Here is a 67890-nt window from a genome sequence, read left to right on the forward strand (position 1 = left end):
GCCGGGCGGGGCCGGCGGCGGCGCAGGACAGGAGCCCACGCGGGGCGCGGCGGGGCTCGCGCAGCCTGACCTGCTCCTCGCACGAGCCCCGCCCGCGGGCGCCCACGTCCGCCTGGGAACACGGGCGCCCAACGGTGAGTCTCGGGGTGACGGGCAGCGGCCGGGGCAGTGGGGGGCTTGGGGTGAGGTCCCGGGCGCGCGGGTCACACTGCGGATGGGGCTGGGGTGTGCGAGGGTGGACGCCTTAGAACAGGGCAGGGGAGACTTTGCTGGGGTCCCTTCCAGGCAGGCCCGGGGCGCTGGAGAGATGTGGGTGTCTGGGGAGACCCCTGCAGGGAGCGGCCGGGTTGAGCGGGGTGCGGGCCCCGCGCGCGGCTGTGGCGGAGCAGAGCTCTGAGCCGACCCGGCGGGTGCCAAGGCCAGGCCAGAGCTGCGGGCTCCGGGGCCAGCGCCGAGGGCCGGGGGGTCGCCCGATTCCTGGCGCCCGTGGAGGGGCGGGCAGGGTGGGCTCGCCTCGGGCAGCCGGGCAGCAGGAGTCGAGGGCAGCTCCAGGGCGGCTGCCTAGAGTGGGTGGGTGAGCGAAGGAGAACCCCGCGCCCCCAGAGGCCCCCTCCACGCCCTTCCCGCCCAGCGGGGCCTCTGCGGGCGCTGGCCAGGGTGCTGAAACCCCGCGCGCGGCGCTCAGGCCGGGCCCTCCTGGGGCGTCTGGCGGGCGGGAGGGGCTGTGGGCCGCCCCGGTGAGCAGTGAGGGTCCCCGTCTCTCTTCTCCCCGGCGGGCCCCCGGCTGGGAGACGCCCTCCCCCCGCTGCCCCAGCCGCGTGCCCGGGGAGAGGCGGGGTCACCCGCCCACACTCTCGACCCCGACGGCCTGGGACCTGTGCCCGTCTCCTCTCCTGCGGGGTGGGGACCCGGGCGCCCCGCCTAGCGCTGCTGCCAGGGTGAAATGAAGAACGACTGCCCGGCCGGGGAGCCGCCCGGGACCCCGGGAGCGCCCGCGGAGCCGGCTGGCGGGAGGGGGGGCGGGGCAGGGCGCGGCAGGCCGGGCAGCCCTGTGCTGGACGGAGGTGTCCAGTGGACGCCCCCGGCCGCTCCTGAAGCACCCGTCCCCCGCCTCAGACGGGGGCCCACCCTCCCAGAGGGCGCCTGAGGGCTGACCGGGCTTGGGGTGCAGGGGGTCCCGAGCACCCTGGGTTGGGGGAAGGTGTTTCCCTCCCCCCAGACTGCTCCGGGAGGGCCGGCGGCCCTGGCGTGGGCTCAGAGGACGCGCTCTCTGGCGGAGGCCCCGGCCCCAGCCAACCACGGCGGAATCTGCAAGGCTGGGCCGCGGCCAGTGAGGCCTGCCCCGCGCCCCCCGGCGCAGATGCCCAGGCCTGACAAGCCTGACCCTCTGGGCGCCCAGGCCCCTCCGGGGAGTCCCGGTGCTGACCTGCTGCCACCGCCCGAGGACAGCCGAGGCTTTCTCGCAGGTCCCCGCGGGGCGGCGTGCGCTGGGGCTCCCGGGGCCGGCCCAGGAGGGACGGCACGTGTGGAGGAAGGGGGGTTTCCCGGCGTCCCCGGGGGCGCCTCGTGGCTGATGCGAGCCCGTCTGGCAGTGACCCCGCGGCGCCGCTCCGTCGTGGGGCTCTGCTCTGGCCCCAGCCTGGATTTCCCTGGGGACGGGGCTGACCGCGGCCGCGCCTGGTAAATTAAATGTTAAAAAAAATCCCCGTGATGGTTTAATCAATCCTCTGAGAGGCGCGCAGCCTCCTGCAGAAGAGCGGGGTCCACAGGAGGGAGGCCCGGCTCCGGGGCCTGGGGGTGGCACGGTCCCCTGCAGGGCCTGCCGGAGGCGTGAGGCCCCCAGTGTGGCCTCCTGGAGCCGAGGGGTCCGGCCGGCTCTGTGCCTTGCCCTGATGCAGGCGCCAGGCCAGGATGGCCACGGGGGCAGGGAGGGGTCGGGCCTGCGTCCTCTCGGACCCCGGTCTGTGGGGGCAGGGCCACAGAGCAGGTGTTCCTGCTAAGCCCCTGGGGTGTGGTGGGGGCGCCGATGTCGTCCGCTGGGGGGAGCCGGAGGAGGCGGTGACAGGCGGTGACGGGCGAGGGCCGGCCCAGCCTTAGTGCCCAGACAGTGTCCTGGCCGGCCACCCCTGCCCGCACCTGCCAAAGGGCCTGCGGGCTGGCCCGGGGTCACGGCCACAGAGGCTTCCCGGCCCGCTGACCTGCCAGGCCCAGGGCAGCCCCCTTCGTTCCCAAAGTCCCTCCCCTGGGGTCTAGGCTATTTGGGGGACACTCCTGCTCCACCGTCCCCAGGTTGGGGGATGCACAGTGCAGCTGCAGGGTGGGATCTCAGCTTGAGCTGGGGGGGGGCGCCCTCCCTCTGCCGGGTCCAGTCCCAAGCGCTGAAGCAGGGGGGTGCAGCAGGGGTCCTCCAGGCCGAGCGGACGTCCCGGAGCAGCTGGCGGGTCCCAGTGCCTGGGGCTGCTGGTGGTGGCATCTGGGCCCCCGGGTCCCGCTGCTGTGCTCTGGGGCTCTGGTGGAGGGGCCTTTGGGGGTCGATGGCCTACTTGGGTCATGGGATGGGGGCTTTCTCTTGGGGTGCTCGGGAGCGTGGCCAGTGTCAGAAGAACAAGGTCACCGTGTCCCTTGCACCTCTGTCCCCAGGGCCTGGGCCCCCGAAGTGCAGAGTCCCCGGGACCGGCCGGAATGGGGGAGACTGCGTGGGGGACCCCGCTAAGCAACGCCGCCTCCTCCTTAGGCACCAGCTCCCGCAGGGGGTGCGAACCGGCTCCGTCCTGCGCCCCTCAATCTCCGCCCAGCGCGGGCGGGGCCCTCGCCCCCTCGGCGGTCCGCGTGGCCGGGTGTCTGGCTCGCCGCCGCCGGGGCGGAAGGGGCGCTGTCGGCGCCGGCAGGCGGGGCCCGGGCGCGGGGGCGCGCGGCGCGGAGCGAGCGCAGGGCCGCGGGCGCGGGCCGCCGAGGACGGGGGGCCTGGCGGGCGGCCCTGCGCCTTGCGGGGCGCGGCGGCGGCGGGCGCGCGGCCTGTGCGCGCGCGGGCGGGAGGCGGCGGCGGCGGGAGGAGCTCGGGCCGCTCCCCGCGCTCGCTCTCCGCGCTCCGCTCCTCCATGGCGCTGCCCGGGCCGCCCGAGCCGCCCCGCGGCGCGCCCCGCAAGGCGCCCAGCCTGCTGGAGATGGGGGCGCTCTGCCTGGATTCCGAGATCATCCTGGGCTTCACCAGCCACCTCCTGCGGCGGCGGGCCAAGGTGAGGCCGGGCGGCGGGGCCCGCGGGCGGCGGAGGCTCCGTCCCGCCACCGGGCGCGGCGCGGGCTGCGGCGCCGGAGGGAGGCAGCGGGTCCGCGGGGCCCGCCCGGGGCCGGGGCCCGGGCCCCTGCGCACTTCCCCGGCCAGCGGGCCCCTCTGCCCTCGCCCGCGGCGCGCCCCAGGACTCCTGTCCCGCCGCGCGCGCCCTGCGGGCGGGGGAGGCCGGGTCGGCGCGCCGCGGCCGGTGCTGCGCCCCCGGGGCGACTCCGGGCCCGCGGGCTGTGCCTCCGCCGAGGGCGCGCGCGGGCGCCTCCCGCGGCGCCGCCGCCCGGGACGGCCGAAGTTGCGGGCGTGGCCGGCCAGCGGCCCTGGAGCGGGGCTCCCGGCGACGGCGTGCTCCTGGGGTGCGCTGGGCGCGCCTGGGCCGCAGCCGCGCCTCCCGGCTGGGTGCGCGCGGGTGTCCCACAGCGGTCGGCGCGCGAGGGGCGCGCTGCGTGGGGGCAGTGTGGGGGTGTGGCGGGAAGACGTCCGGGGACACCCAGAATCGGAAGGGCGCTGACGCCCGTCTTCCGTCGGGAAGCTCCCTGGGGGGCGGAGGGGCTCCCCGGGCTCCTCGTGGCGTGGAAAGGGGTGGCGGCCGTGGGGTGGCGGAGCGCGCGCGGGGAGCCCACTGTCCCCCCCGCGCCCCACGTTGCAGGTCACAACCCCTCGGAAAGCCCGGGGCGGTGACGCGCCCCTCTCTTTTGGGGCGCGCGCTCGAGCAGGGCAGCCTCCCAAGTAGAACGGGCGCGCGAAACGGAAGCGAGGGGTCGAACGGGGAGGCTCGAGAGAGGCGGGGCGCGCCTCGAGCCTTGGGGGACTCCGGGCGTGCGGGCGGAGGCGGGATCTCCCCGGCCCCGACCCTGGCCCCGGCCCCGGAGCGCCCCCGGGTCCCGGGCGGGGATGCGCGCCCGACGCGGGGCGCGGGGTCCCCCTCAGCCTCGCGGCGCGGGGCGCGGGGCGCGGCGGCCGGCAGGGGGCGCCGGCGTCCCGGGAAGCGGGCGGGCGCCCACGGAGCCCGACCCGGGTTGGGGCTGACCCCGCGCGCGGACCTCGGGCAGCCGGCGGCGGGGCCGGGGGGCGCCGAGGGCCGGGCTGGGGCGGGAGCAACTGGTCGCCGGCGGCCGGGGCGGCCTCCCGGCCGGGGACCAACGGGCAATTAATTCCGGGCCGCGTCCATCTGCCGGGGCGGCCACAACAGGTCCCGCGGCCGGCGCTCGGCGCGCACCGCCTGCAGCTCGCGCGCCCCGGGCGGACACCGGCCGGGCGCCGCGCGTCCCGGGGCGCGGCCGCGGGACACCCGCCCGCGCGCGGCCGCAGGCCCGACGGCGGCCGGACTCGCGGCGCCCGGACCTGCGGGGGCGGCGGCCGGGGTCGGGCGCGCGGGCTCAGGCCGGCCCCGGCGCGCCCCGGGACCCCGACCCCCGCGGCTCGGCCGTCGCGCGTGGGGCAGCGAGCGGGCGCGCCCCCCGGGGCACGCGCGGACCCCGGGGTCCCGGAGAGGCGCGGCCGGGCGCATGCGCGCGTGTGGCGCGTCTCCCCCCCTCGGAGCCCCGCGCCCCTCCCCCGGCGGGGACTCGCCGAACTGGTTGGGGTCCGGGAGGGGGAGGGGCGGCGGCGCGCGGGGACCCTCCCCCTCCGGCCCCGCCCCCGGCCCGCCCGCGCCGCCCGCCCCGCCCCGCCCCGCGCGCCGCCCGCCGCCAACTTCCGAGCGGCGCCCGGCGGTGGGGCGCTCCCGGGCCGGGTCGCGGAGCCGCGGGCCCCCCGCGAGCCAGCGCGGTCCCGGGGCGCCCTCCGGCCCTTCCCGCGACCGGCCATGGGCGGCCGCGGTGCCCCCCGGGGCGCGGCGCCCCCCGCGGTACGCGCGGCCGGGCCCGGGAGGGAGGCGGGCGGCTGGGGCGCCCCGGGACGGAGCCCGCGCGCCGAGGATGCTGCGGGGCGCGCGGCCCCCGGAGACCCGGCCCGGAGCGCAGCGCGGGCGGGGGCTCGGGGCTCGGGGCTCGGGGCCCGGGCGGGGAGGGGCCCCGGGGCCCCGGAGGCTGGCGGCCGGCCCGCGCCCCGCGCAGGCAACTTCGGAGCGCGGCCCCGGGCCCGGCGCGGGGATCCGGAGTGGCGGGGCCCGGGCGGCGCCGACCCGCGGCCGCGGCTCACTGTCCCTCACCCGCCCGCAGGTGGCCGAGGGCGGCCGGGCCCGCGAGCCGCTGCAGCTGCTGGAGGTGTCCGCGCGCCGGAGGCTGCCCGGGCCGGAGCGGGACCCGCGCGGCAGCCGCCCTGCCCCCGAGGGCGCGGGGCCGTGCGCGGAGCTGGGCCACGCGGCGGGCGCGGGCGGCTGGTGCCGCCACTGCCACGCGAAGCTGGCGGAGCTCAAGCGACAGGCGTGGAAGCTGGTCGGCGGGTCCGGGCAGCCCCTCCGGGTAAGTGACCTGCCTCGAGCTGGCCCCGGCCGGCCGCCCGCGACGCGGGAGGCCGCCGCGCGGGAGCTTCCAGAGCTGCCACCGGTGTCGGGCCGGTCCCCCCCCCTGTTTTCCGGGGCTGTTTCCTGGCTTTTATGCGGGGCGTGTGAGTTGGGGCCCTTCACCCCAACAGGGTCCCGCAGGCAGATCCAGAGGGGGCTGGGCGCAGGCGGATACCCCACTGCTGGCAGCTCTGTGGCGTTGAGGGTGGGGCAGGGCCCCCGGAAAGCCCTGCTCTCCCCAGCCGCCGAGGTCACCCTGGGTGCGCTGTGGCCCTTGGGCACCTGGGCTCCGCCTGGGCTGGAAATGCACTCCTCGGTGCCCCCGAGGACTGGCCGCTGGGTGGGCTGCCAGCCCCCTGCCCGCTGTGGGCAGGAGTTGGGTATCGACACGTGTGGGGCGCTGCTGCCTGTGCCTTCGTGCCGCGGCCTCCCGCCTGGGAGTGCAGTGTCCAGCCCCCGGTCTCGGGCCCAGCCCTCACTGCCAAGGTGTTGGCCGGGCAGGGGGCTCCCCACTTCTCCAGCTGATGGGCTCGCCCTGGTCTTGGGAGGAGCTGGGGCCATTGTTCCAGGGAACAATGGGCCCTGGAAGTTTGCACAGCCGGGGAAGGTGGGGGTCTGCAGAGGAAGCTGGCCCCCCCGGACCTTCAGCCTGGGAAGTGCGCAGAACCCCCATCGCGTCTAAATATAGTTTCTCCAGGAGACTCCGGGTCTGGGCTGGGCCAGCGCCCAGGTTCCCGGGTCCCGCGGTGGCCCTGGGGCGTGGCAGGCGCCCGTGGGTCTGCTCTCTTCCTGGGCACCCTCCCCCGGTGCCTGGCTGGGATGGACAGGCCCTCCACTGAGCCGCTCACCGGGGCAGCTTTGCCAGGCTTTGCGCCCCTTGACAAGGGGCGGGTGAGGTGGGTTCCGGGGCCTGCCCAAGCTGCAGAGCCATCTCACCCCGCTGGGGAAACTGAGGCCAGGAGAGGCGGGCCCTGGGTGATGAGCTGGGTGCTGCCGGCGGCGCGGGACCTGGGGCAGGTGGGCCGGCGGTCCTGGTGGGAGAGCTGCAGGCTGTAGCCCTCGGGGTGGATCCGGGCCTCTTCCAGGGCGCCCAGGGTCTCTTCCTGTGGACGCCTCATGGGAGAAGCCACTCCAGCACCGAGCACTTGCTGTCTCCCTCCCCCAGGCCCCTGGGGGGGCACCTGCTGGCCAGGGTCCCTGCTTTGTCCCTGCTGCAGACCCCTCCGCTTGGGCCCCCCCTTCCTGGGTTGGGGCAGTCTCCAGCCTGTGGGGTGGGTTCCCGAGTGGAGGCGTCCTTCCCCAGAGAGGACGAGGCCAGCAGGGGCCGTGCTGGGTGTCGTGGTCCGGGTGGGGGCTCCCCAGAGCCTCCCGTGGGAGCCAGGGTGTGGCCAGGATGCCGTTGTCCTGCTGTGGGTTTGGGGGGTCTCGGTGTGACCCCACGGGGGCTCCTGTGTGACAAGCTAGGGTTGAGGGAGCCCCACGGTCCTCCTGGCGCCCGCCCATTTCCAGGGCGCTGGCCTTGCTCCCAGAGCCATGGGGTCCAGAGTTCCTGGGGAGCCCTGGTTTTCCTACAAGATGTTGAGCTTTGAGGTCAGAGCCACATGGGGTGCCCTGGGTGCCTGCCCGGTCTCGGGTGAGGCTGGTTGCAGCCCGAGTCCCCATCGTTGCCTGTGTCCCTGCAGGCCAGCTGGCGCCGCGCCCACCCTCCTGCTGGCCAGCCCCACAATGGGGGGGCCGTGGCCTCAGTTTCCCCCTTTTGTGTCCATTTCACAGCGCGCACGCCCGGCTCTCGGCGCTCTGCCTGGGGCGTGGGCGTCATGCGGTCTGCACCTGCCGCCGGGCTCCTGTCCTGGGAGACGCCTGCCTCTCTGCCCCCTCACCCTCTGGGGGTGTGGGCGGTTCCTCGAGTAGTAGCCTGACACCCCTGGGGGCTCTGCCAGGGCAGGTCACTCGAAACGTGTGCTGCATGGCCGAGGGACAGTCCCCACATCTCGCCGGGTCACCCCGGGGCTGCCGGCCCGGCGCTGGCTCTTTCTCTGCCCAGTGTGGCCCCTGGGGGTGGCCCCGGCCCTGCCCCGAGGGGTCCAAAACGCTAGGGCACCCGCTGCAGTCTCCACCTGACGTCACACGCAGAGGGTGGCTCCGGGAGACCCCGCGACTTCCGGGGAGCGCCCCGTTCCAGGGGAAGCGATCACGCCTCACTTAGCTCCCGCACAGCGCGGTCACCGCGGCGGGGCCGTCCTGCCTGCCCGGTGCCCCCGCCGATCGCGTGCCCACGCAGCCCAAGTCCATCCCGCGCCAGCGACGGCGACGGGGTGACCGCCCGTCCCCGCACCTGCCTTTCTCTTTGCTGGTCTGGGGCCCAGCAGCGGCGCTGGCTCAAGCGTCAGCCTCTTCCTGGACATCTGCCCTGAGGAGGGAGGGCCCAGCCGAGGCTACCCCTGCCGCGAGCTGGGGGCACCCACACCTTGGGGTGGCCGGGCCCCCCAGGGTCCTGAGAGGACTCGCTGTGGAGTCAGACCGGGTTCTCGCCCTGAAGGCGGGTCCTGCTCGCCCGGCCCGCGCTGCCTCCCCGGCCTGACTGGCTGAGGCTGCTCGCTGCGCTGGTCCGGGAGGCGGGCGGGAGTGGAGTGTCTGGCCGGGGCGCCCCGCTGGGTGAACGCGGTGGGTGGCGGGACGCGGGGCCCCATGGCCACCCCTCCGCGGGTCACCCCTCACTCCCTGTGGGCTGAAGGAGCGTGACTGGCCCCTGGGCGGCCGCGGCTCCTGGGCTGGGGCTGAGCTCCCTGCCCCTGCAGTGCCCAGACTGCGGCTCACCTCCCGCCCCAGCGACGGGCGTGCCCTGCTGCGGCCTGTTTTGGGGGGCGCTGGCCCTGTCCTCTCCCGGGTCCCCATCCCTGCCCCCTTGTGGCCATGGGGCAGCAGCCTGCAGACATGCCTGTCCTAAGCCCGAGGCCTCGCCCGCACCCCGCCCCGGGGCCCTGACCCTGCGGCCCAAGCTGCATGGCCCTCGCGGGCCTCCTCTGGGGAGGGCAAGCCCGCAGGGCCAGCAAGGGTCCGGAGCTGCCCGTCTGGGGGCCGTCTCCCTGGCGCTTGGAGGGCTGCCCGGCGGCCAGGGCTGTGGGGGGGCTGTGGGCAGGGGGCTGGGTCCCTCATGGCTCAGGACGCCCGGGGAGGAGGGCCCTCGGGCAGGCAGGGCCGGTCCTCCTTCCGCAGGGGTCACCACCCGCCCGGCCTGGGGGTCGTGCTGTGGTTGGGAATGTGGGGAGGGATGGGGCCGGCGGGCGGCAGCCTCTGAGTCATCACCGTCCCCCTGCGGGGGGCACTGGGAGAGCGGCAGAAGGGGTGTCCAGGAGAGCTTCCTGGAGGAGGCATTGGGTCTCCATTAGAACTGGACCCACAGAGAGGGGGTGAGCATCTCGGGGAACCTCAAGAACCACCCTGGAGGTGAGCATCTGCCGCAGCTGTGCATGGCCCCGTTGTTCAGGCAGGGAAACTGAGGCCCCAGGCCACGGCACGTCCGTGGCTGCCTACCTGGCTGGCCCAGCCCCTGCCCCGCAGCGTCCTGAGTGTGGTGTCCTGGCCATGTGGCCTCTCCGCTCCTCCCGCCCTTGGTGGTCTGTGCCCGTCTGGCCGTGGGCCCCCCCCACAGTGTGGCTTCGGCAGAGCACAGGGGAGCCATTGAGGGGGTCTCAGGGAGCTAGTGTGGCCCAGCTGGCCGGCGCCTGGCACAGGGCGGGGACGTGTGCCGGTCAGCGTGGGGCGTGCCGGGCTCTCCCTCCCACCCCTGGGGAGGAGGCCGGGTCAGCTGGGGCCTGCAGACCTTGGCACCAGGTGGCCCTGAGTGGCGGGTGAGGGTCCCCTGGAGGGTCTCCGGGTCTCCCCGGGGTCCGGCAGGCCAGTGGGCAGGGCTCGGGCCTTGCGGGGTGCACGGTGAGGGTCTGGGCGGCCCAGGTGGGGTCCCCATGGCTGTGGCACTTTCCAGCTGGAAACCGAGCTCCTGCTAGGCCACGTGAGCCATGGGGCATCCGCCAGCAGCCCAGGCAGCGCTGGCCCTGCCGCCCAGCCCTTCCTGACCTGCTGCCGCCTCCGGAAGCAGAGGCAGCCCCTCCCCCCGCTTTGTTTGTGGAAGGAAGGGGGCCTCGGGGCCTGCACTCAGCCCAGCGGCACAGGTGGGCCCCCCTGCCCGACCCTGGGGCCCTGGGTGGCCTTGCCAGTGGGCAGCTGCCCCTTTCTAGAAGAGGTGACGGCTCGGAGCAGGGGTTTCTCGGCCCTGAGGATCGGGCTATGCTGAATTGGAGGGCGGTTGCCCCAGCTGGGCGCTGGGCTGGGGCCTCCCGGGGGAGAAAGTGAAGGCCCCCAAAGCCCCCCCCCCCCCGAGACCCCGCACGGGCCGGGCGGGGACTTAAGCGGAAGTGAAGGGCACTTTCCTTCACGGCGACCGCTGCCCCTGAGAGGCTGGCCGGGCAGGGTCGGCGAGAGGCTCGGGTGGCTCTGGTTTTCAGGGTGGCCGTTCCGTAAATTCGGGCCTTGACCCCTTGGGGGCCTGAGCCTGTGGGCCGAGAGCTGCCAGGATCTGCCCCCTGCTGGGCGCGGGGCGGCCGCAAAGGGTGGTCTTGGGGGCTGAGGCCTCAGGAGCCCCCAGGCTGTGGAGAGGGGGATGGGGCTGCACCTCTTTTGGGGTGAGAGGGTCACCCAGGGCAGCAGGTGAACAGGCTTCGGGGGACCAGGGCTCAGCTGGTGCCCCTCCCTGGAGCCCCGTGTCGCTGGCACCCCAGCAGTCAGCGGCCCTGACACCGGACGGAGGGCCGGAGACGGCCCCTTCCCTGCACTGGGACCTGGGGTCAGCCCCCAGCTGGGCCCCGGAGTCCCGAGAGGAGGCTGGCAGAGCAGGGTGGGCGTGGCTGCTGCGGGTGGGCCCGGGGCGCTGGCGAGAGGAGGGGCTGGGCCGTGAGTGCTTGGCCCCTGGGCCGTCAGGTCACCAGCACCCTGGACCTGCTCCCCCGGTGGCTGGGGAGGACTTGCACCCCCAAAGCAGAGCCCCCCGGCTCCTTGGGGGTTTGAGGCTCAGTGCCTGCGCCCAGGCGGCCTCCCTCCTCTTGCCCGTGCCTCCCGCCCCCGCGGAGCTGCCTCGGCTTGGGGGGTCTCTGGGGGTCTCGTCCCCGCTCAGGTCAGGTAGACCCTGCTCTTCCCGCTTTCCTTCCTGCACCCTGCTGTGGGGGCCTGGGGGGGGGGTGCCCAGGAATCTCCAAGACAGGCAGAGGCCCTAGGGTAGTGGGCTCGGGGGCCTGGGGGTGCTCGGCCCTGGGCCTCTCAAGTCGGTAATGGCTTTAGCAGACGCTTCCTGCCTCTCCCCAGCCCCTGAGCGCCTCCCGCTGAGTGGAAACCCAGAGTCAGCAGGGAGACCTGGGCGGGCGGGGAGCCCAGGGCCGGCCATCTGGATCTCATTCCAGGCCGGTCCTGCCGCCAGCATCTGGCGGCTTCCGGTGGGGCCCTTCTACCGTCTAGTGCATCTCCCTTGGGGTGCAGTTGGGTGTCCATTGGGGGGTAGGACCCACCGAGCAGGTCAGTGGCTCTGTGGCCCCCCGCAGGCTGAGAAGGTCCAGGCTTCCTGAGTGCCCATTGGTGAGGCAGCTGGGCAACAACCTGGCCGGCCTCACCTGTCTGACTTGGTGGGCATGAGGGCGTGGGGGTCGCTGTGCTGGGCCACACAGTGCACCCTCGCGCTGCTGGCCACCCGTTCCCCGCTGTCTCCCACGAGAGCCCCCCCAGACGTGTGGAGGTTGGCCGGGCCGGCCCCTGGCCTGCTCAGTGTCCGTGTGTGGGGAAGACTGTGGCCCCTCTGTAGTTGATGTTGCCGCTGGGCTGGAGCCAGGCCTTGCCCGGAATGCCTGGGCTGCGGGCTGGCAGAGCCCACCAGCTGGCAGCAGAGGACACATTGGGCTGGCGCCTGGGAAGTCCTGTGTGGTCCAGGCCACTGCGGGGCTGGCCTGATGCTCCCAGAAGGTGTGAAGATGCAGAGGGGGCTGCCCCTGCTCCCAGAGGTGCCACCTCCTCCAGGAAGCTCTCACAGCTTGCGAGGGACCCCTTCTGTGCTCCCCTGTTCCTTAGCCCTCTCTGGACACTAGGCACACGGTTGGGCGACCCATGTGGCCAGCACAGGGCGGGAACACTGGCTCAGGGACAGCTGCCCAGCTCCCTAGACCGTGGTCCAGGTGGGCGTGGAGCTACCTGCTCACCCCTGGGGGGCCCCGTTGGCGCCTTTATGGAGGGGACTGACCCCCTCCCCGGCGGTAGTCCTCTGCTTTCCGCTGGGGCCTCAGAAGGGACGCAGACCGGGAAGATAGTGGTACCTCAGGGGCTGGGCGAGGCTAGCAGCTGACGAGGGCTCTGTGGCCCAGGAGGAGGCTCCTGGTTCCCCGCCTGGCACATCTGTGGGTTCTGCGGCCCAGCACTGTGTGCGCCCGGGTGGCATCAGCTTGGGCACTGACCTCTGTCCCTTGCTCCCCAGGACCCCTGCCTCTCCGCCCTCCTGCTGGACAAGCTGCCCGCCTGCCGTCCGGAGGCCGAGCGCGCCTGTGATGCCTGTGCCGCCCACTTGAGCCAGCTGACCCGTGAGGCCCTGCGGCTGCTGCAGGTCCCAGCCGGCCGCGAGGACCCCGCTGGCCCCCATGCTGCGCCCGGCCCCACTGCCAGCCTGGAGCAGAGGAGGGCGTCAGCCTGGCCGCCCAGGCCTGGCGTCCAGGTGTCGGTGGTGCCCGCCGGCCTGGGGGGCGCGCTGAGCACGGTGACCATCCAAGCACAGCAACGCCTGGAGGGCGTGTGGGGCGCATCCAGGGCCAGCGGCCTCCTGCCGGCCTCCTGCCTGGTGAGTCCCACGTGGGCCGCTCGGCCACCAGGGCTGGTCAGAATGGGGCTCCCTCCGGGGCACCCCTGGGTCTCCCCATGGCCACCTGGGCTCACGGGGTGCCCTGCAGTGAGGGCACCGTGGACGACCCAGGAGGACCAGATGTCTGCCAGCCTGAGTCTGCCCACCAGGTGCAGCTGGGCAGGCCCTGTGCTGCGGCCCTTCCCCACGCTGCCGGCATGTGTGGCAGCTGCTGCTGAAGCCGCCTGGCTCTGGAGGCCGCGCGACTCGGAGCTGGCGGAAGGGCCGGGCTGGGGGGCTTACCCTGGCCGGAGAGGAGGGCCCTGATGGCTGCCTGGCCCCCAGCTTCTCCACGCCCGCTGCCCGGGGTGGGCGGTGGGAGGTGCCCCCATCGCAGCCCCCGTCCTCGGCCCTCGCCGGGGCCTGGTCTCACGGAAGCAGCTCCGGGCCAGTGGTGCTTGGGGTGGCTGGTCCCGGGCGGCGGTCGTCCGAAAGGGCCCGGCCACTTGTCTGCTGGCTGCAGTGTCGCTGGGGTCTCCCTGCGACCGTTTTCCGTGCAGGAGAAGGGGCGCCGGGACGGGGCCTCAGTCAGGGCTTCCCGGGCACTGGTGTGGCTTTGGGGATGCAGGGGTAGCTGTGCTGGCCTCCCAGGTTGTGGGTGATGCCACGGTTCTGGTGGCAGCTCTGTCCCCCAGGACCTTCCCTGGGTGCTGTGGCCTCAGGGCATCCACCTGCTCGGTGAGGGCTGGGGCCACGCCCCGCGTGGGACCCCCCCAGCTCACGCAGGCAGGCCTCGGATGGGCGGGCGGGTGACAGCCTGGTGGGGCCTGGAGGGTGACAGGCCGGAGGCGGGTGAGGGGCAGGGCAGGCCCAGTCCAGGACGCGTGGCCGAGCCATCCCGGGCGCAGGCCCTGGGCAGCCCCGCATGCTCTGCAGTGAGGGTGAGGCTGGCGCCCGGCGCTCGCGCCAGTGGGGCTGAGAGGAGCAGACGGAGGAGGCTCCGGGACGGTCTCCCACGTTGCAGACGCAGGAGACACCCGCTCGCCGGCCCCAGCGGTGCTGCTGGGAGGAGTGTGCAGCTGTGAGCCGCTCCTCTCTGGCGGATGTGCCAGAGCCGGCCCCGGGGCGCCTGGTGCGGGGCCTCGCTGGGCCTTGAAAGGGGGGTCCTGCATGCAGGGGGCCTTGTTGGGGGCCTCTGGAGGTAGTGCCCGTGGGGGGCCCTGGAGTGGGTGGCTGGGACCTCGGAGGTGCTGGGAACAGACAGGGGACCCCTGCCCGGGAGGGGCCCGCGTCGCTGGGCCGAGTGAAGTCAGCCTTTGTTCTGAGGGTGCTTGGGAGTAAGAGGAAGGTTCTGGGGGGTGCCCAGAGGGACTTTGTGACTACAGGGGGGCCCCTCCCCTCCTCCCTCGTCGAGCGGCCCGTGTGGGCTCCAGCAGTGACCGGGGTCCACACCAAGGTGGTGCTCGCTGGCCCTGCCGGCAGCCAGTGCCCCATGACCCTGGGCGCTCAGTTGCCCTCTCCTGCTCCTGTCCGCCCGATCGCCACGTGGCAGGGGCGGCTTTCTAGTTAGGCAGCAGCCGGCGACCGATGGCCGACGCAGAGGCCACAGACAGGGCTCCAGGCTCAGAGTGGGTGGTTTCCCGGGACCAGGGCGCCGCCGTCGGAGGGCCCTAGCCGCCGACAGGCCGCGCCTGAGCCCCGGATCAAACCCTCCGGCGTCTCCGCCGGCCCCGGCTCCTCTGCGCTGGCCTGCGCCCGTCCTGCAGCCGGATGCCGGGAGACGGGGCCGCCTGGCCTGGCTCAGACTGGAGGTGGCACGCCGCCCCCTGTCCTGCTCCCTTGCAGTGGTCCCCCCCACCCCGACTCGCCGGGCACCGGCCAGGCGGGGCCCGGGCCCCAGTCCGGAGAGGAGGCGCTGAGTGGGCTGCCCCGTGGCGTGGGGGCGGGAGGCGGGTGGGCTGGGGGCAGGCACAGGTGTGCTCGGCGGGCCCTGCTCTCGGGACCCGGCCAGCCCGTCCTCTGGGTGGAGGGAGCGTGGCCAGGCCTCCCCTGCCCCCGTTGCTCGTGCCTCAGTCTACCCACCCCCCTCCAGGCGAGGCTGCGGGGAGACTGCTTCCGTGCCGTGGGTCCTGGGGGTCTCCCTGTGGAGGCCTGGGGGCCACACCCTGTGCCCCACAAGGGTGGGAGCCCCGGGCGGTCTCTGCTCCGGGCTCCGCGGTCCTGGTGCCGCTGCCCCCTCAGAGCCCGGGCTGGGCTGCAGCCGACTGGCGGTCGCTCGCCTCTGCCTTCCGCTGCTGCGCTGGCCTCCGCCTCTTTCTGTCTGGCCGCCGCCCCCTCTCCTCCTGTGCTGTGGTCCCCCTCCGGCCCACCCCTCCCCCTGGCCCCCGCTGTGCTGGGCGGCTCCCTTGGGCACGCTCGGGCTCTGCTTCCGCTGGGACTCGGCGCGGGAACGGCGGAGCCGAGGTGCCGGCCCATGCGAGACCTGTCAGTGTGGGCTCTGCCGGGAGGCGTGCAGGTGTGGCTGGAGCATGCAGCTGAGGCGACCAGGCCAGCTTGGGGAGTCGGGGGGGGCTAGTGTGGACCCCCGCTGTGGCCACCGCCTCGCCCCGCCGTCCAGACCTCACTGAACCTGACCGGGCCTGGACAGAGGGCGGGGCTGTCCCGGGAGCCAACATGGGGCCAGCGGCCTGCAGGTGGCAGGTCCTCTGCCCCCAAGACCTCTCGGCCGGGGCTGCTGGCCACAGGCCTGGTGGGTGTTGGCTCGGGAGCCCAGGCTGGGGCGACTCAGGCGCAGCGCCCCGAGCCAGCCCTCTCGCCCCTCCCTGGGAGCACACGCAGCCGGTGGCGAAAGGGACCCACGTCCCGGGCAGGTGCGCGCTGCCCGCGCTGCCCAGCCACTGGGAAAGAGGCAGCGTTTGGTTCTCACTGCCTAGCCTCGGGCCGGCCGACACTCCTGGACGGTTCTGGGAGTTTCCTCTGCGCGTGGGGCCGCCAGCGTGGGCTTGCGGTTGTGTGTCTGTGCCCTGCTGGGCACCAGAGTGGGGGGACCAGGCGGGTATGGAGGTACCTCCAGGGCCCCCTGAAGGCAGGTGGAGACCAGCCGTACACTGGGCGAGAAGCACTGGACAGACTGGGGGGAGTGACGGGAGGTCAGGGGCCCGACGTGGCCTGTGCAAGGGCAGGACTGGCTGGGCTGGGTTCTGAGGGATGCACAGGAGTTCGTGCCCAGCGGGTGTGGTGTGCCGTCCCCCTGCCTGATGAGGGTTTGTGTCACATTTGCCCTTCTCTCCTGCCCCCATGGCCCGCGGGGAGAGGCTGTATGGGGGTGCGTGTCTTCCATGCCACGGGTTTGGGGCCACCTGTGACCACCCTTTGCACCCTGGTTACTCTCCCAGAGGGTCTGGAAACCAGTCTGGCCATAAGCTGGGCAGGGCCAGCAGAAGACTTGCGTCCCGTCCACCTGGGGACCCCAGCCCCTGCCGGACACTGCTGTCCACCGCCCTTGGGCCGAGCCGGGAGCTGGAGGCGGGTGGGTTCCTGAGGGTGGGCTGGGGCCGAGGCAGCCCCTCACCTCCCTGCTGCGCACACCACTCGCCCTCCCCGGGGGCCAGGTCTGGCGCGGCGTCCACCCCGCACGCGCTCGCAGACCCTGGCGCCGCTCGGGCGCATCTGACCCCCTTCGCGCCTCATTACGAGGCCGTCCCCCACCCTGGAATTTACTTCAGCTGACGAGCGGGCCGCGCCGCCGCGGTACTTCAGACCCGGCCGCGAGCGCTGGTGACAAATATTTATCGTGCGGCTTCTCTCATGACGCCTCGGGGCGCTCCCGGTTGACAGCCGGTGGGAGAGGGACGGGGGCCCGTCCGCCTCTCCCAACACGGCGGCCACGCGTTCCCGGCACCCGGCGGGGGCTCCGCCGCGGCCCCCCTCCTCCCGGCGGCCGCCCGCCCTGCTGGCGCCGTCTGCGGGTCGCCCGGCCTCCCCAGCCCGGCGAGGGCTCCGCTCACCCGGCTCTCCTTCCCTGCAGGCCGAGGCGGCCGTGGCCGCGGTGGCGGTGGCAGACACGGTCCGGGAGGCGCCCCCCACGGTGGGCCCTGATGGTGTGTCCAAGACATGGGGCCGCGGCGGGGCCCCGGGGGGCTCGGCGGGCGCCCCCTCAGGCACCTCGGCGGCGGCCTCCTTCTTCCTCAGGTAGGTGGCCCCGGAGCCCAAGCTGGGGGTGGGCGGCTCGGGCCGCGCTGCCCGCGGGCTGCTGGGGCTGTGGCCTCGCCTCTGCGGGGCGGCTCCGGCCTGCTGCCCGCTGCCTCCGAGAGGTCCTGCCCCTGGACAGCAGCGCCCGGTCCAGGCAGGCGCGCGGCCCCTCTGTGCGGCAGGCCGGTTCCCCGGGTGGGCGGGCGGGCCCAGGACGAGCCTGCGTCTTTTCAGCGTCTCAGACCTGAACCCCCAGCCTGGCTGATGGAACAGGCGTGTGTCATGTCATGTGCGGGGCAGGACAGCCAGAGCGGCCAGAGCAGCCCCCGGACCAGGGCAGATGGACCGGGAAGGCGTCCTGGATGGGGGCTCCCCGCTCCCCCCAGCCCCAGGGCCGGCTCCGTGGCGGCCACCCTGCCTCCCGGCCCGGCGGGGGCCCTGGGTGTGGGTGCTGGGCTGCAGTTCACGCTCCTGGGCCCCCATGCGTGCGTGGCCGGGTCCTCAGGCACCAGCTCGGGCGGGGAGGCGGAGGGGGGCAGTGGGAAGCAGTGTGGAAGCAGGGGTCTTCCCTGCCCCCAGAGGGGCCCCGCCCCGGCCTGGTTACAGGGGTGATGGTGCGGGGAGCGGTGACGGCAGCCCGCCTGCTCCCTGTCCCACTGCGGGCCCCTCGGGCAGCCCCGCTCAGCCCGGCGTGCTCCGGCCTGCAGGTGCCACCGTCTCCTCGCCTCCTGGGGCCGTGGGGGCCTGAGGATGCCCAGCCCCCTGGGTGCCGGGCCCTGGCTGGGCCTGGGGTGGCTGGAGGCCTGCCCGGGGTGGCCAGAGGGCAGGTCCTGCCCAGGGTCTCTGCGCGGCTCCGGCTGGAGGGCGGATCTGACTCGGGGCTTCTGAGTGGACCCGCGGCCCCCTCCGGTCCGGCTTCGCACCCGGCGGCTCCTGGACCCTTGGCCCGGCAGAGTGGCCGCCTGCCGCCTTTTGTCTGAGCTGAGTGAGGCTGCTGCTGACCTTGGGAAGTTGCCATAGCAACAAGTGTGTGGGGGTGGGGGCGCCGCGGCTGCCGTTACTTCCAGCCGGCCGGACGCCCTGAATCGCAGCAGCTGCCTGCAGATGACGGCCAAGTTGGGGGTGGGGGCCCTGCTGCACCCCCTTGCTGAGTGGCAGTGACTGGGCTGGGTCGGTGGGTGGAGACCCCTTGACCACAGGGTGGGATGGGGGTGCTCTGGTTTTGTGGGTGGGAGGCCAGCCTGAGGGAGGGGACGGGGCTTATCTGGAGCTGCCCGTGGGGCCCAGAGGCTCGCTGGAGCAGGTGCTCTGCTCCCCGCCTTGTTGGGACCTGCGGGCAGGGCAGACCCTCAGCAGGTCTCCGCCGGGGTGAGTCTGGGGCAGCCCTGGCTGGCGGCTGGGGACCCGTGCAGGGGCAGGTGCGGGCCACAGGCGTGGGCTCTGAGGGCTAAATAGGAGTCCGCCGTTCGGGTGGAGGCAGAGGAGGTGGGATTGGGAGTCCTGGGTGGCTGCGGCCTGCCCTGGCCCCGCCAGCGCCCCTGGTTCCAAGGATGGCTCACGGGTGTGGGTGCCCAGGTCCCAGGCTCTCGGCCTGCGAGGTTGGGGGAGGGGAACAGTCTCATGGCCCTGCTGGCAGGCTGGGCTGGCTGGGCCGGACCCCACACCCTGACACCCCGTCTCGAGGGCCTCGCCCCCAGGGCTGCTGCCAGACCTGGCGCTTCTTGCTTGGGGCAGCGGTTTCCTGGTGAGAGGCCGGTGCGCCCTTCCGGCTCTCGTGGGCCAGGGCCAGGGCCAGCGGGCGCCCGCGGCTCAGGGGGCCTCAGGGAGCCTGTCCCCACCCCATCTCCCTTCCTCCCCCACACCTCCCCCGCCCCCGCTCCCTTGCGCGTCCTCCCCGCTCCCTCGCCCTCACTCATGGCTGACCCGAGGGTCCCGGTGGCCAGGCCTGGGTGGCCAAGCCCTGCCCGGGCGTGGCTGGGTAAGCGGGTGTCTCCCGGCTGGGGTGTTTCCGTGGACACAGGAGGCGCAGGGTCTGGGGACCCTGTTTGGGGTGTCGGCAGGCTTCCTGGAGGAGGCGTCCTTGCGGCAGGAGGGCTGTGATGCGGGGAGGCTGAGGGTCCCGCCTGCGCGCCCGGCCTGTGGGTCTGCCTGTGCCCTGCCCGGCAACGCTGCAGCGGGCACTCCTGGTCCTGTGGTGCCCGCATGGGCCTGGCATTACCACCCCCATTTTTCCCACCCCACTGCTCAGAAACCGAAAAAGCTGGGGCCCCAGGCTGGCTCGGGCTCCCCTCCCCCACGGGCGTGTGAGCCGAGCTGGGGAGCAAGGGCGGGAGGCCCGTTCCCAGGCCCCATGGCATCAAAGGGCTGGGGGCCCGAGGGCCTCGTAAAGGTGGGGAGCCTGTGAGTCAGGCCTGGCGAGCCGAGCCGCAGGCGGGGGGGCCCGGTCCAGGGCGCCCTGGGCGGGGCTGCGGCCCCAGAGCCTGGGGTGCCTGTTTGCTCTTGGGCTGCGGCCTGGACTAGGGGTGGCCCCTCGACCTTGGCCTGCGCACATTGGAGGCTGCCCCCTGAGTCACTCCGCCTGGCCGGGCAGGGGCTGCCTGCTGTGCTGCCCCGTGGGGTGTCCACACGCCTCCAGGCCAGGCTGCCCCAAGCGCAGCACTCACAGCCAGGGCGGGGTGGCCACAGCCCCTGTGGGGTCACCGTGGGCGCTGGGACCCCCAGCCAGCCTGCCCAGGTGGCCTGGAGGCGGCCCGGGACCTCTGCCCCAACCTGTGGAGCCCCGCCTTGCCTGCTGTCCCGGCCGTGGGCGTGCCAGGCGGGCACTGGCCCTTCTTCTATGGGCTGTGGGTGGGAAGCTGGGGAGTCACCCAAGGGGGCGGGGACCAGCTGGGAGGCCCCCCCCATGCCCCGCCCTGTGGGTGGTGCCCTGGCCCTGGCCAGACCTGGCCCTGTGCTGGCCGGTGCCGTCCGCCCTGAGCCTGCACAGCCTCCGGGCAGGGGTGAGCTCTGGTGCTGGGGTTTCAAGGCCCAGGTGGGAGTTGGGGTTCCCACCCCCCGCGAGGCTCTCAGACACGAGGCCCTGCCCGCCAGGGTGCAGGTCCCGCTGCCCGCCGCCTGCGTGGCCAGGCCTCTGCATGCCCAGATCTGGAGTGCTCCGGCGGCTCCTGGCTGGACTGCCCTGCCCCGCCCGGCCAGGGCGCCCCCCACGCCGCCTCGCTGAGGCCCCGCACAACCGTAGATCACTTTTATGTTCTGTGATGACGCGCGCGCGCGCGGAGGAGAGCTGTCCCTGGGGGCCCTTCAAAGACAGCTCCCATTAGAGCCGGGAGGGCTGAGCTGCTGCCACAGGCCTTGCCGCTCGCGGCCCCTCCAGGGCAGGAGATAGGGCTCTGGGGCCCTGGAGGATGTGGGGGGCGATTGGGGAGCTGCCCTCAGAGCCCGGTGGGCAGGGTCTGCCCTGCAGTCCCCCATGGGCCCCTCATGGGAGGCCAGGGTGCCTGGCCCTGAGCCCCCGTGTGGGGTGTGTGTGGGGCATGCGGCCTGGTCTGGGGAGGGAGCTGGGGTACACACATGGTCTGGTTTGGAGGGGGCCCTGCCGCAGGCCCTGGGGTGTCCCCGAAGTGGGGGCCAGCCCAGCCAGGGCCCTGGATGTGAGCGTGGCATGTGCTGGTGTGTTGAGGGGCCCCGGGCATTAGATGCACAAGGGACCCCTTGGTCTGGGCTGACACCCCGGTTCCTGAGTCCCCTGACTCCTAGTTTGGGGCTCTGTGGTCTGGGCCAGGTCGTGGGCCCGAGGGCCCCGGGGCACTCACTGCTGGTATGGGGTCAGGCTGAGCAGGACCATTTTTCAGGCCCGGGCACCCTGGGCCTCGATGCCAGGGCAGGTGGCAGGGCGGGCAGCAGGTCAGCGCTCGCCGTCCCGGGGGGGTGGGGGTGGGAGAGGGGCTTGGCCCTCCCAAGTGCGCCAGCCTTTCTGGGATGCTGGCTGGGGCGCTGAGCTGGCCTGAACACCCACGCCCCCTTTGAGAGGTGGGGAGACTGAGGCACAGAGGTGAAGTCGCGGCTCCGTCATGGCCATGAGCAGCCCCTACCCATGCCCCCCGCGCCTCAGGGTGCAGGGCAGGCAGAGGCTGCAGGGAACAGGGTGCAGAGGTACTTGTGGGGGTTTGGGCCCCCATCTGCCTGGATGTTCTGTTCCCTGGCCTGGCCTGTGCTGCCCAGATCACGGGGACCGGGGATGGGGACGGGACAAGGCGTCAGGAAGGGGGGTGAGGTGCAGGCCAAAGGGTCGTTTGGGGGGGCGGGTGACTGAGCCGCTCTGAAAGCCCCCCTTCTTAGGGCCGCGCAGAAGCTCAGCCTGGCCTCCAAGCGCAAGAAGCCCCACCCGCCGCCAGCGCCCCCTGCCCGCGGCACCTCCACCTACCCCACCAACTTCAGCGGGGTCCTGCAGCTGTGGCCGCCCCCTGCACCGCCTTGCCTGCTCAGAGCTGCCTCCAAGGTCAAGGAGAATGCTGGCAGCGCGGGGAAGGTAGGCCTGCCGGGGCGGGCGGGACGGGGCAGCGTGGGGCCCAACTTGGGCAGGATGGTCAGCGGTCAGCGGGGCTACCCGGGGAGACGGAGGCCTGGCCCACGTGGCGGCTCCAGGAGGTGGCAGGGAGCCTGGGAGATTGCTTTGGAGTGGGGCTCCAGGAGCTGGGTGCGGGGTGCGGGGTGCGGGGTGGGCCCTCCCCGCCAGAGTCCAGGGGAGTGGGGCCTGCAGCCTGCCGAGGGCGGGCTGGCGGTCCTCGCCACCCTGCTGTCCCCTGGGGGGCTGGCCCTGTTTCTGCGGCTGCTGAGACCGGCTCCACGCTGGCCCTGCTGGCTGCTGGCCGGGTCCTCCTGCGCTTAGTGAGGGGCTCCCACCACCCACGCGGGCTCGCCCACCCCAGGCCCAGGTCTGGGGGGTTCTTCCGCCCTGGCCGCCCGACCAGGGAGCCTCCCTCTCGGTGTCTCTGGTGGGGCTCCTGGCCCCACGGGCAGCACGGGCCACTTCACATGGGGTCCCTGCAGGCTCAGGCCTTGGCGAGACCTTGGAGAGGACACTATCTGCCCGGGGTGGGGGGAGGGGGCTGGCGGACTCAAGCTCAGAAACCCCCACCCAGCCCCACGCTCCCTGTGGCCGTGGCCGCCCAGCCTGTGGCTTCCACCAGCTGCTCCTGGACCCGGGCCCCCCAGGTACCGGGGGCCTGGACCCGGGCCCCCCAGGACTGATGACCCCTCTGCGGGGTCCCCACCCAGAGCCGCATCGCCAGGCCCCTGGGTGCTGCGTGCAGGACGTCACAGTCGGAAATGCCCTCTGAGAGGCGGTTGGTGGCAGAGGCAAGATCTCTGCGCCCCACCTGCCTGTGCTCCCCAGTGGGTCCTGAGGATGGAGCCCCTCCGGGCGCCCCTCTCCTCGCCTGTGAGCACCCCCCTCCCCCACTGCCTGGGCCACCTCTTCCGGAGTGGAAGCCCTTTTTTATGCAAAATGTGTTTTTCCCTGCGAGGCAGCTGCCTATTCAGGCCTTTGTGAAGGCGGAAGAATGTTCAGGGCAGAGACTCCAGCCCGGCTCCTCCCAGCCAGACAATGGGGGGGGCCTCTGTCCCCCCAGCAGCGCTGAGCCCCGACCCTTTGGAGAGCCTGTCTGGAGCCGTGGGGGGGCCTCGGCCTGGCCCCCCAGGAAACCCTCTCCAATCTGCAGAACCCATTTGGCTCCTGAAGTGCTGGGAGTTCACGCTGGAAAAAAATTGCCAAAAATTACCGGGAAGTGCACGTTCCGTCTGCTTGGCAGCAGCGTTAGGAAATGAAATAGTTTTGTTCACGTCGTCGGGGAATAAAGGAATCGATTCCCGCCTAATGGAGCCGCCGAGGAGCGCGGAGGAAAGTGTTGGCGTCCCCGGGGCCGCTGCTGCCCAGCCAGCGTGCGTGTCAATTTGCCACCAACCGAAGGGACTGGGGACGAGGCCGCGCAAAGGGGCCACGCGGGCCTGTCCGCCCCGCGTGGCACTCGTGTCAAACCTGGAGAAGGCAGGAGCCAGCTGACTGCAGCGGGCGGGCATGGGGCCTCGGTGCAGACAGACGGGGCTGCTGCCTTCCGGGGCCTGAGCCGGGCACTCACCGGCCAGGACCAGCCTGAGGCCGCCCCGCAGGCTCTCAGGGTGTCCTGCTCTGGGGCTGGGGTTGGGGCGCTGCAGCTGCTGGAGGCTGTCGCTCTTGGTTCCTGGCCGTACTGCTGGGAGCCTGCTGGGGGGGGGTGGGGGGTGGGGGGGAGAGGCCCCTAAAGCCCCCACAGGACCGGGCTCTCCCCCAGCTCTGGGCCTGGGGACAGGGTTGGGCAGAGGCTGCCTGGCCCCCGCCATGCCGACTCCCACCCTCATCCTGCCCGCGGCCCGACTCCTGTCCTGGGTGGGTCAGAGCTCCTGTCTTTTCCTGGGTGCGGCTGTCAGCTCTGCTTCCGCCCCTTTCTTTCCGGGGGCAGTTGCCCTGGTTCTGCTCTTGGGTCTGAGGCGGCTTCTGAGTGGGCCCTGGGGCCACAAGCCCCAGGAGTCCACATTTCCCCCCGAGGGCCTCACCGCTCTCTGAGGCTGAAACTGTGCATTTGCTTATCCCCCCATTCTCAGAGACCCCCACCCGCGGGAGGGGCTGCCCCCACCCCAGACCTGCAGGAAGGACGTGGTTTCGGGGGCTGGCTGTGCTGCTCCCCCGGTGTGCACGAGTGTGTGTGCATGAGTGTACGTGTGTGTATGCCCGGATGTACGTGTGCATATGTGTGCACGTGTGTGCGGGTGCATGTGGCCCGGCTCTGCTCTCACAGGCTGCCTTGGGGCCCAGCTCCCTGTGCTGTGTCTGTCCCCCCCCCCATCCTGTCCCCGCGCCCCGTTTGTGCTGACAGGCTCTGTCTCTGCCGGCCTCGCTGACCTCATAGGGTCCCGTGGCCGGGGGCTGGGGCGCGGGCGTCTGCATTCCTGCGCGGGGCGCCCGCCCTAGGCCTGGCCCACCGTCCCGACTCGCACGGGCTCCTCCGCCCTGTAATTAGTGGCAGCTGGGCCTCCGGCGGCTGCTCAGATGCCCGCTCCGCCCCCCAGGTGAAGGTCATGCTTAGGATATGGCCGGCCCAGGGGACCGAGTGCTCGACCTTCCTGAAGGTGGACCCCCGGAAGAAGCAGGTGACCCTCTACGACCCGGCCGCTGGGCCCCCGGGCAGCCTGGGCGCCCGCCGCGCCGTGGCCGCCGCCCCCAGGATGTTTGCCTTCGATGCTGTCTTCCCCCGGGATTCGGAGCAGGTGAGGGGGGCGGCGTCCTGGGGTGGGCCCCCGTCTCCGCGGCCGGGCGTGCAGACCCCGTCCTGCCGTGTCCCCTGGGTGTCTCGGGTGCGGTGCTCCCGTGTAGGGGCGAGCAGGGCCCCCGACGGCCATGTGGCCTGGGTCCCGGGTGTGTCCGCGGTGGCAGCGAGAGGCGGGCGTGTGCTGCAGCCCTGGGCCCGGGGGTGCGCTGCCGGCCTGTCCGGTGTGGCCGGGCGCGTGGAGAGCTCCGTCCTGGCCCTGCGCCGCGGCCTCCTTGCGGGCTGCCTGCGTGACCACAGATGGGCCTGGAGGGGGCGGGTGGCGGCCCCGGCCCTGCCCCCTGCCTGACTCCCGGTGCCCACCCAGGCTGAGGTCTGCTCGGGGGCCGTGGCCGATGTGCTGCAGTCGGTTGTCAGCGGCGCTGATGGCTGCATTTTTTCCTTTGGCCACACGAGCCTGGGTAAGCACCTGGCGTCCTGGCAGCGGGGTCGGGGCTGGGTCTGGGGAAGGACTTTGTGGGGTGCTGGTGAGGGAGCTGCAGGCGGGGTGCCGGGGCAGCCCAGGCTGGGCGGGTCAGGCCCTGAGGGCGGTGGCCTGACCTGCCGTGGCCCCAGGCACGGCCTACACCATGATTGGGAAGGACAGCTCTCCGCAGAGCCTGGGCGTGGTGCCCTGCGCCATCTCCTGGCTGTTCCGGCTCATCGACGGGTGCAGGGAGCGCGGCGGCGCCCGCTTCTCCGTCCGCGTCTCCGCCGTGGAGGTGTGCGGCCGAGATGCCAGCCTGCGGGACCTGCTGGCCGAGGTGGCCGCTGGCAGCCTACAGGATGCCCAGTCTCCGGGCATGTGCCTGTGGGAGGACCCGGTCTGTGGGGCACAGGTGGGCTGCCTCGGGGGCAGGCCGGGCAGCGGGCGGGCTGGGCAGGCTCCGTCCTGACCCCCGGGCCTGCTCTCTGCCCGCAGCTGCAGAGCCAGAGTGAGCTGAGGGCGCCCACGGCGGAGAAGGCAGCCCTCTACCTGGACGCAGCCCTGGCGGCCCGCAGCCCTGGCAGCTCCCACATGCTGTTCACGCTGCATGTGTACCAGCACCGCGTGGAGAAGGGCGGCCAGGGGCACAGTAGGTGCCTCCTGCCGGGCGCGGGGCGGGGAGGGGCCGGGCAGCGGGCAGGGTCCTGGCGGGGTCACGCGCCACCTCCTGCCTGTGCTTCTAGTGTCCGGAGGCCGTAGCCGCCTGCACCTCATTGACCTGGGCAGCTGCGAGGGAACGCCTGGCAGGGTCAGCGAGGCCCCCGGGGGCCACCTGTGCCTGTCCCTTTCAGCCTTGGGCAGTGTCATCATGGCTCTGGTCAGTGGGGCCAAGCACGTCCCCTATAGGTGAGCGGGGCTGCCCCACGGGCCCGGCTGGGCGCGGGCAGGGGTGCTGGGGAGCAGCCCCCAGCCCCACTGCCACTCCGTGGGCCTCGCTGCCTGAGGGTGGGGCAGGGTTCTGGTGCCCAGGGGGCACAGAGGCGGCAGCCATACCCCGCCCAGGGCCCCCGCTCTGGAGAGACCGCCTCCCGGGCCCCCAGATCCCCCCACGGACCCCGGCCGCAGCCTCTGAGCCCCCTCGCCCCCAGGGACCACCGGCTCACCGCACTGCTGCGCGAGTCCCTGGCCGCCAGTGCCTGCCGCGCCACCATGGTGGCCCACGTCTCGGACTCGCCCGCCTGCCACGCGGAGACGCTCAGCACCGTGCAGCTGGCAGCGCGCATCCACCGCCTGCGCCGGAGGAGGGTCAAGGTGGGCCGCTCCTGCCCCCCCCCCCAGGGCCCTGCCCGCGGGGCTGCTGCGCCGAGGGAGTGGGGCGGGGCGGGCTGGCCGCTCACCCGCGCCCTCTGCCCCCAGTACGCTTCCAGCTCCTCGGGCGGGGAGAGCTCCTGCGAGGAAGGCCGCGCCCGCCGCCCCCCGCCCCTGCGGCCCCTCCACCCACGCTCCCTGGTCCCAGACCCCGACCGCCCAGGCCCCGGCCTGCCCGGCGACCCCGACTACTCGTCCAGCAGCGAGCAGTCCTGCGACACGGTCATCTACGTGGGGCCCGGCGGGGCGGCGCTGTCGGACCGAGAGCTCACGGACAACGAGGGCCCGCCCGACTTCCTGCCCATCGTCCCAGCCCTGAGCCGCCGCCGGCCCGCCGAGGGCCCGCGGGACGCCGATCACTTCCGTTGCAGCACCTTCGCCGAGCTGCAGGAGCGGCTGGAGTGCATCGACGGCAGCGAGGGCCCCGAGGGCGCCCAGCCCGGCCCAGCCCGAGGGGGCAGGAAGCCCTCACCGCCCGAGGCCACGGCCCCCAGGAAGGCGGCCGGCTCCCCGCTGGCGGCCAGCACCCCTCGTGGCTGCCCCGGCCCGGGCCCCCACTGGGGTGCCCTGGAGCCCTCTGTGGCCAGCTCCCGGGGTGACCAGAGAGAGGAGCTGCCCACGCCGGACAAGGACACGGGGGGCAGAGGCCAGAGGCTGCTGCCCAGTCCGGCCCCTCCGCCCCCTCAACCGCCGGCAGCGGGCAGGGTCCCCGAGGAGCACGGAGGTGGGGGTGCAGGCGGAGGGGCCCGGACGCCCCCTGTGGGCTGCCCCCGCCCCCCTGCACAGGGCCACCGCCTGGAGCGGGGCTTGCTCACCACCACAGTCACGCTGCAGCAGCCCGTGGAGCTCAACGGTGAGGACGAGCTGGTGTTCACGGTGGTGGAGGAGCTGTCGCTGGGGGCGCTCGCTGGTCCCGGCCGCCCCGCCAGCCTGGCCAGCTTCGGCAGCGACTGCTCCCTGCAAGCCCTGGCCTCGGGGTCCAGGCCTGTCAGCATCATCAGCAGCATCAACGACGAGTATGACGCCTACACCTCACAGGTTCCTGGGGGGACCCCGGATGGGGCAGCCTGCACCGGCGGCCCACGGGGCTCCCCCGCCCGCGCCTGGCTCTGCACGGCTGACAGCTGCGGCCCCCTGCTGCAGCCCCCGCGGCGGCCCAGCCCCGACCCTCTCTGCCCCAGCTCCCCGGCAGGACCCGGCCCCCTGGGCCCCCCCACCCTGGACAGCTCCCCGGGGGTGGGCAGCCTTCGGTCCTCAGAGCAGGAGGGACAGGACAGCCCCGGGCCTGCCCACGGTGCTCACCCTGGGGAGGCCGCCACTGCAGCCCCCACCCAAGGCGGCAGGGAGCGGCGGGCCTGGTCTCCCCGGGGGCCTGTGCCCGCCCAGACCATCCACTCCAGCCTGCCCCGAAAGCCCAGGACTACCTGCAGTGCCAGCCGCGCAGGCTGCCCCCACCCGGGCCTGAGCCCGCCCGGCCCCGGGGGCGCCTTCGAGGACCCCTGGCGGCTGCGGGCAGAGGAGGGAGGGACTCTCCAGGCGGCTCCTGCGGGCAGGGCCCCCAGCCCGGCCCCGCCACCGGCGAGCACATGGCGGGTGGTGGACGGCTGTGAAGTGATGGCCAGGGTGGCCCCCAGGCCGGAGGTGGGGGCTCCGATAACACCTCTGCGGAGGGGAGCCACCACCCTGGGCGTGACCACGCCAGCGGCAGCCTGCAGCGACACCCTGACCGAGACAGCGGCCAGCCCCAAGGCTACCCCTAGCAGCAAGAAGGCCACGGCCCCCAAGGGGGGTGCGTTGCCCAGGCCCAGTGGCTCGGCCCCCCGGCCCCACCTGTGCGGAAGTCCAGCCTGCAGAGCAAGAGCAGCCCGGCGCCCGCATCTCCCCTGCCTGCCGCCCCTGCCCGGGGCGGGGAGGACGCCAAGCCCAGCGGCCGGGCAGACCACTTGGTGTCCAGGGCCACGTCCAGTCTAAAGGCCCGGCCTGGCAAGGTGGAGGCAGCGCCCCGTCCTGCCGCCCACGGGTCTCTGGAGCGGTGGGAGGGCCTGGTGCACGGCGGGGGTAAGGCCAGGGAAGCCGCCGGGCGGCCCGTCCGGGCTGTGCCCAGGCTGGGTGTGCCACCCCCGAGCCCCACGACTGGCCCTGCTGCTGCCTGCCGGGGCGGTCTGGCCAAGGGCGTGGGGGTCCCCAAGTCCCCGGCTGGTGGAGGCAAGGGCCGCAGCCTTGCGGCCGCTGGGTCAAGGGCTCTGGCTGCTCCGGTGAAGCCACTGCCCCCTGCGGCCGGCAGGGCCCCCGGCAGCCCGGCGGGGGGCCCCAGGGTCACCCCTCGGTCAGTACCTGGCATGGGGGCCAAGGCCGGCAGGGGCACCATCATGGGCACCAAGCAGGCGCTCCGGGCGGCCCACAGCCGCGTCAACGAGCTGGTGTCCAGCGGAGCTCCCGGCAGGGGCGGCCCTTCATGGGGCTCAGCCGACTCGGACAGTGGCAACGACAGCGGCGTGACCCTGGGCGAGGAGCGGCCGGCGCTGCCCTCGCCGTACAGCAAGGTGACGGCCCCGCGGCGGCCCCAGCGCCACAGCAGCGGCCACGGCAGCGACAACAGCAGCGTGTTGAGCGGCGAGCTCCCGCCTGCCATGGGCCGCACCGCCCTCTTCTACCACAGCGGGGGCAGCAGCGGCTACGAGAGCGTGGTGCGGGACAGCGAGGCCACGGGCAGCGCCTCCTCTGCCCCCGACTCCCTGAGCGACAGCGGCGCTGCTTCCCCGGGCGCCCGCTCCCGCAGCCTCAAGTCTCCCAAGAAGAGGGCCACAGGTGGGGGTGCAGGCCGGACTCAGCGTCCACCCGGGGCCGGGAGGCCGGGCCCCAGACAGGCTGGCCCTGCCCTCTCTGGAGCCCACGCTGTCCGGGGGCAGGCGGGGGCCGGGCCTGGGGAGCAGGAGAGGACTTGGGTTAGGGTTCCAAGCTGTGGTCTCCGGGGTTCCAACCCCAATCTCTCCAAGACCCCGTCAGGGCTTCTGCTCTGGGGCCCAGAGAGGAGGGGCCAGGCCCCGCGCTGTGTTGTGGGGGTTCAGCCCCGGCCAAGTGTGGGCAGGGCAGGTTTTGGGGCTGGCCCGGGCGGCCGGGCTTAGAGGTCTGTCCTGGGCAGCGGGCGTGAGAGAGGTGGTGAGCGGGGACGCGGCACTGGCAGGGGGCTGACCGCTGTGAGGGCAGCTGGTGTGGCAAGAGGTTGCGGGTGTGGGCCAGGGCCAGGGCCCATGTGCTCCCTGGCCGGGAGTGGCCGGGCTGAGGCTCTCTGGATGCGCCCTGTGCTCTCCCTGGCAGGATCCCGGCTGGGCCTGGGCTCCACTCACCTGGCACCCGGCCCTCTGTTGCAGGTCTGCAGCGGCGACGGCTGATCCCCACCCCTCTGCCTGACGCCGCTGCCCTGGGCCGCAAGCCCAGCCTCCCTGGGCAGTGGGTGGACCTGCCCCCACCGCTGGCCGGCTCCTTGAAGGAGCCCTTTGAGATCAAGGTGTATGAGATCGATGACGTGGAGCGTCTGCAGCGGCACCGCCCGTCCCCCAGGGAGGACCCAGCTGAGGTCAGGGTTGGTGGGGGCTGGGCAGGCCCTGGGGGCAGGTGGACCTCTGGAGTGACCACTGACCTCACCTTTTGTCCACAGCCCTCCCTGGAAGTGGAGAAGGTAGGAGCCGTCCCCCTTGGCCTGTGGTGCCCTGACACGCTCCCTCCTTGAGCAGAGGGCGGGGAGGAGTTGGGGGGGTCGAAGGCCCAGTGGGACAGGTTGCACCCCAGTGCACCAGCTGGGGTTCCAGGCAGACGCTGGGAGCGCCACCTGTGTGGGGCAGGTCCCCTTGGCCCCCGAAGCTCCTGTGACCACCGGGGTCTGGCGGGTGCAGGGAGGCGCCGGACCAAGGCTCTGGGAGGCTGGGGAAAAACGGGTTGTCTTCCTGTCCTGAGCCCGCTCTCTGCTGCCCCCAACTCCAGGGCCTGGTGTGTGTCAGTGCGAAGCTGCGGCTGGCGGAGCGCAGGCAGCAACGGCTGCGTGAGGTGCAGGCCAGGCACCAGCACCTGAGCACAGAGCTGGCCCAGACGCAGGGCCGGCTGATGGTGGAGCCTGGCCGCTGGCTGGAGCAGTGTGAGTCCTCGCCCGCCCTCCGTGGGCTGGCACCCCAACCCCCTCCCCTCCATGGGCTGGCACCCCAACCCCCTCCCCTCCGTGGGCTGGCACCCCAACCCCCTCCCCTCCATGGGCTGGCACCCCAAGCCCCGCCCCTCCACGGGCTGGCACCCCAAGCCCCGCCCCTCCACGGGCTGGCACCCCAAGCCCCGCTCCTTGGCCTGCTGGCTGTCCGGAGGCCGGGCCCTGGGGGTGCACACGACCCTGTCCTGGGTACCCCACTTGCAATTTGATCCCAGCCAGCCACCTGCCCTGCTCAGTTGCGCCAGGGCCCCTCCCTCGGCCCCGCCCTGCAGGCCCCTAGGCCTGACCGGAGCCTCTGACCCCCCTTCCAGTCCAGGTGGGCCCGGAGCTGGAGCCCGAGTCGGCCGAGTACCTGGCGGCGCTGGAGCGCGCCACAGCCGCGCTGGAGCAGTGCGTGAACCTGTGCAAGGCCCACGTCATGATGGTCACCTGCTTCGACGTCAGCCTCTCGGCCCCCGCCGCCGCCCCTGGGCCGCAGGAGGTGGACGTCTGAGGCCGGGCGGGAGGGCAAAGGGGTGAGGCCCAGTGTGGGTGGATGAGGATGTGCTGGGGGTGGGGGCGAGGCTGCCGAGGTGGGTGCGGGGTCTCGGGGAGACCCTGCAGCACGGGGCGCGGACGGGCGAGGGCGTGAGCACCGCAGGGAAGACTTTTGCCTCGACGGCGCCGCAAGTGCCTTTGACCTGGGCGGGTCTGGCCGCCTCGCGGTCAGTGCTGAGGCGACACCAGCAGCCGCGTGCCCGGCGCCGGGCGGTGGCCGCAGCCAAGCAGCTCCATGTAGCAGGCGGGCCTGGGGTCCCCGGGCTCCCCTTCAGTCAGGACCACCCCTGACTGCTGTTCTCCTGGTCGCGGGTTCCCCCACGGCCGCCCGGTCTTGGAGGGGGTCCTCCGGGGCCTGCTGCCTCTTGAGGACGCTGGGGGCACAGCACCTAAGGGCTGACGAGGGCGCTGACGCCTTCTTCCACGGCAGGAATTCTTACCAAATCCACAAGCAAAAAAGAAAATCACAAATATGGGGGTCTGGGTTTTGTAAGGTTCTGTGGGTTCTTATTTTTCTACCGTCCTGTCCACGCGCCATTTGTAGTGAGGGCAGAGGCTGCTGCTGGTCTTCTGTGGGGGCGTCCCCGGGGCTCCTCAGGGCTGCCCGGCCGGGGTGCCCCGAGGTGGCCTGCGAGTGCAGGGCGGGGGCCGCGGGGGCGGTGCCCGCTCACCAGGAGCCAGCCCTTCTCCTGACGCGCGTGTTTAGGGGTGCGCCTTTGTACAGACGTGTACATAGCCTCTTGCTACAGCTTTTTGTGAATAAACGATGCCTCGATTGTTCTCGGGCTCCTGACTCCAGTGGGCCTGGGAGGGGGAGTGGGCTTTGCAGGGGCCCGGGCCAGGCCCGCCCTCGCAGCACCCCAAGGAACGGCCTGACAGGGCTGGGGACAAGCCATTTCCTCTTCCCCCACGCCCAGCTCTTGGGTCTGGGCCCGAGGCTGGAGCCGCTGGGCAGCCCTGGTGCGGCCACCCCGCACAGGCCCTCGGTCTCTGCCCCCCTTCCCAGGACGGGTGTGCAGGACACCCAGGGGCTCTGGTGGGCATGGCGCCCGCAGGGTGTCCTGGCTCTGGGGGAACAGGCCCAGGCCCCCTCGCCGGCGTCGGTGACCTCCTGGTCTGGGTCAGGCCTGTGGGGGCAGCACCTCCAGCAGCTGCTCCCAGAACCTGCTTCTCTGCCCTGTGCGGGGCCGCCCCGCCCTCCGAGGGCTGCATCTGGCACCTGCCCCGCGCTCACCTGGCCCCTGGCTCAGGGTGCTAGCTCCCCTACGGGGACCCCAGTTACTGCCCCCACCCCGCCCGGGAGCCCCAGGCTCCAGGGAGTGAGTGGGGCCCCCTGGGTGGCCCACTGCCCAGGGCTTCTGCCTTGCATGTGGTCTGCCTGCCTTCCCGCCTCCCCTCAGCCCCCCGGGACGCTGGGGCCACAGGCTCTGAGTCGTCGCAGCGCCCCGACCCCGCCGGCAGGAAGAATGAAGGAAAGCGTGGGCCCTCCTTGGGGGAGGCTCCAGCCAGGACAGAAGCAGGCCCGGGCCCAGGGAGGTCCTTTGCAAAGCGCCCGGGGCCTTTCCCGTCACCCAGAGAGACCCCAAGCTGCCCTGGCTTCTGCCCCCACCCCCAGCCGGCCGCTCCCGCCCCCCGCGCGGCCTGTCACACCCAGCCCCGGGTTGGCTCACCCTGAGGTGGGCCTTCCCAGCAGGGGCCCGTCCAGGTGCCGCCGGAGCCTGCTGCTCCCCGAGTTTGGGAGGTCTGGCGGGTCATGGGGGATGTCCGGTGAGGGCTGGGGTCCGAGGGGCAGGGGCTGAGCCCACCGGTCCCTGGCTCCTGAGACCTCTGCCCAGCTGGGACCCGGGGCCTGGCCTTGCCAGGTGGGGGCAGCTGCTGGTCCAGGGGACCGTCTTGGACCAGGGACGTGGGGAGGCCCACGCAGCGGGTGCCCTGGCCCCCAGCAAGCTCGGCACAGACTGCGAGAGGGAGGGGTCCCCCCCCTTGGCAGGGAACACCCCAGCTCCCTCCCCGCTCTCGACCCTCGCCAACCCGCACCCTGCCTGTCGGCTGGGTCTCGAGCTGGCCGTGGGCCCGCTGCCCCGTCCAGGCAGGCCGGGCGGCCCTGGCCTGCTGTTCTGGCAGGAGCCCGTCCCGGCGGCCTTTTCTCTGGGACTTCAAAGCCCTCAGCCCTGTCATTAGGGCTGGGCCGGCTGGGGCGCAGCTGTGGGCACAGCCCCACGCGGTTTTGCGGTGGGAGAGCTGCAGGCCCGCGGCCGGCGCCGGGGCGAGGCTCTGCTTCCTGCAAGGGGCCCGTGGGCAGCTGCTGAGTGGTCACTCGGGCGACTGAGACCTGGGCGGGGCTGTGCGCCTCGCTCTGGTGGGGGCGAGAGGGCGCCCCCGGCGGAGGGTCCCCATCAGGCGGAGCCGGGGTGGGAGGGCGGCCCCAGGAGCCGGCAGGCGGAGCCCTGGGGAGAAGCGCCAGGTGTCCTGCTCTCCCCGGGTGCCCGCCGGGCTCGCCCTGGGCGTCTGGGCCTGCCCTGCCACCCATCCGGCACGGGCGGCTATGGGGGGAGGTGGGTGGCGCTGAGCCCTGGGTTTGCAGGGCCGCCGGGTGCCCACCTGCTCCCCGCAGGCCCCCTGCAGCCCCCGGAGACGCCGTTTCCCTAGAGATGTGGGGTTGGGGGGTGGGGGGCTTTCCCCACCATGGTGAGGTCAGAGGGGCAGGAGGGACCTTCTCCCAGGCTCGCGGGTCTGGCCCCTGCTTCCTGGGCCTTTTCCGGGAACGGGCTTGGCGCCCCACCCCGCTGGGGCTCCCGGGCTGGAACGGCCCGAGGCGTCCTCTTGTGCCTCGGTCATGCAGGCGGGCAGCGCCGCCAGTGGGTGACGCGGTCGTGGGGGGCGGCAGCGGGGCCGCCTGCGGAGCCGGGCGCCTTCTGGAGCCAGGCCTGGGAGCCAGCCGGGGCCCTCATCCTGCCCGACCGCGCCCCCCTGGAAAGTGGCCAGTCCACGCGGAGCCTGCAGCTGGCCGGGGCTGGCCCGGAGCCTGAGGGAGGGTCCCCAGCCCAGGGCCATCACCTGCTGACTGCCGCCTCTCGGGCACCCGGCTCCCCAAGGGCCGCAGGGGGACCCCGAGGCGGGCCGGGCCCGTGTCCTCTGCGCACGGCCCACCTGCGGGCACGTGCCATCCAGACCCTCCCCTGCTGCGGCCTCCCTGCGCCCTGGGGCGCCCGTCTGGAGGCGGCTGTGCCCCTCCCGGGCCAGGCGGCTGGGAGCCCTGGGGCCTGGGGCTCGGCCTCCGTCTGCTCCCAGCAAACAGGAAGCTGGGGGGTGGTTTCTGCCCCCGACATTGTGTTTACCAAGGCGGGGTCCAGGCCCCACTTCCACACAGGAAGCCCGGAGGCCGGGCGGGGCTGGAGGAATTCCCTGGGCGGGCCAAGGAGAGGCGCTTCCTGCCGTCCGCCCGCGGGGCGGGGGCCCAGGCCGGGGTGCCCGCTGCGGGGTGGGGGGGCAGGCCGGGACACCCCCTGGGGCGGGGGCAGGCCAGGGTGCCCCCTGCGGTGGGGCTCGCTGGGCTGGGGTCTGAGGTCTGCCTCCCAGCGCCCGGCCAGCCGAGGGCCTTCGGCAGGGGAGGGGGGCGGGCGCTGGGGGTGGACCTGCCTCCAGGCTGACAGCCAGAGGGTCCTGCCCATGCTCCTGCCCCTGCCCCCCGAAACCCCCCTCGGTCCTCTCGGCAAAGGGGCCTGTGGATGGAACTCTCCTCCCCCGCCCGCCCTCTCGCCTGGTGAGATCAGCCCCGAGGCGAGGGCAGAGCGGTGCTGGGGGCCCAGCTCCCCCAGACCTCGGTCTTTTGTTACCCTGGTGTTTCCAAATCATCTTTCAGACGCGGGCGTTGGGGTTCACAGACCCCTTCTGAAGACGGGGTTCTCTGCGGCCACGCCCACGCCGCCCCAGTGTCAGCCTCCGTGGGGATGAGGCCACGCCCAGCCTCCCCCCGCCCCGGGGTGCCTGTGCCCTGGGCCAGTCGTCTTTGAAGTCTCCCCGGGGCTCGCAGGCCCTGTCGGGGGTCACGGCCGGTGGCCGTGGGGCCTTGGACCGGCCCCTGGGGCGAGTGACCCCGCAGAAAGGACACTGAGGGCCGGGGCCCGAGGGTCCACGGGGTGAAGTCCCCAGAGCCAGCCTGTCCCGACTGGAGCCCCGGGCCCGGCGGGTTCCCTCCCGCAGCCCCGCTCCGAGCGCCCCCAGCCTGGGCCGCCATAGCCGGGGGAGGGGGGGCTGCCGGAGGGACAGTCCTGCCTTCGAGATCCTGGCTCCGGCCAGCCCTGGGGCCCCGGCTGTGCGACTGGGCGGCCCGTGGGTGCTGGACGGTCCCCCCCCCCCGCCCCCGAGCCCGGACTTCCCTGCGGTGGGGGCCGCACGCCTGGAATAGGCTGGCTCCCTGCTCCGCCCCAGCGGCCGCCCCCGGTGGGCTGGGGGGACGAGCCGACCCCGCCCACGTGGGTTTGTGGGTGCTGTGCCGGCGGGGCCCGGAAACTCGGCCGGGCCGAGCCGGGTCTCTCTGTCCGGCACCCGCCCTGGCCATAGGCTGTGGCCTAGGGGTGGTCTCACCGTCCACCGCGCAGGCCACCCTCCCTGCGTGGCCTCCCAGGGACGGGGGCAGGGGCCACCCGGGGCCAGCTGGGAGGGAGCCCCCAAGCGCGAGGACCCTGGGGCTGCCGCACCCCAGCTTCCCAAGAAGCCCCCGGGGCTCCTGCAGACCCTCGGGGACACTCGGGGACCAGCACGGCAGCTGCTGCCCAGAGGCCGTCTCTGTGCTGGGGACACCCGGGCACCCATGATCCCGGTCCTGGGACGCAGGGGGACCCTCCCTGGGCGCAGCTCGGGCCAGTGGGGTGCCCTTGTGCCTGCTCGGACCAGCCACACACCACACCACACCACACCACACACCACACACACCACACCACACACACCACACACACCACACACACCACACACACCACACCACACACACCACACACACCACACCACACACACCACACCACACACACACCACACCACACCACACACCACACACACCACACCACACCACACCACACACACCACACACACCACACACACACACACACCACACCACACACACCACACCACACACACCACACACACACACACCACACACACCACACCACACACACCACACCACACACACCACACACACCACACACACCACACACACACACACCACACCACACCACACCACACACACCACACCACACCACACCACACCACACCACACACACCACACACACACCACACCACACACACACCACACACACCACACCACACACACCACACACACCACACCACACCACACACACCACACACACCACACACACCACACACACCACACACACCACACCACACCACACCAACACCACACACACCACACACACCACACACACCACACACACACACACACACACACACCACACACCACACACACCACACACACCACACACACACACACCACACCACACACCACACACCACACCACACCACACCACACACACCACACACACACACCACACCACACACACCACACACACCACACACACCACACACACCACACACACCACACACACCACACACACCACACCACACACTACAACACACACCACACACACCACACACACCACACCACACACACACCACACCACACACCACACACACCACACACACCACACCACACCACACACACACCACACACACCACACCACAGACACATCACACACACCACATGCACCACACCACACACACACCACACACAACACACCACACACACCACACCACAGACGCACAACACACCACACACACCACAAACACCACAACACACACCCACACACACCACATGACACACACATCACACGACACACACCACACACACTATACCACATGCACCACACCACACGCACACCACACACACCACATACCACACACACCACAACACACACCACTCACACACCACACACACACCACACACACCACACCACATACACCACACACACACCACACCACACACACCACACCAACACACACCACACACACATACCACACACACCACACCACGCACACCACAGACACTACACCACGCACCACACCATACACACACACCACATACCACACCACACACACCACACCACACCACACATACACTACACTACACACACACCAACCACACACACACGCCACACCACACACACACCACACACACATACCACACACACCACACCACAAACCACACACTCCACACACACACCAACCACACACACCACATCACACACACCACACACATACCACACACACCACACATATGCCACGCCACAGCACACATACACCACACGCAAACACCATACCACGCACACCATCATCCTCTGGTGCCGGTATCCAGGGAGCTGCAGGATGGGCCTGGGCGGCCGTGCGGGCTACAGCTCTGGCCCAGGGGGCTGCAGGGCGCCATGGGCCCTGCCCCACCCCACTCTGGCTCCTGACCCCCTCCTTGTTGGGGAGACCCCTCACCGCCCGCTGAGCCCCTCTGGACTCCGAGGCCCCAGGCTCCGGGTCGAGGCTCCCCTCACCCGCCGCGGGCTGGGTGGGGCAGGGAGGCAGGGGCCGGCGTACTGGGTGCACAGGGGGGACCCAGCACCGGCCCTGGGGTGTGGGGAGGGAGAGCCCCGCCGCATGCCCCGTCTGCCTGGCGGTGTCACGGGGTGGGGGGGCTCTCGCAGCCTGTGCCGGGAGGCTGTGGAGTCCCCCTGCGAGCTCCGGGCGGCACCCGGGCAGCGTCTCACCGCAGGTGCCAATGTATGAGGCGCGAACACAGATCGGCTCCGCGGCCATTAGACTTGCAGATGGGCCCGGCACAGCCTGCGGGGGGTGGCGCACTCAGCGCCCCGGTGCCGGCCCGCGGGGCTGCTCTGGGTGCAGAGGGGGGACGGCGGGGTGCCCTCGGCCCCCCGTGGCTGTGCTCTCGGCCTGGCCCGGTGGCTGCAGGGTGCTCTGGGCCCCGCCCCGCCCTGCTGTGGCCCCCACCCACCCCCACCCCCACCCCCACACCCACCCTGGCTGTGGCCCCTGCCCCACCACGGTGCCTCGTCCTGCCTCTGGGGAGAGGCCCCACCTGCCCGCTGTGCCCCCCTGGACACCGAGGCCATGGGCTCTGGGCCCCCGGCTCCCCTCAAACCCTACATTTGCCCCACTCATGGACAATCCAGGCCAAGGATGCCCCCTCCCTCACCCCCCGTGGTGTTCCTGTGAGCGCCCCCTTCCCAGACCTGACCCGGGCTCCCCACCCCGCCTCCAGCTGCGCGGGGCTCCCCTGGGCCCCCCTGTGCTCCCCCGGACCCCGGCCTCTGTGTGGGGCGAGGGCGTGGGAGGAGGCGTCTCTGGGGACCCTAGGCCCTGGATCCTCCACGCAGGATCCCCTCACGAAGACCAAGATGGCTGACTGGGGCGCGGCTGCCCTTGGTGCCTGGCGCTGCTCTCTGCGTCCGTTGCTTCCGACCTGACCAGCCACAGGGCCCTGCCTAGGCGGCACTTGCCCGGTGTGGTGAGTGGTCAGTGGGCGAGGAGAGGGGGCGGCCGGGCCCGGCTGGCATCTGACCTCCCAAGGCCTCTGGGGACCGGCCGGGTCTGTGAGCCGGCAGTGCCCGGGTCTTCCAGGGGCCGGGCCGGGGGAGGGCAGAGGGCACGCGCAGCAAGGGGCCTCCGCCGGGCTGGCGGGAGTGGTCACGGAGGGCTGCTTGGCAGAGGAGGGCCCGGGCAGGGCCGGAAGGTGGGGGGCGGAGGGGGCGGCTCTGGCTAGCATCTCCTCTGCCAAGCAGGGGCTCCTCCCCGCCTCGTCCGGGCTGCCCTGTCCCTCTCCTGTCCTTCCTGTCCTCGGGGGCGAACAGGTGCAGCTGTCCAGCCTTCCCTCCCTCTGCGTCTGCCCAGCAGCGCTGGGAGGGGCGCGTCGGCCCGCTCTGGGGATCCGGCCGGCTCTGAGCTGTGGGGACACCAGGTCGCTCCTCTGGCTGCCCCCGGGACCTGCCCGCCCTGGGCCTGGCCCGCTGTGTGGAGAGGCTCAGCACGCGCAGCGGGAGACGCGGGCACGGCGGGCACGGCGGGCATGGCGGGCTGGCTGGGCTGCAGCTGCTGGTCCCTGACCCGCCCCCCGCCCTCCGCGCCTCCCTCGGGTGGCTGCTGAGTGCTGGAGACAGCCCTGTCCTCCTGGGGTCACCTCTGCCTCTCCCCCCACCCACCCTCCGCCCAGTCCTCCTCCGCCCCCCGAGTCCCGTCCCCCGCCTCCCCAGCACGGGTCACGGGCCAGGGGGCCGGGTCTGTCCTCCGCGCCCCCTTCTAGCCTCCGTCCACCCGTCCACCCCCTTCCGCCCCAGCCAGCCGCACCTCCCCAGTGGGCCCTGGCCAGTAGCGGGATCACAGGTCGAGGAAGTGGGGCCTGGCCCTGGGAACCCCAGCCTGGGCGGCTCCGCAGGAAGCCTGCTCAGGGCGCGAGGCGACACCTGGTCGGGCGGCCAGGGCTGGCCCTTGGGGGCGCTGTGCCAGGGCGCTGACTGCTCTGCTGCGTGGCCGGGGGCGCTGCCTGCGAGGGGGCGAGTCCAGCCAGCTCCTGCCGCCCCGGCCAGGCTTGCCCAGGCCAGATTCGGGGTCAGGCTAGAGAGGGGCACCCCCGTGAGCCCCGGCGGCCCTGGCTGCCACTTCCATTTTGGGCGGACGCACGCTGGTCTCCGAAGGCGCCCAAAGCGGTGGCCGTGGCCTCGCCGGAGTCTGGTTGCCGCGCCGGGCACGGTGGATGGGTGTCGGGAGGCCCGGCCTGCTCGGCCACTTGCAGCGGTGCCCGGTGGCCCCGCTGCCCGGCCTCAGCCGTCTCCCGCGCGTGCGCTGCTCTCCGGGTCTCCGGGCGCGGGGCCGTGCCAGGGCAGGGCACGTGTTCCGGGAGCTCTGGGGCGCTTGCGGCACGAGGGAAGCAGCTCCGGGCAGCCAGGGGCTGGGCAGCGGGGCCAGCGAGCCCCTCACAGGCAGGGGCAGCTCCGCTCAGGGGCCGCGGCCCTGGCCCCAGGCCGGCGGGAGGCGGAGCCGCGGCCCCTCTGTGCTGGGCCCCCGCGGCCGGGGTCCTGGGCCTGGGGGTGCAGGGTGCCAGGCGGGCAGACGAGCCGAACCCGGCCCCACCTGTGGGGTGACTCTTCGGAAGCCGTGGGGGGCCGCGCCGGGGCGTCGGGGTGGCCGCCGTCGGGGGCTCGGCAGACGCGGCCTTGCTGAGGGCCGGCCTCCCGCCCGCAGCTGCGATTCATGGGCCGGCTCTCGGCAAATATTGATTCTGACCCACGATGTTTTCCCCTGAACATTATTATAATGAGGGATAAAAATCAAATTGCCGTGGCTGAAACCCGGCCCCTCCTCTGTGCCGTGGCGCATCGATCTTCCTCTCCCCGGTTTCACCATAAATTATTCTATTCAATTAAGTAAACTCACACATCAGGGCGTTGCGCAGACTGAATAATTTATTGACTGTGTTTGGCAAAAGGCTGGTGGGAGGGAGGGGCTTGGCCTCTGGTGTCCCCGGGCTGTGGTGGGGTACACGGAGGCCAGTTTGGGGTGCTGGGGAGCCTCTGCCTCCCCCCGGGCTCAGTGGGGGTGGCGGGGAGGGCAGCCGTGTGGCAGGGCCCGCTGGGGTCTGGGCCTCTGCGGGCCGCTGCCTGGGGTTCAGGGAGGGTGGGCTGGGCCGGGGCGGGCGGGGCCTGGGGCCTGGCCCCAGCAGTCTGAGAGCAGCCCTGCCGCCCCCACGCCGGCCAGCCTCGGCCTCGCTTCCCAGCACCCCCATCTGGACTTACGGGGCGCCACACTGACCCCAGACTTGGCAGCTCAGCTCAGCCAAGTCTCGGCTGCCCGGGGCCCAGGCTGGGCTCTGGAGGCTGCTCCTCACTGGGGCCTTCCCCGGCTGTACCAGTCTGTGCCCACACCCCTCGCACCCCTCCCCGGCTCTGCACCGGGGGGCCGGCCCCTCTGCACAGTCACATTCTGAGGTGCATGGCCAGACCTTCCCCACGGGAAGGTGGGGGACACTGTTCAGACTGTGCCGGTGCCTGTGGCCATCCCCAGCCCTGGCAGCTGCCCATGACCAGCCTCCAGGGCGTCCCCTGCGTGGGACACTGGGAGGACCCAGCTCTGCCCTGGAGGACCCCGACCCCACCACCCCAGCGCTCTAGCCTGCAGCCCCCTCCCCGGCCCTGCGGGGGGCCTCAGAGGGGCTTGTCCTGCCCCCGGGTGCGGTCTGCGGGGAGAAGGCCCAGGACGCAGGCCTGTGCCTGCTCAGAGGCTCCGCTGAGGAGGATGCGCAGGGTCTGGGCTTCCTGGGAACACAGCGCCCCTCACCCCTGCCCCCCGCTGCGTCCGGGCCTCGGGGCGCGCAGCCCACAGCCCTCCGTCCACTCCTCTGCTGCCCAGTGCCCGCCTCCTGCGGGTCCCGCACCTGCTCCCCAGGCCCAGCGGCCCTACCCCCTGACACCCCGGGACCTCCACTTCTTTTCACTGGACTCCCCCTTGCGCGGCACCTGCCGGTTGTCTCCACGTGATTCCGGGGCCGCTCGTGCCGGACGCTCCCCCGGCCCCTGTCCTCAGAGGACGGCGCTGGGGGGGGACCGCAGCCTCTGCCAGAGTGAGCTTGTCGCTGGCGAGACCCGGGGTGCGGGCGCCGCTGGGTGGGCGAGCCCAGGGCGGCCTCGGGAATGGCCTCAGGACACGCCTGCGGAGGTGGGGGTGCTCTGCCGGGTGTCCGAACCCAGCCACAGCCACGGCCCACGGGGGCCCCCCTTCAGCTCCGTGCGCAGCACAGGCCACCCAGGGGCTGCCCAGCGCCCGGCTCCGCCCCGGACCTGCCTCCGAGCCTGCTGCTGGTCCACCATGTGGGAACGGGGCTCCCCTTCGGCTCCAAGGACAGAGAGGCTGGAGGCAGCAAGTGCCAGTGGGGGTGGGGAGCGATGGCTCGGAAGGGGTCTGGCATGGGGGTGGGAGGGAGAGGTGGGTGGAGCTGGTCGGGTGCACAAAGGGCAGCAGAGAGGGGTTCAGCCTCCTGGGGACCCCTGCTTGCTTGGTCTCCCACCGAGGGTCGAACCCCACAACTGGCATGGAGGCCCCCTGCGGGACCCCGGCTGCAAGCTGAGGGTGCTGCGGGCAGCCTCAATGTTCCCCGCTGTGGCCTGGGGCGCTGGGGTCACTGGAGAACACCCAGCAGGGCGGCGTGCGGGGCCCCAGGCCGGGTGTGGGAGGCAGGGCCCGGCTCCCGCGGGAAAGGCCCAAAGTGGAGGCCCCAGAGCTGACCTCTGCCCAGTCCCGGGGCTCTCCCTGCCTGAGGCGCGGCAGTGGGAGACGCAGGGACCTGGGTGAGGGGAGAGGGGGTGGCAGCGGGAGGGAGTGACCCCTCCTGTGCCCTGGGCCGCCCTCCCCTCTGCTCCCTCACCAGGAACCGCAGTGGGCAGGGAGGGGGCAGAGAGGGGGGCAGGGAGGGGGACCTGTGGGGACCGGGGTGGGGGGGGCACACGGTGGGGGGTGCACACGATGGGGGGGCATTTGCTCAGTGGCAGGTTCCTGCCTGGCCTGGTCCAGCCAGCACCCCAGGTCGGGGCAGGGACGCCCACAAGGGCGTCAGCCGAACCCTTTAGAAAGCTCAGTTTTCCAACCAGGAGGTTTAAACCCTGAAGCTGCGCTGGCACCTAACTAGAAAATTTGCATTTGGAGCGGGAGGTGGAGAGGGTGCCCGGGCGGGGAGGCACTTGAAACCCTCCCCTCCCCCACTAGCTCTGGGCTGCTGCGGGTGGCACGGGCGTGGGCACACGGGCAGCCTGAGTCACAGAAGCAGGGGCAGGGCTGTGACCCCTGCGAGGGGGGGGCGGCAGAACCCCCTCCCCAGCTCTTCGCCCACTGCCAGAAGGCCGGCTGAGCCCCGCCCTCCAGTGCCCGCACACCGCCCCTCTTGGCCTGCAGCCTGCTGCCCTCCGGCTGGCTCTGCTGGCAGGGCTGGGACTGTGCACCGGGCGCTTGGACAAAGCCCAGGGTGGAGGTAGGGTCCCTCGTGGACGCGGCCTGTCCAGCTCCCCACACAGACCCGCCCTTGGGTGAGGCCCAGGGGGCCCCTCGGCACCTGCTGGCCCCTCTCTACCTGCCTAGATTTGGGGTCCGGGTTCAGGTGTGGCTTTTGGGGTCACAGTGCAGCCCCCAACCCTTGGTTCTGGCCCCCTGGGGGAGCACCCTGCTAGGGCACCTGTGGCCACCCTGTCCCCGCCCCGCTCAGCCACCCCGTGAGCCCTGCTCCAGAGCGCCCCCTCTGCGGGGGCCTGCCCTCCTGGAGTGCCCACTGCCTCTCCGCACCCTGCCCGGGCTCCCGTTGGGTGACCTTGCTTGGGTGGCCCTGATTGGATGACCCTGCTTGGGTGGCCCCCTTGGGTGGCTCCCTTGGCTGACCCTGCTTGGGTGACCTCACTTGGGTGACCCTGCTTTGGTGGTCCCCTTGGGTGGGCTCCACTTTGGTGACCCCGCTTGGGTGACCTCGCTTGGGTGGCCCCCTTGGGTGGATCTGGCCTTCTGAGGCCTCGGCTGTGTCCGTGCCTGCCCCGCTCCCAGCCGGGCCTTCTAGGCCAGCGCCAGGGCCAGCGAATGGCCACGTGCCCAAGAGGCAGCCCTGCGGGAGGGGGTATCTGGTATCCAGCAGGAGCTAGACAGACAGTGGGCCCAAGACCTTGGCCTTGGCTGGGCCCCCTGTGGCGGCTCCTCCCAACAGGGCGCGGGCCAGCTGGAGGAGGCCACCTGACGGTGAGGCTCTGATTTTGTGAAGGGTAGGTGTCCCCGAGGGGCCCTGCCCCCTGCCCTCCAGGGCATCTGCCCCTCCTGCGCGGCCGCTCCCACTCCACACCCGCCTTCTCCACCTCGCGGGACCCAGAGGCGCTCCCTGGCGGACATCAGGGGGCGTCTGTCCATCCCGCAGTCTGGGCCAGCGAGGCACGGCTGGAGGGTGCTGAGCCTCCGGGGTTGTGTCCCCTGGTGATGGGGATGGGCCTCAGGCAGAGCAGGGGAGGCTGAGACTGCGGCGGCTGGCGGCGGCTGGGGCTGTCAGCGGGCAGCCGTGGGTAGAGCAAGGAGGGCTCCAATGGGGAGCTGAGGCCAGAGGAGAGAGTCCAGCGCTCTGACCAGGGCCGGTCACCCACTGCCCAGCTCCCCGAGGTGCCCGCACCGCTGCCCCCCCACCCCCACTGACGTCTGGGTGACCAGCAGGACAAGGCCGTGGTCCTAAGGAGCTAAAGACGGGCTCTGCTTAGGGTCAGGCCTGGGAGGCTGCTTGGAGGAGGAGGCATCTGTGCTGTCTCACAGGAAGACACCAGGCCTCTCAAGGGGGAAAGGAGGTGGGAGGTCAGTAGGAAGAGGTCAGGACCTGGCATCCTGGGGAGAGGGCACTGGCGAGCTTGGACGGCCAGACTGCAGGGACACAAGCCAGCTGGAGGCCCCGTGGGCGCACTTGGGCCTGTCCCTGCTGGCACTGGGCACACATGGCCGAGGTAAGCCGGCGGAGGGACGTGGCTGTCTGGGGCCGCTGACCTGTCCCGGCTCGGCATGGCCCCGTGGGAGGCAGGGGCTTCCTTAGCCCGAGGAGCTGCTTGAGGGGCGGACAGGGAGGGCGTGGGGGGGCATGGAGACAGAAGGCCTGGAGGCAGTGGGCAGGGAGGGGTGCAGGTGAGGAGGGCCTGGCCAGGGACAGAGCCCGAGTGGCCGCAGTGGGAGACTCGGGCCCTGGAGCGGGGCCGTGCTGCTGGGGAGGTCTGGACCGCACCGTCAGGCGCCTTCCGTGCTGGGCCCGCTCCTGCACCGGGGCTGGGGCGGCCCCAGGCGGCCCAGGATGGACCCCCGGGCCGGAGGATTAAGCCCTTCTCGGCCTCCGAGTCCCAGCCAAGCCGCTAAGTGAATTTTCCTGGGGGATCGATTGCGCTTGGCTTCGGGCTGGCTGGGGGCTGCCGCTTTCTTCTCACTGGGGGGCCCGGTCCCAGCGGCCCCTAAGCTCTGCCTGGCTTTTGTTCTGGGGTCAGGCGTCCTGGGGGCGCAGCCTGGGAGGTGGTTCAGGGGAATCTGCCGGCTGGAAACATCGTTAAAGAAAAATGGGTCCTGGACCGTCTTTGGTTTTCCATTAAATCCTGCCCGTTTCCATTTCACGAAATGGTTTCTAATCCTGTCTGGGGCCGCCTGCGAGCCGCAGATAAAGCCGGGCCGGCGGCAGCGGGGAGCGGGCCGCGCGGTCTCGTCCCCGAAGATGCCATTAGGGGCCTTAATGGGCCGCCCCGGTTCGCCGTGCGCGGGCGGCGGGGCTGCTGGAAGCCAGGTAGGGCTCGCCTCGGCTCACTATTAGAGGCAGATTAAATTTAAAAGAGATTTAATTTGTCGGCTTGTCGCGAGCACTAATGGAGGGTGAATTATGCGCGAGCGGGAGCGTGGCGCCTTTGTCTCGCCGTGGGGGGCTGTCTGGGCGGCAGCGCACGATTGATAGCGTGGCCTGCTCTGCCCGCCCCCCACAGCTGCCGGTGCCGGTCACCTCTGGGGACGCCTCGTTCAGGGCGCGCCGGGCTGCTCACAGCCGCTGGCCGGGCGAGGGCTGGGGTGTGCCCACGTGGAGACCCAGCGGGCCGGACCCCGCAGGTGATGGGGGCAGCCCCGAGCACACACAGGGCCCCTCCCATGGCAGGCCAGGGGCACCACCCTACACGCAAATGTGCACACACACGCACATGCACACACACCCTTGCTGGGTATATGTGTGCACACGGGTTCATGTGCATGCACCCAGGTGTACATTTGCACACACACGGATGTGGACGCACATGCTTGGGCACACGTGTGCAGGGAGGCTGAGCACACCGTGCACACATGTGTCTGTCGGTACATACCCGTGTGTGTGTGCACGAGAGCTGGAGTGCTAAGCATGCATGCATACCCAGTGTGTGTGTGCAGGCCTGTGTGCGTGCATGTGTGTGTGCAGGCCCATGTGAGTGTGTGTGCAGATTGGTGTGTGTGCAAGCCCGTGTGTGTACATGTGTGCGTGTGCAGACCCATGTGCATGTGCGTGGTGCTGGCGTGCCCCTGGCAGGACTCTGCTCGGTCACCTGGTCAGCTTCGGGGCTCCTGCTGGGCCAGGCAGGGACCCAGGCGGAGAGCCTGGGAGGCCTGTGGGCACGAGCCTGGGGGGCTCCTGAGACCCGCTCAGACTGACCTCGGGGGCTCGGCCGCGGGGCTCTGGACAGAGGCAAACAGGCCCTGCAGGTCCTTGGTGGGACGGCGGGGGCCTGGGGGCAGCTGCCCTGTGGGGCCAGGAGCGGGCTGGGTCTCTCCCTCTGGGTGTCCTTGTCCTCACCTGACTCCCCCAAAGTAGAGTCTGGAGCGAAGCTCTTGGCCGTCTTGGGCAGCTGTCCCTTGGCAGGCCTGGAGGGGCCTCGGTCTCCCCAGACAGTGAGTGTCCCGTCCCAGGAGCGCGGGTATGCTGGGGGAGGGGCCCTGGGGTGTGCCGAGCACTGATGTACCCCAGTCCCCGGCCCACGGTGGCCTCCAGGATGGGGGACGGACCCAGCATGGCTCTCGCCTCTGCACCATGGCCTGCGGGTGGCCCCGGGGACCAGCCTCGCCCTGGGCTGCCAATTAGAGCTTCTTAGCGGGGCCTGGTCTGGCCTGGCACCTGGGCGCTCTCCAGGGACGGGATTAGGGGCCAAGCCTAGTCTCGCCTGTGGGGATCAGCTTCCTGTCCTGGTAGCAGGGCCTGATGCTCCCGAGCATCCAATTATAGCCCCTTGAGGAGAGAGGCAGTGAGTGTGGGGGCCCTGAATCCCCCGCTCCTGGCTGGACCCCAACTGGGCAAGCAAAGCTCCACCGCGGGACAGAGGCGGCTTGGCCTTGCCCTGGAGGCCTGTGGTCCCTGAGCTGAGGGGGCCCAGTTGGTGGCCTGGCCCAGGTCTCCACCCATCTGTGGGGGACCGGGGGGGCTGCCACTGCTCGGGGGGGCTCCACTGGCCGACTGGGCAGCCGCACTCACCCCACCTTTGCGGTGCCGAAGGATGGACACCCTCAGCCATGGACCCTGGGGCCGGGGAGCGGCGGGTGTGGGGACCCAGCAGCACCGGTCTGTGATGCCCGCCTGCTGGGAGCCCTGCTGTGAAGCCCAGGAGGCCCTGAGAGGGAGGCCTGAGCTGGCCCCAGGAGCCGTTGCTGGCAGTGGCCACGTTCTCCTCTCAGCCCGATGGCGGCGGCCCCGGCCCCAGTTCTCTCCCTGGGGCAAAGCACTGGTCGGGAAAGTTGCCTGGGTGCGGGCGGTGCGGGAGGAGGTGAGGGCGTGCCAGGCGGGGCCCCAGGGCAGACATGCCCCTGTGCTTGTGAGCGTGCCCCTGAGCCCTGGTCCTGGCGGCTGCCCGCGATGCTGCTGCTGTCCCCGCGCGGCCCAGCTGCACCCTTAAGGGCCTTATTAGCATCCGCCGCGGCCCAGTCACGCTCCCCTCTTCCAGTGGCTGCTTCCTGGGGTGCTTGGCCCCCCACGGGGAGGCAGATTGCCAGAGCAGCTGCTGAGTATAGCCTGTCGGGCTCTTATGGGGCCGGTGCCCCCACAGGACGGGCTGGTGCCCGGTGACAGACGCAGGTGACTGCCACCTCCCAGTGCGGAACACGTTGGCGCGGACCCTGCGGCAGGCGAGGGCCAAGGTGCCGGGGCGGGATGGGGGCGAGGAGGACTCAGGGCAGCCTGGCCCAGCCCGAGACTGGCCGGGGCGCGGGCACCTGCACGGCGGCCCCAGGCGTTCTAGCGGGACTGGCGGCTGGAGGCCTGGAGGGGCTGGCAGCTGTGCTGGTCCCGGCACCGCCCGCCTCAGGGCAGAGCCCGCCCCGCCGTCCGCTGTGCCGCCTGGCCTGGCCGTAGGAGCTCCCACGGGGTCAGCTGTTGGGGCTTCTGTGGGGCGACCCGGGCTGCGCCCGGGGTGGTGGCCTGCGTCTGGTTCCGCCGCACATGCAACTACCCTCACCTCGGCCTCAGTTTCTTCATTCATGAAGGGGCTGCCTCCAGCCCCCCACTATCAGTTGGGGTCCCCCAGAAGTGCACCCTAAGATGCGTGGCTGGCCGGGCAGGGGTGAAGCCGCGGGAGCAGACCCGCGAGGGTCAGAGTCCTGGGCCTGTGGGAAGTGACACTGATGCCCGTGTGGCACCCACAGGCCTTCCGGGCCAGGCACCGGGGCCCAGGGGAGTCCTGCGCATGCCACCAGGCAGGCGGGTAGCGGGAGGGGCTGCCTCTTTGGGGCCCCTGGCCTGCGCAGTGAAGGCCAGCGCTCCCCAGGGCCGGCCGCATAGGGGTCAGGGCCCAGAGGGGGCTGCGGGTGGGGGCCGGGGCCGAGCCACCCAGCGCCTGCCCGTCCAGCACCCTCTGCTGCCATGGCCTCTCCTCTGTGCCTGCCGCCCCCGCCCCTCCCTGCCTTCCTTGTGTGAAACGCTGTCCTCCCGACGCCCGCTGGACGGCCGGGGGGCCCCTGTGAGGGACCCGATTTCGCCTTGGCCGGGGGCGCAGGCCACAGACACTGGCCGGCCACGCACCCCAACTCCCTGGCCTGGCTTCTCCCAAAGGGTTAACTCTTCGCTTTCCTTTGAAGTCTCTGCCTCAGTGAAGGTGGATTCGGGCCTCTCCTCCCAGGCCCCGCCTGAGCGCCCAGGGGCCCTGTCCGGGCTGGGTGGGGTGTCTGCTTTGCTTTGTGCTAATTATTCCGGCAGCCGGTGCAGGCCTTGATCTCTGCTAGAGGGATGGCGCCTGGCGGGAGGGCAGGGGGTTAATGGGAAATGCGGCTTTCATGCCCTTCACCGTCCTGCTGGGACAACCTCTTAACACCTTGGAATGAGCTGGAAGGTGTGGACACGATGCTGGCAGGCGCTGACCCCACCTGCAGGGGTGAGAGGAGGGGGCAGAGCAGCTGGCGCAGCACGTGCCCCCACCTGCCGGGCCCTCCGGTTGGTTGGCAGGCACTGGAGCCTCAGCCCCGCAGCCAGCTCCTGCCCGGGGTGCAGGCGGTGCGGGCCCACCTGGGGGCCCCCTCTGGCGGGTGGGCAGTGGGGGGCCTGGCCACCTTCCCAGAGGGCTGAGACACCCTTTCTTCCCCCTTCTCTTCCCTACCAGAACCCCCTCCCCGCCCCGGCCCCCCAGCGCCAGGTCTACCCCGCCAGCCAGCCTCCTGCCGGCCCCCACTGTCTGGGCACCCCCACCCCAGGCGAGTGGCTGGGCTGCAGCAAGGGTGAGACATGCCCCCAGGAACTTGGCTGCAGGTGGCAGGCCGCAGGGGCACCCCAGGCCGCGGGCCTTGCAGCGGGGGAGCCCTCAGAGCAGCCCCACACCCCAGAGCAGGCCGCGGGGTGGGGGATGGGGAGGAAGTGTGGGTTCAGGGCTGAGGGGCCTGGAGGGGTGACTGCGCCCCCAGGTGGAGGGAGGGAAGTGGCTGCTTCCTCATTGCGCTGAGCTCCGGAAGAAGACAGGCTTCACCGGGCCAGACTCGAAGGGCCGCTTCCAGGAGCTGAGGGAGTGACCGCAGGCGGCCAGCGGCGCCCCCCACTCCCTGGGCTCTCCCTGCGCGCAGCCCAAAGACACTGCCCCAGGCGTGAGGGCGGCGGGCGCTACGGGCCACCACCGTGGCTTGTACGAGGGTCCAGGCTGGCCCCGAGGAGGAGGAGGACAGGAGGAGGTCAGCGGGCACAGGGACCGCTCTGGGGCAGGGCGGGGCAGGCGGGGGTGGGGCCAGGGTGGGGCGGGGCCACTGCCCGGGCGTGGTGGGCGCAATCCCCTCAGCGCTGTGGGGGCCTGGCTGGTGGCCCCGGCCCCCGGGGCATCTGCCCGTCGGCCTCCGCGCCCGCCCAGTCACCCCCCTGCTGGGCGAGGAGGCCCCTTCTGCAGGAAGGAAGGGTCAGGGGCTCAAGACTGTCCTGCTTCTGGGAGAGCGGGGCCGGTGCTGGCGACCCGACCTCAGTTTCCACAGCTTGGACGACAGCACGGAGCGGCTGGGCTGAGGCGCTGGCCAGCCCCCCGGGGCTACCGCCAAGGCCGGTGCTTCTGGCTCAGGGGCGTCGTCTGGAGAGCGGGGGTGTGCGAGCAGCGCCCAGCCCCTCCCCATCTTCCCAACGCAGGCAGGAGCCCCGTGTCCTGCACAGAGGCCCGCGCCCGCGGGGGTCCTGCACGAGGCGGGGATCCCGGCCCCCAGCTTGGGGGTCTGCCCTGGCCTCGCCCGGTCGGCGCTGTCCTGAGCCAACCGCCGCCTTCTCAGACGGAAGGGAGACGCTGGTCCTCCGGGCGTCTTAAGGGCTCCCCTCAAAGCGGCCTGTGACTCAGCCCGTAGAGAGGGCTGGAGGCAGCTGTGCCTGCCGTGAAGTCTGAAATGTCAGTAGGTCGATTGCTGCGAGGCAAAGCAAAGAGTCACCCACCACGCCGAGACCCTCGTGGCCGCGGCCCCAGAGCAGAGCCCGCGCGCAGATCTGGCTCCTGCCCCACCTGGCCCCTGGGCTCCAGCGGGTGGGCAGGAGGCGCCCGAGGGGCAGGCCTGGCCCAGCCCCTGCAGGAAGACAGACGGAGCTGCGGGCGCTGGCCCCTGCCCTGGGCAGCTCGATAGTGGATGACAGCCGAGGACACGCTGGGTGATGAGTCCTGTCCCTTCTGCTGCGGACAGCTCTGGGCAGCTGCCGCCTCAAGGGTCACCTCCTGGCCCGCCCGCACCGCTGGCCAGGGGGGTCGGCCCAGCAGGGGAGGAGGCTTTCTCCAAGCGCAGGCGCAGTGGAGGTCCTGCTGGCTGGTGGGGGGCGGCAGCGGCGGGACTGGGCTGAGGGGCTCCAGGGGGCTGCACGGCGGCCAGGCGGCCCGGGGGGTCGCTTGTGGGGAGTGTGGGGGCCACCGCAGAAACCCGCTCACCCCGGGTTGGCGACACAGACCCCCCAGCCGTGGCCGCAGCACCCAGGGCCTGCACGGCCGACACGCCTGGTCAGTAAGGCGGCCGCAACAGTCTCCGGGCGAGGGTGGACACTTGGCGTCCGCTCCCACCTGGTTCGAGAAGTGGGGTGCGCGGGCACAGGCCGGGGGGACTGGGGGTGCGCGGGGGGAGACCACGTGCAGCCAAGAGCCAGGCCTGCAGGTCGACCTGTAACGCCCTCCCTCGGCCGGCAGCGCAGGATCCCGTTTGGGGAGCAGAGCTGGCCGGGGCGGGGGGCTCCCCCAATGTGAGGGCTAGGCCCTGTACCCTCCAGAGTGGGCGGCCCTGACCCCCACTGGATCCGCCCAGCCGTGCTTGGAGAAGAGGGTCCAGCCTGTCCTCTGGGGACAGCCTTACAGGGCCTTCACGGGGGACACGGGAGCCCCCGTGGGCGGGTCCAGGCCGTGATGCCGAGGCCCTCTCAGCTTATCAGCCCTGGCTGGAGCCACGCGTGTGGCCGGAGGCTGCTTCCCTCCCTGCAGGTGTGGGGAGTCCATTCCTGGGCCCAGGAGGGCCAGAGTGAGGCCCCATCTGTGGGGGGCTTCTGAGGGGAGGAGAGGGGGCTGGGGGTGGCGGCTGCCGCGGGGCAGGTTGTCTCTGAGATGACAAGCAGCAGCTCAGTCCTGCCAGCCAGGGACATGGCAGGGACACAGCAGGGGCCCGCAGGGGACATGGCCAGGGACATGCAGGGGGCACGGCCAGGACAGGTGTGACTCAGTGCCGGTCTGCATGGAGGGGCCAAGGCACCGTCCTGGGGAGCGTGCAGGGTCATAGGCGCTGCCCCGGGTGCACTGCCGGCGGGAGGAGGAGCCGCTGGGTCTCCGCCCCTCCTGTTGGCGCCTCCTGTGCATGGGCATCGGCAACGGAACACACTGGAGCCACCAGCAGGAGGTGTAGCTGCCACGGTGTGGCCAGGGGCTGGCACAGGGCACAGCATGGGGAGGTCGTGACCCCAGCCCAGAGAGGATGAAGGGGGCGCTCAGTGTGGGGGCTCTCGAGGGGCTCAGTGTGGTGGACCCTCAGTGTGGGGTGCTCAGCATGGGTTTCTCAGTGGGGGGCACTCAGTGGGGGGCACTCAGTAGCAGTGCTCAGTGGGGGCGCTCAGTGGGGGCTCAGTGGGAGGACCTCAGTGAAGGGGAACTTGGGGGGCTCTATGTGGGGGTGCTCAGCGTGGGATGTTCAGTGGGGGCACTGAACATCAGTCAGTGAGGGCATTCAGTGGGGGCTCAGTGGGGGGCCTCAGTGAGGGGGTGCTCAGTGTGGGGGTGCTCAGTGGGGTGCTCAGTGGAGGGCTCAGCTGGAGTGGGGAGCTTGGCCAACTCACACTGGTACATGGGTCTTGGCAGGGCCCTCAGCCCAGCACCCATGTAGGGGCTCCAGGGGCCCCGGTGTAGGCAGCCGAGGCTGCGTCTCTCACCCCACATGGACTGGTCCCGACCCAGCCTCAGGCCAGGCCCTGCTCCTGCCTTGCTGGCTTTGGGGTCCTGGGGTTTGGGGACTGGACTGGGGGGTGTCCCCCACCCACCCCTTGCTGACCAGCCTGGCCTGGGCATCCTGGGGTGATGCCATGGAAGCTTGGTGACGGCATTGCTGCCCAGCCACCTGCCCGCCGGCCACTCCTGGAGGCCACTGCGGGGGCCGGAGCCACTGGGCTGCTCGGGGCACAGACAGTGGGGCCTGTTGCTCCTGCAGCCCAGCGCACGCCGCCCAGTCAGGTGCATAGGGTCAGTGTTTCCACTGAGCCATGGATGGGGCTGGGCTGGGGTCATGCCACCCCAGGGCCTGCTGCGGCTGGGGGTGGCAGAGAGGCGCAGGGGCAGCATCCCAAGCCCCTGGGAGCGCTCAGATGCGGGGCCTGAGGCTTGCACCACGATGGGCAGTTGGCTGGGCCGGCCACAGCGTCCATGAGACCCTGGGGCTGCCAGAAGGTGGGGCCCTCCTGCTTGCTAGAGGGGGATGGTACCTGCCAAGGCCCAAGGCTGCCCTGCCTCCCCGCCAGGACACTCGCCAGCGTGGGGCATCTGCATGGCGGCCGGGACGAGGGTCGCCGCCACGCCGCCAAGGGGGCCCGCCAGCCAGGGCCCGGCTGCTCCGTGTGCTGTCCCAGCTGGAGGGCTGCGTGTGGCCAGCGGCCTGTGAAGGGCAGCCAGGCTGCTGCCCCCTCGGCCGTGCTCTCCGCCGGGCGCCTGCGTGTTTGGGAGCTGGGGGTGGGAGGGGAGCCTGGCCCTGTCCTGGCCGTCCCGCACTCACCGGCCTCTCCTCACCCTGCCCCGGCCGCGGAGGCTGGTGACAGCTGCCCACGACGCGCTGATGGGACGCTGCTGGTGTCCCCGATGGCCGGCACAGGGTGAGCTGTGCCCTGACCGCAGCCGGCCCAGCGCCCTTCAAGAGGCCCCGGGGGAGGCAGGGACCCGCTGGCCACTGGCTTGGGGCGGGGCGCGGCGGGGAGTGATCAATGGGGCCTGGTCGATCGCAGTGCCCCTGGATTCGATTGAGCGCGACGCGGGGTGAGGCCGGGGGTGCTGGCCGTTCAGGGGCCTGGACGGGGGCCTTTTATGTTGTGCAGGGGGCGGGGGCGGTGGGCTTTGTCAGCGCCCGGGAGCATCGATCCGTATTAGGAATGATAATGAGCCGATTCAGGTGCCGGGAGGCCTTCGCTGCTTCACAGCTCAAGGGGCCGCGGGAGGGGTCCGGGGCCAGACTCGGGCAGCCACGGCCCCACCCCCGTCAGCAGCTGACACTCCCTGGGCTGAGCCTTGGCCAGCCCGGAGCCTGGGCGCGGGCCTGATGGAACCCCCGGGCCCCACCTCGTGGGAGGCGGGCAAGGACACGTCCGTCCTTCCGAGGCGCCCAGCTGGTGAGGGGCTTCTCCGGCACCGTCCCCAGCGTGACCTGCCGCTCACTGACCCGCGCCGCCTGTGGCCGGGGCCCCCGCCTCTCGGGGCTCTCTGTCCACGGGTGCGGCCGGAGGCGCGGTGACCGCCCCTCAGGCAGGGACAGGGTGTGTCACCCACGTCGCTGAGCGTCCCTCAAGGCTCTGTCTGTCCCGTGGAGGGAGGAGACGCCCGCACAGGGCCGCCCATTCACGACGCCCGCTTTAGAGTGGTTTTCCTGCTTGCCCGGAATTTCCCGCTGTGAGCTGGGGGCGCACTGCTTAAGCCTGGGCTTGCCCCGTCCCTGGGAGACGGGGGACGCGCTTCGGTTCCGTCCCTGGCTGCCCCGAGCTTCCAGCCTCGAGCTCCGTCTGCTGCGGGGGGCCCGGCACCAGCCTGTGGGGACGCTTCTCCCCCAGTCAGTCTCCCGGGGGGCCTCTCGCTGCCGCCCCTCCAGCCCCCCAGCCTCTGGGCCTCCACTCTGCGCTGGGTCTGCCCGAGGCCGCTCTGCTCGCCCGGCCCTGCGCCCAGACTCTCAGGGACCCGCACGGCCGGCCTGTTCTCTGAGGCCCGGCGCCCTCCCCTCGGCCCGCAGCAGCCTGGACTCTGCCCCGGCCCCGCCATCTGGGCTCTGCCGGGCTCAGCTTTGGCCCGGGGTTTGCGCGTCGGCAGCAGAGCGGAGGGCCCAGGGCAGGAGCCGCCGCCAGTGACGGCCGCTGGGTCTGTGTTGAGGGCCCTGCTCTCGCCTGCCCGTGGGCGCTTTCGCCCGGGGCCCTGGCGGCACGTTGGGTGCCCTTTGCCGGACGCCGGCCTGTGCCGTCTGCGCCATGGCCTCCCCCACCCCCGGCCAAGGCCCCACCGCCCGTGAGGAGGGGGCAGGTTTCTCGCCGGCCAGAGCCCAGTGGGTGGCCGCCTGCGCCAGTTTGCCTCCCGGTGAGCAGAGAGGCCCTTCCCAACACGGCCAGGCCAGAGCCGGGGTGCTGGGAGCGGAGCTGTGGGGTCTGCTGTCCTCACGCTGTTGCCAGGGTGACCTCCGGGCCTCCCCTGAGCCCAGGCCCCAGCACCGGGGCAGGAGGGCAGGCGGGTGGGGGCCAGTGCCACGTGCCCAGGGCTGCTGGCCGCGGGCCTCACGTCCTCCCTGGGGACTCGTGCGCCCCTCCTTGGGGACAAGTACAGGTCCCCCTTGGTATTTAACACGGAGAGTCACAGACCCCCCCTTTCAGAAAAGGTGGCCCCGGTTGGTCCTGGGTCGCCCAGCTCCTCGGCCCCGGGGGGCCTGTGGGCAGCTGCACGTCACCTCGTCCTGCAGGGCCAGGCGGCAGGCGTGTGGGGATGGCCTCCTAGCTGACCCCTGGAAGCCGGGCTGGTGGGGCGGCGGGCAAAGGTCGCTGGGGAGGGACTGGAGCAGCGCTGCCAGGGAGGTCTGGGGCACAGGAGGCACACCCAGCCGGGCAGGGGTGTGGGGCGGGGACGGGCTCTGGCCTGGCAGTGCGGGGTGGGACCTGAGGCTCCCTCTGGCCCTGGACGAGGCAGAGCAGCTGCCCCCCACCCCCAGCTGGCAGCTGCCACTCCCCTTGGTGGCCTGGGACGGGCTCCGCGCTCAGCCCCTTGTCAGGCAGAGAGAAGGCCTTTTAATGTTCAGATTAATTATTGATCAGCTCAGCACGTCTTGATTGCTGCTTCCTGTCGGCCGCATGGGTCCCTGCTGCGGGAGCTGGCGGCACCCTGGGGTGACGCTGACACGCCATTTGTCACCTCTCTCCGCGCGGGGGAGACAGGCCTGGCGCTCAGCATGACACCAGCTTGGGCAGTCCTGGCACAGGGAGGCAGGCGCCCTGGGCCGGCCCGACCCCCCACGCTGCCCGGGGCAGCCCCAGCCAGAGACGCTGGGCGTGGGCGGGAGCTGCCTTGGGTTTAGCGGAACAGCCCGAATCCCAGAACGAGCCCTTCTCACCCCTTCCTTCTTGTTTCACGTAAAAGCCGACCCTGTGGAGGCCCCAGCGCGGCCGCAGGGCAGCTGCCGAGTGCTCGCCCACGTCCCCCCACAACACGCCCCCCCCCCCCCACACACACATACCCCTGCCTGGTCCCCGCCCCAGCCGCTCCCTGGCAGCCCCTCGCTGGCCTGGCACTGCTCCCTGAGCTGGCCGCCGCGCACTGTCTGGCCCCACGGCTGCCCGGACAGCCGGGCAGGGACAAGGCTCCCCGGCAAAGCAGATGTGACCGCGCTCGGGGCGGGCGGCACGGGCCTGCGAGCCACATTCCAGGCTCAGCCCAGCTGCCACCTCTCTGGAAGCCGGGGTTCAGGGGCGACCGGGCCTGACAAACTCCGAGCCGCCGGGTCTCGCTGCGCTCCCCGTGCACAGCTGTCCGGCCGCAGTTAGTCCTCACCCCGACTCTGAATTCCTGCCCGGGCCCAAAATACGCCCCAGCGCCCCGTCTCCTCGTGGCCCCGCCCCAGGCCCTCCGGCAGTGCAGGTGGGACGGGCCCGGAGGTGCAGGGGTCCTTGGGTGGCAGATGCTGGGGCGTGGGGGCTGTGGGGTGTGGGCTGCCCCAGCCCCCACATGCGCCCTCTGCGCTGAGAGGGGTGTTGCCACCCCCCACCTCACATGGGAGCTGGGCAGACCATCGGGGCAGGCGTCAGGGCCAGGCCAGCTGTGGTCATGGGGAACACTGATCCTGCTCTCAGGCCAGCCTGGTGGTCTTCTGCTGTCCCCTGAGCAGGGCTGGGCGGTGCTGGGAGCTGCAGGGTCCCAGGGCTTGTCCACTGCGCCCTGGCGAAGCGGCCAGGGCTGGAGAGATGCCCTCACGAGAACTGCCACAGCGACAGGCGCCTGGCCCAGCACCGCCCACGCCAGCCCTGCTCAGTGACCCGATGCCCAGTGACCGCCCAGCTCACCTGCGTGGGCTGTGCTTGCAGCTCCCCAAGGTCATGGTCTTCACAGAGCAGGGGCCGCTGCATGAGCGCAGGCCCACTGTCCCCGGCACAGGCGGCTGGGGACCGGGAGCCACGGCCCTCAGAGGGGCCAGGGCCTCGGGTGGCCCGGCCAGGACCAGGCTGGTGGCGGGTTGTGACCAGGAGGGTGCAGGGGCCAAAGTGGCACAAGGCCCCCACCCAAGGGGATGCTGAGCTACCCAGGGCCCTCTCCTGGCCGTGCTGGGCCCCTGGCATGGTGTGGGGCGCAGAAAAGATGGCGGTCACCCGCGGCGCCACCATGCAGAGGGGGCTCAGGGAGCGGAGCTGGCGGGTGGGTGGGGGGAGGCCTCTGAAGAGCTGGCCTGGTGGGGGCCATTCTGTGGGGGCTGGAGGGGTCTGTGGCCGGCGGGGCTGGGGTGGGTGTACTGGCAGGTTTTGCGGGGGTGCGCCCCCAGGTGGGAAGGGGAGCAGGTGGGGGCCTGCCTGGACCCCAGAGCTTCTGCCCTGCTGCAGGCTGCACCACCCCCTATGCCGGGAGAAGGGGGAGGCGTCTCAGCCACGGAGCGCGTCACTGGCTCTTTCGTGGACACGCTGGCTCTGCGGGTGCGCTGGGAGCCCCGGGCAATGCCCGTCCCGGCCCTTGGCGGAGAGGAAGCTGCGGCCACGGGGACTTGGATGCCACTGAAACCTGTGCTCAGCCCCGGTGGGGGCCCAGGTCCAGGGGCGGTGAGTGTTCGGCAGCTCCGCTGTGTGCCTCCGTGTGTGTCTGTGTGTCTGTGTCTGTGTCTGTGTGTCTCCGTGTGTCTGTGTCTGTATGTCTGTGTGTCTGTGTCTGTATGTCTGTGTGTCTCCGTGTGTCTGTGTCTGTGTGTCTGTGTGTCCGTGTGTCTGTGTCTCTGTGTGTCTCTGTGTGTCTGTGTCTGTGTGTCTGTGTGTCCGTGTGTCTGTGTCTGTGTGTCTGTGTGTCTCTGTGTGTCTGTGTCTGTGTGTCTGTGTGTCTCTGTGTGTCTGTGTCTGTGTGTCTGTGTGTCCGTGTGTCTGTGTCTGTGTGTCTGTGTGTGTCTGTGTCTGTGTGTCTGTGTGTCCGTGTGTCTGTGTCTGTATGTCTCTGTGTGTGTCTCCCCAAGCTGCCTGCTCGTCCTGCCGGCCGTGTGGGCTTGCGGAGCGGCGCAGGGGTCTCCTGCTTCCCGCAGCCGCTGTGTGGGGCCCAGGGGGGACTGGCTCTGCCCTGCCTGCAGCCTCTGCCCCCTCAGGCTCCGCCTGGGCGGAGACGCGGGTCCTCCCGGTCCCTGCGGCGTCCCTCTGATGGGGGCCCAGCCCGGGCCAGGACTCTGCGGCCCTGCTCATCACCCCTCCTTGAAGGGCCCCTCCGAGCCACCCCGGCGGGGCGGGCAGGGCGCAGCCCGAGGCGGGTCGGCGACTCCGCTGTGTGGGGCGCCCCCGGCTCTCGCCTCCCCTCCGCCTCCAGCTGCACCACAGCGTCTCCGTCCTTGTCCAGAAACCGGCGCCAGGGCCTCTCCTGCTCAAGCTCCGACTCTCACGTTCCATGGTCGTGGCCTTCACCCCACGGAGCCCACTGGGGGCGGCAGGTGCGGGGGGTGGGGGGAACCCTTCCTTCCCAGACCCATCCTACCCCAAGGCCCAGAGGCAGCGTCGCCCTGCCGTGGCCCCAGAGGAAACCAGCTGTGGGCTGGAAACAACTGTGGCGCCTTAGGCGTGGCCCAGGGGTGGCTGCCAGGATGCAAGCCGTCCTGTCACCGAAGCAGAGGACCAGCCTGGGGTACAGGGGCCGCCAGGCATCATGTAGTGGGCAGCTCAGCCACCATCCGTCCCCCAACCACCCACCAGCCGCCCGTCCACCATCCAGCCATCTAGCGCGTGTTCTTCCTTGCGCATTCACAATGGACAAAGAGGCTCTGTGAAGATGCCCCCTCCCCGCTCTCCGACAGGCGTCACCAAAGCCCAGGAGCCCATCCTCAGACCTCCTCAGATATCTAGCCCCCCAGGATGGTGATGGGGGGCTAGGCTCCAGCCTGCAGAAGCCCCTCAGGCCCACTTGAGGCCGAGGCCAGCGCCTGCCGCCTGCCGGGTGCAGAGAGGAGCTCAGGCCTCCGCCCCTCCGCGGGCGCGCCCAGCTGCTCGGGGTGCCTTTCTTGTCTGTCCTGTCTCTCCTTCCCCATTAGTGCCCCTGCCCCCACAGGCCCTTAAAGCAGGGTCCAATTATCACGTCCTGCCACAGCCCGGCTCAATTTGCAGGCAGCCCTTTGTCCGGCTGCTGACTGCCCATTAGCTGTGCTGGCTTGGTAGTTAGCACTGGGGGGGCAGGGGGCGCCGAGCCCACGCTGCGCTGCTGCTCTGTTTGGGATCCACCTCTGCGGCTCGCCTGGTGGCTCAGCGGGCAGCCCGGGCCGGGTGGGCGGCGGATGGCCTCCCCAGCCCTGCTCCCTGCCGCTGTGCACCCACTGGGCCCCTGGTTTGAGGGTGGTGGGGGCGCGGACACCCCTGGGCCCCAGGATTCCAGTTCCCTGGAGACGGATGATGACCTAGTTCCTTTCAGAATAAACCTGGCCCCGCCCCCGCCCCCCTAGCTCCGCCCCGCCTGGAGGAGGCCGGGCCGCGGCTGCTCTGAGGAGGGTGCGTGTCGTGTGTGCGGGGGTCTGCGTGGACATTTGGCCCACCCGTCGGCTCCACCGGGCAGGAGGGTCGGGGCCGCCCTTTGTGGGTTGCAGGGGCCCCTCCAGTCCCTGGGCCAGGCGGGGGTGGGGGTGAGCACCCCACGAAGCGGGGTCACGGGCCCCAGGCAGGGCTCCAGATGCTGGGTCTGCTCAGGCAATCTCAGAGCTAATCCGGCAGCCCCCTGGGACGGGGAGCCGTGCTGGTCCGCTGGTCTGCTGGGGGGGCTGTGGCGGCCCCACCCCGCTGGTGTGTCCGCACATCCCGCCTTGGGCTTAGCAGGCTGGGCCATGAGGGCCCCAGAGCCGCCTGCCCAGAAGACGCGGGCCGGACGCTGTGTCCACAGTGTGTTGGATGCCCAGCTTGCTGGGGGAGGGGGCGTATCTATGTGTGTCTGCGCGTGTCTGTGTGTGTCTGTGTGTGTGTCTCTGTGTGTGTGTCTCTGTGTCTCTGTGCGTATGTGTCTATATGTCTGTGTGTGTCCCTGTGTCTGTATCTGTGTGTCTCTGTCTGTGTGTGTGTGCGCGCGTGGTGACACTGTCAGCAGGGTTATCAGCAGTGGGCCGGGCAGCTGGTCCTCCAAGCTTGGACCTAGCAGAGGGCAGAGCGGGGCTTGGGAGGCAGCGTGCACCCTGTTTTGGGGTTGGGGAGGGCCAGCGCTGAGGGCCCCCCAGGGACAGGGCACCCTCAGTGGTGCAGCAGGGAAACTGAGGCAGGACCAGGGCAGGAAGCCAGAGAAGGCGGGAGCTGCGGAGAGTGGGGCCTTCTTGAAAAGCCAGGGCCTGCCAGGACGACTGTGAGGAGGGGGCTGAGTGCCCTGTCCGCCCCTCCCCTACACAGAGCCCGCAGCCCTGAGATGGCGCTCGGGGTGCTCAGCCCAGGCAGCTGCCATTTCCTGCTCATCTGCTGAATTTATGCTTCTGGGAAGACGCACTTGGCCCGAGCAGAGCGAGCTCCACAGGAGCCGGGACGTGGTGTGCACAGAGCTGAAACCATCGGCCTTTCACATCCCGAGCATGGCCCGCGCATCCTGTGGGCGCCCAGACCCCACCGGGGCCCCACAAGGGACAGGGCATTGGCCCACCGCGGGGTGATGTGCCCTTCACCACACCCAGCGCAGGTGCCACCGCGCCCGCCGAGGCCCCACCCCACTGGGGCCCTGGCCTGGACCAGTCATCGCCCGGGTCTGTCCTCAGGTTTGCCCGGCACGGCGCTGTGCGGCGGCGTCCCTGCAGAGGTCTTGCGGGTCTTGCACGTGTGAGGCCTCCCCCTGCTGCCCATCGGCTCTGCGTGCCACCCGGCTCCTCCCCTGGCTGCAAAGAAGCTGCCTGGAACGTGGGTGTGCACATATAGGCTCAAGTTCACGTGTGTATCTGGGGTGGAAACGCTTCACCCAGAAAGAACCTGCTTTCCCACGAGGCCCACCTCCCGGTGTGGCCACCAGCGCAGCTTGGACGCAGCCCCAGCACATGCCTTTGCCCCAGGCGCCTCTGTGTTTTGACCTGTGCTCCTGGGGCGTCCCCCACCCTGACCGGCTTGCAGCTCTCCCAGGCAGTTCCTCGCACCCCGGCCTGTCTGAGAGGGGCTCTGGCCTTCACGGGGTCTCCCTCCCTGCACCAGAAAGGGCGGAGCGCTCCAGGTGGGGTCTCGCTGGCTCCAGTCTGAACCACGGGGCCTGGATTTGCAGGTGTTGAGGGCTCTGGGGTAGAGGCCCTGCACAAGGTGGGACCTGAAAAGCTGGGTGCCTTTGGACTAGAGGATCTCTTGGGGGACTGGGGGTAGCAGATGCGGCACCTAGGCATGGCAGAGAGACTCCAGGTGCTGAGGGAAGTCCAGGGAAGGCAGGGTCAGGGACCTTGGGGACAGACTTCCCAGAGCTCTCTTATCTTCCCTCCAGGTCCAGGGTTTGTTCTTGTCATTCACCAGATGCAATCACCCTTGGGTATCCAGGGTGCTAGAACCAAGGCTGCCCAAGAGAGCAAGCCCAGATGGTACCTGTCCCACGAAACCCACCATCATGAGCTGGATTCAGTGGACACTAGTCACTTGTAACTGTTAAAGTCAAATACAGTGGAATAAAACGGGGGACTTCTGCTCTGTGGAGATGGAGTGCTGTGGCCTGGAATCGGCCCCTCCTGAAATAAGCAAGAACTGGGTGGAAGCCTATGGAAGATCAGACAACAGAGTGTGATGAAGGCTGGGGACCATTGGGGAGCCCCACAACCTCCAGCTGTGGGACTGGAGAGGATGTCAGGCCCTGGAGGAGGAGCAAGGATGCAGGAGAGCCCTGAGTAGCGGGGCAGAATTGAGGAAGGGGACCAAGGCAGCAAGTCATAGTCCAGCATAACAGGGAGGAGAGCATGGTGCTCAGAGAGCCTGGTACCCACAGGGGCCCCTCTCAGGGTTCAGCTGAGCAATGAGCAGGTCATTTGAGGGCCTCCCCAGTGAAGGCAGGGACAGCCCCAGCAGGGAAGTGACCAGGAGAAGGTAACCTGGTGTCAGGAATAGTGACTGCTCCCAGCAGTTTGTCTAGGACAACTCAGGATTCCTGGCTGTGGCCAGGGCACTTGCTGTGACTGTGAGGACCACCAGCCAGATGGCACTGTGTCAGCCTGCCTAAAAAAATCCTTAAAAGCAGTCCCCAAACTGATGCAGTGATTTCCAAGTGATTTAACTTCATCTCAGAAAAAGCTTGGGAATCCAGCATCCTACAAAATAAAATTCACAGTCTGGAATCCAATAAAAAATTCACAAGCATGCAAAGAAGCAGGAAAATCCATCCATAATGAGGAGATAAATCACTGAAACCAACCCAGCAGTGACACAGATGCTAGAATTTAGACGAAAGCATGAGCACAGTTGTACAACTGGATCCCATATGTCCAAAAGTTAAGCAGAAACCTGGAATGTATAAAAGAGGACCCAGATTAAAATCCTAGAGATGAAAATAACAACATCCGAGATAAAAATATAGACTCTGATTGATGGCATTAAGTATTGAAGAAGAGCTGGTTAGAAGACTGAAGACAGAAATAAAAATGAATTGAAATGAAATGCAGAAAGAGACTATTCCAGAGCTTTGGAACACAGAAAAAGAGGAAAATGAAAAAAAAAAAAAAAGCAACAAATAGAAAACAAATAAGATAATAGACTCAAACCTGTCAAAATACATTAAATGTAAATGGCCTAAATATCTCAAATAAGGAGTTTTCAAGTGGCCAACATGTGCAGCTAGAATGCCTGAGGATCAGGAGACAAGTGGGGGCAGAAATCACAGGCAAATAGTTTCCACCCATGAGGAAAACCAGGAACTCAGATCCAAGAGTCATGGAAACCCAAGTACCAGAATCATACAGAAACCCACAAAACACGTCAAACCAAGGATAAAGACAGAATCTCAAAAGCAGCCAAAAGTAAGAGGCAGATTCAGATCATGGAGCCAAACTAAAGATGAGAACAAACTTGTCATGGAGAATGCAGCCAGAGAACAGAGTCCTGAAAGAAAGAAAAAAAAGAACCTTCAATCTAGAATTCTACACCCAGTACGAATATCTTTTATTTTTTAAAAAAGATTTATTTATTTATGCATACAAGATCTGGGGTACAGGCCAGAGGTGTGGGGGTGGTGAGAAGATACACCAGAGACAGAGTGGGGAGCAGAACAGGCAGACTGACTGAAATACGCTGCTGAGGTGAGCAGCAGGAGAGCCAGGAGAGGTCTGCTGTGCCATGTGGATAGCTCCCTAGCCGGGGATTGAACTTGTGCTTCAGAGGCTACAGACAGCCCCATAGTGCTGCACCTCAACCCCTTGAGCCACCAGGGAGGCCCCCAAATATCTTTTTAAAAAACAGTCTTTCAGGGTCTTCCTGGTGGCTCAAGGGGTTAAGCACAGCACAATGAAGCTTCCGCAGCCTCTGCAGCATGAGTTCGGTCCCCGGCCCGCCAGGGAGCAACCCACATGGAGAAGCAGACCTCTCCTCTCTCCCCGCGGCTCCCCTCAGCAGTGTATTTCAGTCAGTCTGCCTGTTCTGTTCCCTGCTCTGTCTCTGGTGGATCCTCTCAGTCCCCTGCATCTCTGGCCTGTACCCCAGCTCTTGCATGCATGAATAAATAAATCTTTAAAAAAAAAAAGTCTTTGGGCATCCCCAGTGGTGCAGTGGGTTGAGCGCAGCGCTCTGAGGCTGTCCGTAGTCTCTGCAGCATGTGTTCGATTCCCGGCCAGCCAAGGAGATACCCACATTGCGCAGCAGACCTCTCCTGTCTCTCCCACTGCTCCCCTCAGCAGTGTTTTCAGTCCATCTGCCTGTTCTGCTCCCTGCTCTGTCTCTGGTGAATTCTCTCACCCTCCTGTGCTCTGGTCTGTACCCCAGTTCTTGTATAAATAAAATAAATCTTAAAATAAAAAACAGTCTTTCACAAAAATACAAAAGGTGGAAAGAACTCACCAGAAGACCCCATTAAAGAAGTGGTATAGGCAACATTGCTTAAATAAATAAATTTTAAAAAGGCACTAAAGCCTAGTCTTGGAAACAATGATAAATTAGAATTTTATCTCTCAAAGACAGTGGTTTTAGTTAGGACTTTCACTTTAATGACCATGCTTTAGAAATAAAATATAATTTTAGAATTTATAGCACTTAGTAAATATTTAAGTTACTCTTTTTTTAACAAAAAAATTAACATTCCAGGGAGTCCTTCCGGCAAAAGGAAGATGATCCCAGATGGGGTATGCACGTATCCCAGGAAAGCACTGGAACTGGTGATGCTATAGATAAATATATACGATTGAGTTATAGTATTTGAATATATTTAAAAGGTAATTGCTTATGCAAAAAGGGTAAGAACGTAGAATGCAGTGTGAGATTTATGACATTTCAAATGTAAGCTGCATGAATACAGCAGCACAGTTTTGGAGAGAAATGGGGTGATACTATTGTGATGCCATTGTGTTGGACATGGAGTAGAAGAGTAGCATATGAAGGTAGGCTGTGGCAAGTTAAAGATGTACACCATCAACCTCAAAACAGCAATAAGTTACAAAGCAGAGTTTATAGGGCATATACTAACTTATGAAAGAAGACAGAAAAAGAGGAAACTGAAAAAATGGAACAAATAGAAAACAAATAAGATAATAGACTTAAACCTGTCAAAATACATTAAATGTAAGTGGCCTAAATATCCCAAATAAGAAAATGGACAAACTGGACAAAGAAGCAAGACCCAACCACATACTGTCTATAAGAAATATACTTGAAATACTAAAAGTAAAAGAATTTGAACAATGGACCATGTTAGCACTATCAAGAGGCTTCTGGGATGACTGTATTAATTTCAGATAAAGTGATTTCAGAGCCCAGACTATTACCAGGAATAAAACCATTTTGCAGTGAAAAAGGGGTCAACTCATAAAGAGGAGGAAATAATCACAAACGTTTCTGCGCCCAATAACAGAACTTTGATATCCATGAAACAAAGGCTAATAGAACTACAGAGAGAATTAAGAAATCGCAATTATAGCCAGATGTTCAATACCTCTTTTTCAATCACTGCCATGGCGAGTTTTCAATCACTGCTAAGGTTAGGAACTGGGAGATCAGAGTCCACACTCATTTATGAAGCCTCCACCCGACAGCGAATGGCGGTTCTTCTAAAGCCCAGGAGCTGTTACTGAGCCTGACCAGGTCCCAGGCCATGCCACCAGCCGGACATCAGAGAGGACCTGAGCCATCAAGCGTGTTGTCTGGCTGAAGGGAATTCCGCCTGACACGGGAGACCTCTGGAAAGCCCCCCACATTTGGAAACGAGATAATACATCTCTTAGTGACCCAGGGGTGAATGAGGAAATCAAAAAGTATTCTGCACCAAATCCAAACGAGAATGTAGCAAATCCCACTGAAAATGTGTGACCACAGCTAAACCGCTCTGTTCAGGGACACTGAGCACGCAACCCCCAGATGAGCGGCGGAGGGGAGACTAAGTCAGTGCCCTCAGCAACCCCTTAAAGTCACAAGACAAACAGAGGAGTCAGGGTTGCCCAGCACAGGAGAGGAAGGGCCAGGAGAGGCTGGAGTGGAAATCGGGGGTAGTGTCTGCACCAACCTGGTAGGGAAAGTCGACGAAGCCAAAGCTGCCCTGTGAGGCGAGCCGCGGCCTCCGGCCCGGACGGTGGAGAGAAAGGATGCCACGGGCAGCGTCCCGTCACCAGGGGAGGGGTGAACCGAAGCCGAGGCCACAGTGAAGGGCGAGAGGACATCACACCGACTTTATGCCAATGAATTCAGGCGAGTAAAGAAGGGGCGAATCCCTTGAAAGGTGCCAAATAGGAAGCGCGGGAAGGAGCAGACCTACAGCCCCGCACCTGCTCAAGTAACGTTAACGTCCCCGCAGCGACACTGTGTGCTGGCGAATCTCACCCGACGGGAGGAAGATACGGCACCACCAACCAGCGACGGCGCAGAGACGCGAGTCCTGCCGCGGTCACCGAGGAGGACACGCCAGCTGGCCCCAGGTGAGGCTGCCGTCGCTGCCCAGGGCCGGAGGCGCGGCCAGGCTGGGTCAGGCTTCTGCGGGGTGAACCACTTCTGAAATCACCAGGCGCCCGCGTCCCCCCCAGAGCCCCTGCACACCTGTCCGGGGAGACAGCCCCACCTGAAGTGACCTAGCGTCTGTCGAGAGCCCAGAGGGCCCAGGCCTGAGCGGAAGAGCTGGGGGCACTGCGGTGCATGTCAGTGTCCCGTCAACGGGCAGGATCCGGGTGTGGGCGCGCGGGAGCTGAGCGCAGCTGATCCCGGGGACGGCATGGCGGGCTCCACTGGCGTCCACGCGTTCAGCCTCCAAAGTGGTGACTACAGGCGCAGTTTATTCCATGTCAGCCACGTTGTAAAATGAGCAAAACTGCAGGTGGCAGGGGCCACTGGCAAGCCCATTGTGTGATGGCCGGTGGCTCCGGGTGGACAGTCAGGAAACCCTTCACCCCGATCTCAGCACTCACAACCTGGTGCCTGGGACTGGCCGCGCTCCCGGCCTGGGCTCAAAGGGGCTGGGCTGTCGGTCACCAGGAGCTTTAATCAAGGAGGCCAGACCGGGGCCCCGCAGGCACCACATCCATGCACTAGCACCCGGTCAGCCCGGCCACTCAGTCTCCCGTGGCTGGAGCCGCCCGGCGGTCTGCGAGGGCCCCACTGGACAGCCCTTGGAACTCGAGCATGGACGGGCACAGGCATGAGCCACAGGGGCGCCCCAGGACGAGGATGCTGGGGCTGTGGGGAGAGGTCCCGTCCCACCCGGCCAGGGCAGAGGTGCTGGCAGTGCCAAGCAGCCATATGGTCAGGGGGCTGGGCTGGGGTTGAGCCGAGGGGCTGTCCCAGGAGCCCACCCATCCCTTCAAGGGGTGGTGAGCCTGGGAGACCCTGGGTCCCGATGGGGTGTTGCGGTGTCCCCTTGGGGGCAGGCAGAGGGCACCGGGAGGGCCTGTGGGCATGACTTTCGGGTGATGAGCTGTGGGAACAGGTCTCAGCATCCCCCTCCCTCTGGGCCCAGGGGAGCTGCCCTGGGGGGCAGGGGCAGGTTCGTGCCCCGTGCTGAACTCCCACTTTCTCCCCGTCTGGGGACCCCGCCTCCAGCGGGCAGGTGAGCAAGGCCGCACCTCTCGGCCTCGGCCGCCCTCAGCTGCCGCTGTCCCCGGCCCGACCACGTGGGCAAGTGCAGGGCGGCGTGTGGCCACCTGAGCCCCTTCTCCCCGCGTGGGGGCCGTGGCGGAGCTGCAGGGGGGCTGGCCTCTCCTCCTCCTGCCATCTGCCCCTCGGGCGGGAGGGGAAGACCCGTGAAAGGCACCGACTGACCGCAGTGGACGTGGGCGCCCAGCTGCTGCGGACCGCGATGGGTGGATAAGGAGGTGAGTCCGGCGCCAGAGGAATCTTAGACGGTCTCAGCGCCGTGGCTCTGCTCGGATTCAGCAGCTCCTCGCAGCTCCTTAGCGCTGGGGTTTATGAGCCGCCGCGCGCTCAGGCCTGCGGGGTGGGGGCTCTGGGCTCGGGCTGGAGTGGCTGGAAATGACTGTGGTTTGCAGAGATCAGGCAACGCATTGATTTTTCAATTACACCTGGATGAGGAGCAGGAGGAGGCGCCCCCTCCGCCAGGGCTCCCGGCCCGGCCGACCGAACTGCAGGTGACTGGCCACCCCACCGGCCTCAGCGGCCAGCCAGGGCAGCGGCCTCGCGTCCCCCTTCTGTGCGGGTCTCCAGCCGCCCCTCGTGGGGGGCTGTGAGGGCTCAGATGCAACCCTTGTTGCAGCTGGGGAAACCGAGGCTCCAGGAGGAGAACGCCCTGACCCTGGCAGTCCCCATCCCAGAGACCTCCCCGAAGGGCCACTCCAGGAGAGCGTCCCCGAGCTGCCCAAACAGCCAGCAGCCCTGCCCCGTGCAGCGCCTGAGCTCAGGACCAGCAGGCCTCGGCGCCCGGAGCCCTGCTCCCCCGGCACCTGCTGGGTCGCACCCTCGGTGACTCCAAGTGGGCCCACTTGGCCTCTGGCAGCTCAGTCTCGGCCAGGATCCCTCCTGTCCCCCTGCTGGGCCTGGAGAGGCCGCGAGGCGAGCTGTGGTGAGCGCATGCTGCAGGCGCGAGCAGGAGCCAGAGCTGCCCTGCCCTGGGCCGGGCCCACTGGGGCCTGGCAGGTGGCTCTTCCTGTAGCCCCGCTGGGTGGGGTGAAGTCTGCAGGGGGATTCAAGCCTTGGA

At 69.9% G+C, this 67890-nt stretch overlaps 1 protein-coding gene across 1 annotated transcript; it reads left to right on the forward strand.

Annotated features, from left to right (window-relative positions):
- The first annotated feature begins 5090 nt into the window (after positions 1-5090).
- On the forward strand, positions 5091-31437 carry KIF26A (kinesin family member 26A). Its single transcript, XM_037501865.1, is given in 17 exon segments — positions 5091-5132; positions 5446-5688; positions 12241-12597; positions 16625-16788; positions 21127-21316; positions 23893-24090; positions 24457-24550; positions 24705-24967; positions 25051-25204; positions 25299-25461; positions 25704-25866; positions 25972-27733; positions 27736-28731; positions 29295-29500; positions 29582-29602; positions 29905-30055; positions 30433-31437. Coding segments are annotated over 17 exon segments (5349 nt in total). The 3' UTR covers positions 30615-31437.
- Positions 31438-67890: the final 36453 nt, after the last annotated feature.

This window comes from Talpa occidentalis, unplaced genomic scaffold, assembly GCF_014898055.3.
Source record: "Talpa occidentalis isolate TD23 unplaced genomic scaffold, MPIMG_talOcc4v2.1 talOcc4.11, whole genome shotgun sequence".
Taxonomy (NCBI): domain Eukaryota; kingdom Metazoa; phylum Chordata; class Mammalia; order Eulipotyphla; family Talpidae; genus Talpa; species Talpa occidentalis.